The sequence below is a fragment of the Drosophila ananassae genome, chromosome 3R (assembly GCF_017639315.1).
Source record: "Drosophila ananassae strain 14024-0371.13 chromosome 3R, ASM1763931v2, whole genome shotgun sequence".
In the NCBI taxonomy this organism is placed as follows: domain Eukaryota; kingdom Metazoa; phylum Arthropoda; class Insecta; order Diptera; family Drosophilidae; genus Drosophila; species Drosophila ananassae.
In genome coordinates this window covers 16,025,267-16,097,355 of record NC_057930.1, presented here as the reverse complement: position 1 = coordinate 16,097,355, position 72,089 = coordinate 16,025,267, and the positions used below count along the sequence as shown (strand labels likewise).

The 72,089-nt window shown below is 42.2% G+C and overlaps 1 protein-coding gene and 2 long non-coding RNA genes across 3 annotated transcripts in view; 2 read left to right on the top strand and 1 right to left on the bottom strand.

Annotated features, from left to right (window-relative positions):
- The window catches only part of LOC123257432, a 587-nt gene extending 416 nt beyond the window's left edge, over positions 1 to 171 (bottom strand). Inside the window, exon 1 of the long non-coding RNA XR_006507504.1 lies at positions 93 to 171. This is a non-coding gene — a long non-coding RNA (uncharacterized LOC123257432). The remainder of the gene's footprint in view (positions 1 to 92) is intronic.
- The window catches only part of LOC123257431, a 707-nt gene extending 42 nt beyond the window's left edge, over positions 1 to 665 (top strand). Inside the window, exons 1-2 of the long non-coding RNA XR_006507503.1 lie at positions 1 to 42; positions 108 to 665. The exon at positions 1 to 42 is cut by the window's left edge and continues 42 nt beyond it. This is a non-coding gene — a long non-coding RNA (uncharacterized LOC123257431). The remainder of the gene's footprint in view (positions 43 to 107) is intronic.
- Positions 666 to 41,729: 41,064 nt separating this feature from the next.
- On the top strand, positions 41,730 to 47,577 carry LOC6498459. Its single transcript, XM_001962834.4, has one exon. The coding sequence runs from the start codon at positions 42,828 to 42,830 to the stop codon at positions 45,471 to 45,473; it is 2,646 nt and encodes an 881-aa protein (XP_001962870.1). The 5' UTR covers positions 41,730 to 42,827; the 3' UTR covers positions 45,474 to 47,577.
- Positions 47,578 to 72,089: the final 24,512 nt, after the last annotated feature.

The following is a 72,089-nucleotide window of genomic DNA, read 5'->3' as shown; positions in this document are numbered from 1 at the left end:
AAAAGCAAACAACACGTGTACATAGTTTAAGTGCCCTGAGCCGTCAGTTTATCCCCCGATCCATCAACCCCTCTCTCCCTGCTAATACATACCAATCCCAATTCCAGACCCTGAACTCATCTCGATTGCTTTTCGCGCTACGTCTGTCGCATATTTTAAATCCCCAGTTGAGTGGCAATCAAACCATAGTCGCATCCAGAACCAGAACCCGAACCATCGCCAGAGCCAGTGGCAGTAACAGTAACAGTCCTACTAGCAGGAGTCAACCACCCGCCAACAGTGCCACCCCAGTGACCTCGGTAAGTTTCTTCCTGTCGCCCACTCAGGCAGCACCCACGCCCTTTCAGCAGCTCAACTGCTTCGGATGCTGCTTCTGGCTTAATTAAACAAGCGCAGCGTCACCTCAGCAACGGGCCGCCAGATGGGGAAATGACGATGGGGATGGCTCAGAAGAGGCTAGCCACAGCCGGACGAGTTCGCCAACTTTTAAAAATGATAATAATTTGCTTTTACCCGGCGAGAGTTTTCCGTGGAAATGCACTGGAAGAAATATGAAAATTAGAGTTAAAGAAAATTTTCCTCTAACAGTTTAAAAGTAAATATGAACAGAAAATATTGAATGAGTCATCTATAAACCCACTTTTATTTAAATACCTAAAAGGCAACCCACCTCTTTTTTTATTCGTGTACTCCCCAGCTTCTTCATTTTTAATTCATCCCCCTGGAGCGGAATGTTAGTGACACTTGCTCTGCGGCTGTTTTGCGTTTATCCTCGCACCTCACTGGCCCCGGATACCCTGGCCCTTTGTGGCATTGTGGTTCTCTTTGGCCAACAATGTCTCCATCTTGTTAAGGTCATAATTATATTTGGCTATCGTTAGGCCGGGTCATTGAGGGCCGCGTTCAGTCTAAGCTGATGACACTGGCATTGCCCATGAACAGCAGACGCGGCTAATCCAGGTGGTCATCGTCCTTGCTTGTATTTAATTTTTGTTTCTCGGCATGCCGGCTTTTAATTGCAATTTCAAAAGACGTCCAGGGAGCTAAAGTATCCTTGAATCGCTTTTGTGTCGAGAATTCACAACGAATACCCGCTTGTTTCATGCCTCTTGCCACTTACCACTCAATTGGAAAATCATTGGAACTCTTGATTCTGGGACGCTGGGGCATTCGCATAATAGAATTTAAAATATTTTTTCTGAACCTAAGAATAGCTCGCAGACACCCCACACTGCCCCGAGTTGAATTTAGTTAAACAGAAATTCAATTTCAAATTTCCAGCGTAGTGGTTGCAGTGTATGCCCCATTGTTGTCGCCGTTGCAGGACTCGTTGCATGGCCAATTGCATGCTTAAGTGGCGAGGCAGCGTCAAAAGCCGGGAATGAAAAGTCTATGGAAATCGAGCGACTTCATGGCCCTTTGTCGCCAATCGGGACATGCTGGAAATGACTGCGCCATATTAGCACCTGGCACGGTCCACAGAATCTTTTCACCTGCTCGTCACCTGGGCAACACTTTTACTCGCAGCTTTGTGAGCCGCACGCCTGATTTGGCTTGAGAATCGGCTCTCTGCCCCAACACTTGCCCGTCTAAATGGGCATTGAAAATAAATGGGTTGGTTCCAGGAATTTATAGATACAGTTTAATTTGCAAGACAGTTCCCAGAAAGCTTCCATTTAACTATATTGGCTTTCTCTCGTTTTTTAAACTCTTTATATTTTAAGATGCAGGCAACCTTTCTATCCTCTTATTAGAATTCATCATAGGATTAGCTAAAATGCTTATATGCTTGCGTTCTCCTAAAAAGCACAAACACTATATCCAGGTAAGACCAAGTCATCAGAGTCTCTGGCAAAAACAAATGGCCACTGCTTATATTATTTCTAGCTCAGTCGTCTAGTTGTTGAGCTTTCATTACCGGCTAAGTGAAATGCCTAATGGATTCCTCAGACGCCTCGACTCTCATCAGCGTTCGTGTCGGGCTATGCGAATGTATAAATTAAAATCCAAATGCAGGCAGCGTGAAAATTTTCGTTTAAAATGAAAAAATTAAATACAGATGCACTCACATGTTAGCCAGACAATTTGCCATGGGTAGAACCAAAGAAGCGGAGTGGAGATTTCCCTGCTGTTTCTTTCTTACTTTTTTCTGTTTTTTTTTGCTGTTGGTCCTTCCCTCTGCAAACAAATTTAATTTATTCGTGCAACTTTTTCATGCCGAATTTACGAGCAAGTAGAGAAGCTGCAGTAGAAGCGGAGCTCAGTCGAAGCTCGGCTCGGTTTGCCGCGGATGATTGTGTCCTTGCACATCCTGCAAACCCAGAAGCTGAACATCCACTGCCTTTGTCCTTCCCCTCGCATTTTACCCCACATCCAGCCTGTGCCCTGGCCAACCCGTCTGAACCGTGTAAGCGTCATAGCCACGTCAATTTATTTATTTCTGGATTTCAGTTTTTAGTTTGCCGTACGTTTTTCCACAGAATATTTCCACTGTGGGTCGCGTTCTTCGCCGGCAAACCGTGGCTGTTGAAAAAAATCCTTTTTGTATCTGATTCCTATACGAAGCTATAATTCTCTTTAATTAGTTTTGATTTACACAATTAATGATTAAATCAAATGTGAATAAATTTTAGTTCTAGGCCTTGAACAAAATACTTATTCCATAAATATAATTTCCCAAATAAACAGCTAAAAGGATAGAAATATCCTGATAGATAATATTTTAAGATTATCCTGAATTATTGTTATTAGTTCAATTATCCATTCCAGAAGCTATCCATATACCCCCTGCAAAAGTGATAACTGGAAAAAAAAGGGAAAAGAAATCACTTGATATGTTGAAATTACGGTTTTCAGACCAGATCCCCCACCAGTCCAGTGGAGATCCGACTAGTCCCGGCCAGGGGTGAGTTGAGTTAAGCTGAACCGAACTGAGTCGCTGGTTGCGCTGTGCGCGTTAAAATTTCGTTATTATGTTGACAGCATTTTTGCTATTTTTACTTGAAAGCTTAACCAAGCACTCGCACACAAACATATACCAACGAATGTATACACATGAGGTCCCCTGGTGTTATTTCGGTGCTTCCCTGAGCTTGTTTTTTGGTTGGCTGGCCGTGGTCCCCACTCCCTCCATTCCACTCCTCCCATTTCGCATTTCTCCTGGCCATTTCCTGATCCGTCGTCGCTTGTCAGTGATATATGTAAAATATTTTCTGTGGCGGGAGTAACAACAGAGCTGGCAGCAGGCAGCAGCCACCAGCAGCAGTAGCGGTTGCTGCCACGAACTGAGCTATTTTGTGGCAATAAGCATGAAATTTAAATGAGTGCTGTCCCAGGCTACCCTCAGTTCCCGTTTTCCGCTTTCCCATTTTCCCATTTTCCCATACCCCACCCATCAGCCCTTAGCCGTTAGCCCACTGGCTTTTCCGCTTTCCCCCATGCTTGCACTTAATCCCCATTGGAACGGTCTTCATTTGAGTACCATTGGGTTATTATTTCATCTCTCCTCGTCGCTTTTACTTTTTTTTTTCCTCTGCACGCACCGCTTGCAATTAGTGAGTTGGTGTGGTATGGTAGTGCCCCGCCTCCCAGCCGCCAGCCGCCCATGTTGGACAGAGATAGATAGCTGCGGCATGTGATAGATTGTATTATGTGCTTACGTCCCCTGATATTCATACGAATGTCATGAAACTTTTTGTGTCCTTTTTTGTTTCCATTAAATTCAATAAATGCAGCAGTGGCTATGGAAAAAGTGTAAACTAAACAAAGTTCTTGCCAAAGTGAAAAATGGCAAATGTAATTAAAGCAAGAGTTTCGCAAATGTATCAGCCTATCCAATGTGTCCAACTACGTACAATTATTTTATAAAGAATGGTCAAGGGCAGTCCAATCTGAAACTTTCATTAGAGGCAAGTGAAAATTGTTGTATTGCTAGTGGATTTTCTTGTTCAAGATCAACATTTCGTTTTCATAGATTGGGTTTTGAAAAAGCTAAACAAGCAGTGCATTCATTTACAAATGTGTACGTGAGTTTATTTTTTTTTATATTTATTTATTTATAACATTTAGACAAGGTTAGTTTACTACCCGGGGTAGGGGAAACTTGCGAATCCTGACAGCTGCGTCCGTCCATCTAATAGTATGTGTGTGTTTGCTTGTGGGGACTACGAGGAGTGCAAGCTAAATCCGCACAGGGTTCACTAGCATTCCCCACCACCACCGCCACCACACACTATCCACAGAGCGCTGTGCGTTAAGAATGCGCTTACACAAATTTCTGGTATTATGTTGCATACTTTTTGGGGTAATTTATGATTTCCAAGCACATGTCCTGCGGGGGCGAGCGAATCAAAGGGACGTGGAACCCCAAGCCCTGGAATAGCATTTCCCGAAAGAAAGTTACCCACCGACAGCAAAAAGCAATACAAATGATGTGTAGTGACGTGCAAGTTTTTGTCCATGTCCGTTTGTAGTGTGAGCTTAAAATGAAACCACATTCGATTGTCTAGAGGGAGAAATGGGATAACAGGATAAGATAAATAGAAACAAAAAGTTCAGAAAATATAAACCAAAGTGATTCCAGTGGGTTTGGGTTATGGGTTATATGGCGAAAACTCACCAAACGGTTTTCCAGGGCTTTGCCTTTCGGCTTTCGACGGAAACTCAGTAAGCCCAGATGCATTGAACTCTTAAGCCGAAAGGCCGAGACCAGTCTGCACCAATGCGAAATCCTTTTCGGTTTCCATTTCAATCAGAGCTGGAATCGTTATATAGCGTGAGCGGGGAAACCTACCTCCTTTGCAAAGACCCGTCAGGGGCTTCTCGTCATTAGCTTTGAACTTGGCACTGCAGAAGCAGCAAAGCAAAGATCAGAACAATTAATGCGACTTCTTGTGGCTTCCTTTATGGGGGGACTTTACAAAAAACACTTAAAGAAATTAATTATAATATTTATAGTTTTTTTTTTGGAAGAAATATGTGTTTATTTTTGTCTTTAAGCTATTTCGTCCTTAATTATATAATACTTTAAAATTTACGTTCTCTTAGTGGTATTAAATTATTTTCAGTAAACACCATAACAAGTAGGGGTGTTGTTCGGGTAGGTAGTCCTGTAATAGGGATAGCTTTCTGTCCGGATGGAGGGGAGCTTGCTTTGAGAGAAGTTCATTAAAAAATCTTATCAAAAGCAAATGCCACTTTCTGCCACTCGGTTTCTACAGCCCTGCTGCTCGGTTGTCTTGGTCCTTGCATATTTATGATGACTGACAAATCAAAAATGCAAATAAATTTCAATTTCTAACTTGCAGACGGCATACACACACATACACACAAATTTTGGACAGATGGTGAGAAAGTTATGGAGGGAGTGGGGCCGGCAGGGACAGGACACACGCACAACATGACATTTACAATTACAGTTGGAAAATGGGGACATCAGGCAACAGTCAGAAAATACCACAAATCATGTCGAGACTGAGAACGAGATGCAGACATCGGCTTATCTCACTCCCCTCCTTTGCTCTCAGCCTCTTGCATATTTATGAATAGTGCAGTCAGGTCCTGCCAAGCCATGGGGAATGAGTTGATGCTGCATTGTTATTAAATAATCATTTTGTTGTAATAAATTTCAATTTGATTTTATGCCAAATAAGTGACAACTTAATTTGCAATGGGCCACTCTCTTCCACTTAGAGTGCCTCCCTAGGCAGCCTTAAATATTTAGGCTTCAGAATGAATAGTTTCGTTTTACAAAACTTTCAGTGTAAATGAAAAAAACAAAAAAAAATTGTACGTAAAACTATTTGTCAAGCAATAGGGGGAATTACAGAGGCAACCGAATAAAATTGTAATTAAGTTTGCATGGTAAATGAGTCAAGTGGCTAACAAAAAGTCCAAAAATTCCTGCCCTGTTAAATATTGATGCAACAATATTTTTACATTTTCTCAAAGCAGAAAAGTGATTTTTTTTTTTTGAAATTATCTCTTACCAGAGATGAAAGTTAAATTAAATTAAAAGTGGATATTCAAATCTGGGTTTAACAGTGTAGAAGGGAATCCTACTATAGTGAATAACAAAAAAACCAAAAACTAGAAAATGATGCGAATTGTTCGAGTTTGGCCAAAATCTATGGACTTGGAAATGGGTCTAGGATTTCAGATCCCCATGTCAGCACAACTAGCCTGCTGAACCTTGAAAATGTTGACGAAAATACGGGAACGAACTCCTGCCACCTGAATTCTGATTGAAATGTTCGGACGGCACATTGTGACATGTTCTGCAGTCATTCCAGGTAGTCAGTTAGAGTAAGGCATTTCACGGGGGGGCACGGCAGAGATAGAGTTAGGGTCCTGAACATTTTTCATGCCTCTGGGTTTTTTCCTTTGCATTCTCGCATCCTGTGTCCGTGACAGCAACACCTGTCAATTGACGGAAGCTGAGGAATTCTCCGGCAAAAAATGTTTGTTTGGCAAAGGAAAATCATTTTGCCTAACACCATCACACATTCCTGCTCATTTTTACGTAATAGTAGCTTTCTAACTCGTCTTCCAGGAATTGATTACAAGAATTGCTAATTAGATCAAAGGATATAATTTCAGCAAGCCACCTACATGTTTAGTAAGTATTATCTATAACGAGATCTTAATGCAGATAGCTCGCTTTGACTTTTGAATGGAAATATTTGTGCAATTTTATTTGTGCGGCAAGGCGTGAATCCATTGTGCAAATATGAGATTAATTTTTTATCGATTCAAGAAAATATTGCCTTGCAGGGAAAGAGTTTCAATTAGGATTCCCAGCCATTTGCGGAAAACCAACAAGAAATTCCGGACACCTGACACCCCAGCACAAGTATGTGACACCAGGAACCTGTTGAAATTGTGACAGCCCGAGAAAGTAAAGTTCAAATCGATTTCGAACACATTTTGCGTTTAGGCCAATACACATACTCACATGCCCGCCGCTTCAATTTTCAGCAGATATACATTCATTTAGGTTGTGTATCTTTCCGATACGCTTACATTAAAAATCCGCATTAGGCTGAGGGCGTCTTCTGTCGCATTCGATCGCATTAAACAGAGTAAACACAATTATTTTTATGTGCAAAATGTGGCAAATGGCAGCTGGCAATTTTTTAACTGCTGCGGCAACACGTGTCGCATTTTTTCACTTCCCTTTTATACGGTCAGCCATACTTTGCTTCACAGCCGCAAAGTATGCTACGCAAAAATGTCCCCTTATCACAGTCGAAGCCATTGAAACAAAAACGACATTTTTTTTTTGTCCTTCTGTTTGTTTTCTGTCGAATTTTTCATTACACCCTTGCAGAGGGGTTTATTCGAGTTGGAATACATTTTTGCGGCCCTTCATGGTACATATAATTTTTTTAACATAGCTTTCCAATACAATATACCTAATCTACCTGACGGAAACTTTCCAAATGATATTCTTATAAATATGATGCCGGATCCCTATGCTTTCATAACAATATCGGCTGGCTACGTAAAAGCTATACAATATAATTACATAATCGGGATAAATAACTTGCATTTTCCTGGAATAGCTGCCATACACTGAGGCATTCAATACCTTTCGAATACCGAAGTATACCTTTGGAAAAATTAACTATTGTTCTAATTTCGTGTGGAAAAAAGATTAAAAACCATATGAACTATAATCTTTCCACTGTATCAGCTTAATATAGTTTAGAAATACTCTCTAGGGTATAAAAGCATCGACTACGTCTGCCATTTTTGTTGATTTTCTTTATTTTTCGCCTCTTCTCCTGTTAACGAGATGCGCAACACAACTGAAACATATATAAATAAAAAATAAAATAAATCAGAGGGAGACCCAAAATGCTAAAGAGGCAGGGTCAGACGCGGGTCGGGTGCGGGTGGGCGTGCTGAGGGCTGTGGACTGTTAAAAATTATGCAAATGATTGAGCAAATTATGTCAGAGCGGCGTTTATAAGCGCGTACGCTGGTACATCTGTCTGTATATTTGCCGCTGACCTTTGAGCCACTTCTCGTTGACTCACTTCATGTCCATGGCAGCAAATGCCGTCAATTGAAAAGTTGGTAAACAAAAAGCGAATGACAGAAAAACAAAACGCACAGAAATCATCTGAAGAAAATATTTTGGAAAAATATTTCCCTTCGCTGGCAGTGGCATTAATTTATTTGTGAATGAAATTATGTATGAAAACGGAGGTTGGGGTCATTGTGTTTTTGGGTTTCGTCCACATGCAGGCAAGGGCTTTCCTAATTGGGGAATGCGAGGAGAAGAAGCATTTAATTAGCCATCCTTTGGAATTTTTAGCTTTGGTAAAATTATCCTAAACATTCAGACGTTGGAAAACTCACAGGGCTTCTGTGAAATACCTTTTTTATGGAATTTTCTTTGACTATTTTGCTTAATAAAACTGTCATGAGCACGATTAGCAAAAAGTACACGAGTATTCTACTTGTAAATTAAAACTTTTTAAAACACGAAACTAATTGAAAATATGTGTTATTTTCTCTAGTAAAAGCATCAGCATTCATCGCCATATGCAGAATTTTGTAGTAATCCTCGAATTACGAGCGAATAAAAATTAAAAACTACGAAACCCTAAAAAACTATAAAATGTAAAACACCAGGAATAAGGGGGATAGAACAGCGTGTTCTGCATATTTCAATTTGTACGAGTATAATGCGATGCGCAACTTTTGTTGCAAATTAATTTGCCACGAAAGTTGACTGCAAAAATATGACCAAGCCAAATGCAACGGAGCGGCAACAAACACGTGTAAACCAGTGCTGATTGTTCACAAAAAATAACTAATTGACTAATATTATTTAATTTGAATGACTACAAAAAGAGAAGACTTTTTGTTGCAAAATATTTTATGCGGGATCATATAAAAACAAAATAATATTAGTGACGAAGGATTAAACGAATAATTTTTATTATTTGAGGCTTTTGTGGCATAAATAAAATAATTGGATTTTGCACACTTTTTTAGTGCTGACTGCTGTGTATATAACCTTTTGAACTTTAGTAGTATATCCCGCATTGTTGTGTTGGCTTTGGTTTTATTCGCTGGAAAAGTTAGATGGCTAAAAATTACCATGGCTCCAACATTGGCACCACTTAGACATCATCTCTGTCTGCGGCTGTTTCGCTTCCCTGCGAAACTCCAAGCTCGCACCTCTCATTTGTAATAACCGCAACTTAGTTAACTAAACAAGCTGACAGCAGGCAGAAGGCGTGGCACCCCGCCTCGGCTTGTAGCACTTTTTCACATCCCACCCTCCTTCTTGGTCTCCAAAATGTGCGCCGAAGGAAATTGCAAACAAAATTGCAACTTCCTGTCAGCGACAAAAACTTTTGCTTGTGGCGCCAATGTTGCCACTTCCGTTTAGACACCAACACACATCTAAGCACACACAATACATACAGGCTCTTGCCGCAAATTTGTATCTGTGTGGGTCCTAAGTGCAGTCGGTTATTCATATGCAAACGCCATACTGCCGTTTTGCCATGTTTGGCAATCAAAATATTTCACTAAATTGCTCCGACTGCAGCAGCCCCAGACCCAGCCCCAGCTCCAGAACTAAAATATTAAATAACGTTCTTGCGCCAGCCGAAAATTTTTGACAAAACGTGACCAAGCCCAAGAAAGCTGGGGCTCCCAGCTCCAAATCCAAAAATGCAAATAAAGAAACGCAAAAATATAAAAGCTTTTTTCCTGATCCTGAAGGGGCGAGAGACCAGGCGAGAAAGTGTAAAATTAAATAACAAAAATAAGCAAACTGACCGCAGGGCCAACACTCCTCCTCATCTTTGGGAGTGTCCTGGGAAGGAGCCTCCTCTCTTTTCCCACGGTTTACGACTTTTTTATTTGCCCGCAACATTTTTTATGATTTTGCCGGAGCTGCTTTTGGGGGAGACGCCTCAAAGTGTGCCGCATTTTGTTGTCTGTTCGATTGGACCGAGCAGATAACACGCCAAAAATGACCTCTAGGCGCAGTTAGCCACTTCAAAGTTTCTTTCCCTTCCCTCAACAAACAACCTGTCTTGGCAAATATTAAAAATAATTCCATAAAAACTTAATAGTTTACTTTTTTTGGGTGTTTTTTGGGGCTTTAGAAACAGTACCTCAAATAAACAAATGTGCGATAAGTAGTTTAATATAGACTTTGAAAATAAATATATGTTTAAACAATGAATTAAATTAAATTTTAAAATATATTCGGTATTATAATCGAGTAAAATAATAAATTCATCTAACTTAAAGTCATTTGACTTAACCTTAAACCATTCTACCTCACCTTTACTATTTATAGGTGCAGCGTCGAATCAAATTCTATTTCAGGTATCTTCGCCGTCTCCCAAAGTGTCAGTCGACTTATTTTTAATAAACGTAAGCTCGCCGGTGACACAGAAATCTTGACACCTTTCGTTTCGACACGTGCGACTCCTACAATATTTATCAATGACGAAAGCGGTGGCAATAAAAAGGAAGCCAAAAGTCGAACCATTCGAAGAAGCCAAAATCCACGCATTAATTTTTTTTTTTATTAAATATTTAATAATGCGTGCCAGGAGGAAGTACCTTTAGGTTCTGCCGAGACTTCGAGGGCCCGGATGTCGTCCCATGTCCTCGTATGTTAGGGTCTATGTATGTGTGTGCGTATTAGTGGCCAAATTATGATGAAACGTACTTGACGTAGAGCTTGGAATCGTGGTGCAGGGTGCACCCTGTATTTGGGTTCAGCAGGACATGCGTCGATGTTCTCTTCCTTCGTATCCTGTGTATAGCAGCAGCGAAGTCCGCTGAAAATAGAGAGCATGGCCAACAAGCGAGAGCGGCCGAAAATCATCTCAGCTGAATAGAGAAACCGGTTAAATGTTTCCAGCAACATTTCATGTTGCCAAGCCGAGTCAGTGGAGAAATGAGAATTTCGACTTTCAGCTGCTGGGAGCTCCTTTGGGGCACCGCGCTCGCCAATTGCTTTGGCCTGGGAAGGGGAATCACTTTTTCGATTCGGAGTTAGGGATATACAAATCTTTGATTAATTGTTTGCCATCTAACATGACATACCATTTACAATGGCCACGTGCTCTTTAAATATTTATATGGATATTTCAAATGCGAATCCAAACTGATTCCAGCTCCATCCCTTCATGCCAAGTCGGGACGAAACTGTGCAGACAGGCATAAATCATTTGCTCCAACAATCTGGGGGCCCCAAAACAAAAAAAATCAACACCGAAAGGAACCAATTACAAGGAAACAACAAACAAGTGAGTCCCATGTAGTTAATCTTCCTTGGCTTTGAGGAAAATCAATTTATAAAAGCATTCAATTGAGAGTATACTATATCTTATACCATATTTTTATTGGAATTTTATAATTTATAAACAATAATAGCAATATATGCTTTGTCATCCGATTCATATTTTTCATATACACTTTTAACCCTTTAATTACAACCATCGCCAGCCCTAGCCGATTCCCTGAAACCTTTCATTTTCATTTCTCTTGGCTGCCGCTGTCCATTTTTGACAGCTCCTGCATCTGTTTTCATTTTAGCTTTCGATTTCGTTTCCCACCACCCACCAGTCACCACCATTTTCTTCTCGCCTCTCCGCTCCAGTCCTGTCTCTCTCATGGTCCTTTCGCATCACTCTGCTTCCCTTTTGTACGGACTGTTTGTATCAATCTCCTGGCATGCCATCTCTGTCCGTCTGATGGAAATACCCATTAAATTTGATTTGGTCACGTTTTCAAGCTTTGTTCCACTTATGGCTCATTTTGATACATCCCAAGCGATCCGTGCAATCTCAGCCCCCTTTCTCCGGCATCTCTCTCCGCCGTATCTCTCTCTATGCTGATGATAATAGACGCATAGCCATCATAAAATAATTGACGCCCCAAATGGATGTGGTTGCGGATGCTAAACAAGTCTTACCTCCTTCGATTTACCTCCAAAGACGCGACGCTAATACGATGGAGGACGTTCCACATAAATGCTTTTGAAAAGATGAAAATGGAGCTGCTTATATCTGACTCTGATTGTGATTATGCTTTCTAACGGATAACGCTAACCATTTGGATTGTAAAGCTTCACAGTTCTACAAAGCTATGTGTTTTGTTAAACATTTTTCTACTAAAATGCAAGCTTGAATATAAGAAGGGAGTTATATGGCAGCTAAGTATGAATATAATATAGTCAAACGTTATTAATGAAATGCTTTAACTCTAGAGACCAGTTCCTTCAAAAACAACAGACTTGCTATTATCGAGGAGGCTATCTAGGTTGGAAGATGTCTTTCCCAATGCGTTGGACACTTTATAACAAAGTTATAAAATCATTTGCAGGGTATAATAATACCAAGAATCAACTTCAAGCTTCAAGCTGCAAGCCTCTGGGCTACTCTGTCGTAAAGAAAAAAGTTGAAAACCAGTTAAGGGTCTGGAGCGAAACTGGATGCATTCCTGCATATCAATTACACTCGAGTGTAGTTGAACCGCTTTCGAGCAAGCGATGGAAAAACGATCCCCAAAGTCAAAGATCCATCCGATCGAAAGATTAAAGACGCTGAATTGACAGCAGCAGCTGCGCAAACAAAAGAATTTAAAAGCAGTTCCAGTTTATCGATTCAGATTGAGACAATGTCTTGGGGCGGAACCTGACTTAATAGCCAGCTTTGGGTCCTTGGGGGCAGGGCGAGATAGTGAAATAAATTCTGTCGGATATTGTCAAAGGATACCGCTGTCTCGCAGTTCTTTCTGCACCGTTTCGATGACATTTTCAATCCAGAAACAAGTCAAGTTTGCCAAGGAAAAGCCCATAAAGGAGTGGGTCGGTATTAACACATCAACGACAGCGGCATCTGAAAGTTTCCCCTGATGTTGCTCACTATTTTTCAATTTCCGTTTTGTGCATATGAAAACAGAATTGAATTTTAATTCCTTCGGCATGCCTAGCCGGCGTTGCAATTGACACATGACAAGGATGCTGACTGCTCCAAGAGGAGCAGGATGGATGGAGGGATGGTGTTTAAATTCCGAATTGAAATGTACGAACAAAAATAAACGATGTGGCTGAAGAATACCAATTGATCAAATTCAAAATAAGGCAAGCACAAAAATTTCCGTAACAACATCATCATAAAAAGCGGTTTTACATCTACTATCTCACAACTAACACGGCAAAAGGATAGATAGAGGAATAAGGACCCCGGTCCCAGGAGTAGTTGTCGGACTCGTCGGTTTGGGGAATTCGACACACACGTGTATGTGTCGATGTGACTCCAGGCGAATCGAGGCGAGCAATTTATGCGATGTGTGCCAATGGATGAAACACAGCCAGACCAACAGACAGACGGACAGGACACACAGGCCGGAAAAATATAGAGTGGAGTGGATAGAGACAAAAATCTGCAAATCAAATTACAAAAATCATAGCGCACAATTTTCGCACGGCAACTACACAGGGGAATTGTCACACATCCTTTCGTTTCATTTCCCCCACTCGGAGCAACTAAAACGAATCCAATCCAAGCCCCAGACCATAGAAGCAGGCCCCAGCAGACCCAACCGGCCGGCAAATAGTCAGCCGTCAAATGATGTAATGAAATCAAACAGAAACTGAGGCAGAAGCTGGAGCAGGAGCAGAAACAGTAGCCGCCAACAGGACAGCCAGCCAACAGGGCCCCAAAGCAGTTTCAGCTGCCCATGTAAATAGATTTCACAGACAGTTTTGCTTCCAAAAATTTACTAAAACTCAAATAAGAAAATATAGATGACACATTTATAATGTATAGATTATACATTTTAATATTTGAAAAAAATAATTATTGCTCATTGTTCAGAAGAAATGGGTTTCAAGCTACAAAATTTAAATTAAATTTTACAAAAAACAAGGGCAAAAAACATTTTACCCGAAACCTTAAAGTTTACAGGATAAGGATAATTTCAAAATTATCATTTGCAACATTTTCAAAAAAGGATTGACATTTTCTCCCCTTCGTCCAGCTTTAGCAGGCCTTACTGTACCAACATTTCCGGCCAATTTTGATGAACGACTAACTAGTGATGGAATACTTTTTATTCCAGTCCCTGATCCTGTACTCTTCCTCCACTGGTACGGCCATGGCCACTCGCCAGTCTCCAGAGGACTCAACTCAACTCGGCCAATCTGCAAAAATTTGAATTTGAAATTTTTATTTATTTACTCTCCGATAGAGAAGAGACAGGGATGAGAGGACCAGCAAAAGTGTAAAATGTGTATTGCCGAGTGTGAGTGGTGTGTGGCTTAGAAAGGGGTTCCATGAGGTTTGAGTGGCGTGGTGTGATAATCCAACGAAAAAAGAAAAAATTTATAAAAGTAATGCTTAAACAAATGAAGAGCGACATTTGAAATTGTTGGCAGTGTGCGCCAGTTGTCGGACAAATCGAATGTGCATTTTTATTTGCCACGAAAGCTTCAGTGGCCGTCCTAAATGGAATATATCTAAAATATATATGCCAAATGTATTGGGTCAAATAAAATTGAATTGTTAAATATTTGAAATAAATGTACTTTCTGTGTACATTGCTGCGTTGTTTAATTGTTGTTTGCTTAGGTTTTATTTTTATTCAACGAATTACAGCCAGCGAGTGCGAACTTAATTCCCAAAATCCTCGCAAAGAAAATTGTTACACAGATCGGAATGTATTCAAATGGGTTTTAATAATTCTAGATTGTTATCAAGTATTCTTTATTTCTAAAACTGTATAAAACTCTTTTATTTTATTGGTTTTGTTACATTTTATTGTTAAAAAGGACTTTTTTCTATCGTATTAATGGAATATTTTATCCTATAGGTTCAATCGCAGAGTAAATAACTGCCAACTTCGAAATCCTCTTTGTATTGGCGGCTTCATATTGGCCCCTCAAGACCCGCCTCTGCCGCAAACAAGCACTCATTTCATATTGATAAGTTAAATTAATATTATTTTGCATCCAATTGCACCTGCTTCGCATACTCTTATTCAGGATTCCACTTCCCGAATGTACAACCATCACTGCTGGCCTCCACAGACCGCCAACGATGTGACGTCATGCCGGGAAACTTGCGCTAATTAAAATTCCCATTTAATTGGCATTGGCTGTTGTTTGTCTTCGACTCGATTGCAGCAGGAGTCGCCGAGGATGTTTAATTTTTTTGCCACGCTCCGTGCTCTTTGCCATAGTCAACTGCGGCTGGATGTTTATTCAATTAAAATACGCATGGGGCAATGCCGTGATGCCTGACAATTGGCCGGACTGACGACAGTCAGACTGACTGGCCTGAAGTTTTTGGAGAGGAGTCGGGAAACCTGTCAGGCTCATTGATGCCATCCCGAAATCAATTTCATCGCATACAGTCAACGCCTACCGACCACTAACGAACATATCTAGGTACATACACTTCAGCAAACACAAATATGTCCAGGATGCACAAAAAAAAGCAATAAATTAAATGAAATAAAAATTATTTATTTATGAATTTCTGAATAAAAATCTTCTATACCGCATATACAGTCTATAAAAAAGACCATTCTTTATAGACCAATTTATTAATATTCAAAAATATTTAAAAAAGCTTTAGCTATTCTTTGTAGTGTAAATGGTACATGTGCGTTTAAATGCCATCGACACCAACACTTTGACACTTTATTAACTGACCGAGCTCGAAATATTCTTGACAGGCCACACACGCAGCCAATCGAGGGGGCGAAGAACCGGGCTTGAAGGAGATTTCAGGGTTTCAATATTGCCCATTAAATGGGCACATTAATTAGTTGGCATTGAGTTGCATTGGACAGCATCGGCGGCTTTTCCCCAGGGGCAATTATCAGGCTGAGCAGAGAAGACAGCCAGCAACGATGACAATTGCAGCAACAAGGAAACTTTTTCCCCAGACAAGGCCACCCAGCAGTACTGCAACTAAAGTTCCTAGGGAAACAGTGGTAGTTGGCTAAGGATGACGGAGGCTGCGGGGAAAAATTCAATTAAATCAGCTTTAGTGCACAATGGTTATGGTTCTGGAGATGGGGTGGACAATTGGGTACAATTCTAAATGGTTAAAGGCTTTAAGAAGTTTCGACTTCTTTGACTTTCTTCAAGGTAACATTTTACCCTAAAATCTATGCTTTTTGAATTGTTCAAAATTCTGAAATTAATTTTAGGACACATATTCATCAAACCCCTCGATGAGCATGGCGTGCAAATCGATTTAAGCCACCTGGTTTGAAAGCCTTGGCATCGACCCAGTGTCTGGGCCCAACACGCGCCGTCCGCCTCACTGACTTTGATGCGAAAAACAAATCGCATTTAATTTACTGGAAATCAAAAGAAGAAGACGACGGATGAAATCTGCATATAACATAAAAGTAAATGAGAAATAGAAAAGAAGGGCAATGGGAATGCCAGCCGGGGTTCACAAAAAGCATTTTCCATCACACCTGTTGTTTCCAAAAAAAAACCGTCAAGTGACTGCAATTCAAACCCTTAAAAAAAGCTTGGAAAAAAAAGGGAAGCTGGTGGGGTGTTGGTGGCTGCAAACAGGTGCTAATCGAAATATAATGTTTCTGTCGGCGGTCGGCCATAAAAAGTGATACGCCAATAAAATTTAATAATTTAAAAATGAAACAACAGAGCCGAGTCGGGAAGATTTAGGGACCGGAAGAAGGGTGGGTGGCAACACGTAATAAAAAATTCATGAGCGGAAAGAAGCTTAAACAAAAACAAAAAACAATGAAATGAACAAAAAAAAACAACAACAAAAACACGTGGAAATAATGAATGACGGACAAGGAAAGGACACTGTATCCTTAGGGACAATCTGAAGGGGGCGAGGCAGGACAGAGGACGCCAGAGGTGTAAAGTGAGCGATGACAGCGAAATGACATAAAAATGAAGCGTTTAGTCTACTTAAAGGCGCATAACAAACCAATTTCGCTTCGCGCCTTAAAGCCATCAAGTATGCAATGATATGGCCATTTTTGAGCTGGGGTTGTTGGCTGGCTGACTGGGTGGCTGGTTGGATCCTTTGCATAAAGGACACAGGTAACTGGGCATATTGATTTGCTTGGCTGGCCTTACAAAGCACTTAAGCCAAACAGCAAATAGTGTCGCAATGATAATTACAATGCCAACATTGGGAGTCAGCATGTGAGTCGAGCAAAATTGTAATATACCCACACACACACACACACACACTTACGCTCACACTCACCTGTCCATGTCTCATTGTATTTACGCATTTTGTGTTTACCTTTCCATGACCAGTCCGTCACTTTGACAATCATAATGAGGCAGCCATAGACCCAAGGAAGGAAGGATACTAAGGCAGCAACAACAACAACAGTAAATATGGGGTAAAATAGCTGACAGAAGCAAAGCTGAGTGCAGGACACTGACACCTTAACCTAGCTAGAGGTGGCCCCCAGGTAAGTCAAGTTTGTAGATGTTGCATTTTCTTTCCTTATTTTTTATTTAGTTACTTACCTTACTTTAATATTAAATATTAAATGCTTGCTAAGATATTCTATTTCTTTGCCATTCTAGTTTCAAGTTCTGGGCAACACCCTTAAATTATTGTTTCAAAAATAATAGAAATTAGAATTTATATTCTTTAAGACTGTCAACAAAAAGTTGTATTGCTAATTATAGTTTTTAGTTCTTCTGCGTGACTCACGTAACTCTCTCCTTCAGGATGAGTAACAAAAACATTGCCGCTTGTTGGCCGGGCAAAATGTCCTTTGCCGCGTGCGAGTGTGCTGGAGAGACTGCTGTACAGGTCCTGCCGAGCGTTATAACGATGATGGCTTACATGTTGCCTCAAATTGTTGCCTCATATTGCTGTTGTTGTTCCTTAACCATGTCTTATTGTTGTTGTTGTTTGTCGGTGCTGTTGTCATTGCTTGTTGCTGTTGTTGGTATGGCGGTTGTTGGTATTTGTTGTTCAGTTGACCAAAGCAAAGGCAAGTAAAGCTGGCAAGCAAATCTATGATCCTTGTTGACTTTTGCTTTTATTTAATTTTGTGGCAAGGTGACTATAAATACACATTTACTGCCGCTTGTGCGGGTGTGTGCGCCTCCATGTATGCGTGCGTTCTATGTGGAAGCAAATAAACTTTAATTGTTGCAACCACAGCGTGTCCTGGCACCTGTTCATACACACACATACACATCTCCCCCTCTGAAAATGTAATGCTTAAGTTAATGCGCTGTTATCCTTTAACTGCTTGGGCGACTCTCTGCCACAAACACAGACATACGTCCATAGAGAAAGACACTCGCACACACAGCTGCAGTCATACATATTCATGTTAATGTCAGCGCATAAATCTTGCAAAGTCTTCTAACACCTGTCAGCCATTTTACAAGGTGTTTCCACTTAATACATCGCACCAACACCAGCACACTCCCACACCTAGTGCGGAATTCAGGAAGGATATGGGAGTGCTTCTCTGTGTGTGTGTCCTGGTCTGTCTTTGCCTTTGTGCGCCATGTGTCAATGTGTCGCTCATGTGTCCAGTCCTGCGTGTGATATTGACAGTTGCACGGGCGCCTTTGAATCGCTTTCAATCGGTACGATTCAACGGAGAAGAAGAATGAATAAGGACCGGTCTAACATCATTTAGCCACCAAATGCTCAATGGATGCACGCGGAGAAACTTTATCAAAGGCATGGACTTAATATTCAAGTTCTATATAGGTAATTTTAAATATCAAGCTTCTAGGTGGCACACACTAAATTACCATTTATTTTTTAAGATACACTAATAAAGAGTAATCCTTCCTATCCCAATTTTGAAGGCACGTGGCTATCCGAAAACCAGGAAAATTGGAAACGAAATCGTCAGCATGCGGCTTGCAATTATGGTAGGCAAATGTAAAGGAATCGTTGGCCAAAGGGCCAAAGGAGTATGCAATGGCGAAGAAGGAGGTGGCAGCTGGCCGGAAATCAGGAGAAATGAAGCAAAAGGATTGGGCAGGTGGACGAACAATGCCGCTGACATTGATGGAACGTTGTCCGCAACGAATCACAAGTAAACATTGCTGTGGGATGCTTCCCAGCCACCCAATACCCAAGCAAGGACATCACCGATTAAGGGGCAGGCAGGGAACAGGAAATAAAAGGGTGAAATGGCCTGTTGTTAGTCACACGGCGTTGATTGTTCATACTCTAAACAGATTTAGGTATCATTGACTGATTATAAATTATTGTTAGTATTAGATTAAGAAATGTTATACCCAAAAATCATTATCCTAATCCTTCCTGCAGGCAAACATAGTATAAATCCAAAAAGCAAATGTAATTAATCATCTTACTTATCAATAGTAAGCATGATCTGTTCCACACAACAAATGGAAACATTTATTGACAACACATATCCCCTTTTGATGAACAAATAGTTTCTGGTCTTAGACCAGAGTAAGAGCACACAATCTTGTGTTGGAAACGAATCACAAAATTCTATTATAATCCAAAAGCAGTCCGGCTTATACCAACTACGTCCTTGCATTGAGAGGGAACAAGAACAAGGATCAGATTAAGCTCTCTGTTTTCGTTCATAAATAGTGCATACAAATGTCGACTTTCCGGTTGCAGAATAAGCTCCGATTTACCCATTGTTCTCGGGGTTCAGAGGTGGCGTTGGTTTATTTTAATTGCCTGGACTCCTTAATTGTTGAAATATTTAAATTAGTTTGGAGAGAGCTGTCCTCCGCTCGTTGAATTTGAGTGAGCAGGTGCCCATGGATGTCCCTTTCCCCAGTCCCTCTCGGATTCCTGTCTTTTGAGGCTGAGGGCTTAACTTGCCGACTTATTTTATCTGGTGTTTGTTATGTGAGTGTACGTGTGTGTATGTAGGTTGTCCATTAAATTACATCGAACCGCACCCAGGACATTCAAACACCCACGCACACACCAGGAGCATAAAGGTGCACGCTGGGGACACTTTGTAGCGAAGGCAAAAAGGACGTTGCTTCAAGTTTTTGTATTTAAGACGAAATAAATTGGATTAGAAACCGCAAAAATCCAATTGTCTATTGTGGTGCCACTGCTGAGAAAAGCTAAGGAGCTGCGGGGAAGGGAAAGGAAAAAAGAGGATGCTTAGGTCCTGGAACCCAAACAGAAGCTACAACTGAAAGCGGGACCAAAATCAAAGCCAAAATACAAATTCGTTTGGCTCACATTCGGGGAATGGTCTTAAAATATTTAGCAAGAAATTCTGCGAATGTTTTGTGTGTAACTTTCTCTTTATTTGAATCTGCATTTCTTCTTTAGTATGGGCTTGGTTCGATTTTTATTTCAGTACTTGGTACTATATGGTTATAAGGTTGTTACTCGACTATATTAGTTATGATCTTTCCACTATTACAAGTACGAGAGACTACAAAGGTTGTCATTTAATTTGTCACGTGTATCAATGGGTATTTAATAGTCGCTACATTGATTCCGCTAAATTGATTTGCTTTTTGTGCGTCGTATGTTTGTATGCAAATCAAAGACTAATTGGATTTTTAAGCTCAAACTGTCAATGCTTGGACCGAATTCAACTTTACATATTACAGGGAAAGGGCCTGGGGAACCGTAGCTGGGCTCCAAGTCTCTATGTCTGTCAATCTGGCCGTCTGTCCCTCTGTCCGTCTGCCCGCCTGGCTGTCTGACTGTTTGTGTTTGTGCACCTAACTAGAAAGATATAGGTAGGGGTGGCGGTACAGGGAAGGCGGATTCCGGAAGGCAGGTGGAGTAGTAAGCAAAAACCGTTGACAAAGGCAAACGTTACGTTCCAACGAGGCAAAACCGTTTGTATATACTACGGATTTATGTTTTTAGGTAAACGATTTAAGCTGCCAAAGCAAACAATTCCTCATGCAGCTACAAAGCGTTCATTGAACTGGCAGGTGGGTGGTGGTGGGTGCCTCGGGGCAGTGTTGGGGCGCCACTGCCGGCGGCAAATGATAGTGGGCAAATTCCAGACTAATTTGATTCTATTTAAATCTCATTGCGGACATCAGGCCGGCTGGCTCAAGCGCCAATTGATGCCTGATTTTGCCAGTGTCTGTAGCCCCAGCCACTTCTGTGCTCCCCCACGTCCACAGAGAGTCCTTGCGGTTCCCGGGCCCGGGCCCGCATCATACGCACTCATCACGTAACAGTTTTTCTGTCCGCCCAACTACTCCTCTCGTTCGAATGAGTGCCTTGAGTATCTTTTCTATTTGCGTGATCGCAGCTGCCAGTTCTGCTTCCCACCAACACACTATACACCCCATCCGACCATATACCCTCCCACCTGCCACCCCGCCCGCAATTGTCAGCAGAACAATGTCCTTGCCAAGCAGTGCACAGCACATGGACGCTCCGAGCAGGACACAGGCATGATATGGACATGGACACGAGCACATCGAGCAGATATAACAAACACTTGAGCTGCGCTAGAAAACAGAGGGGATTCTTTCGTACCATTTCTTCTAGCATCTGGGGCGTTTGAATGGTTCGGTTTTATTAATCATATTTTATAATTTAATGTATTGTATAATTTACTACATATTACCTTAAAGACTTTAATAATAATTCCTCATAAATCTATAGAATAAGTACAGAGATTCTTAAAGTAATAATAGTTGATAATTTGGTGGTTTCTTTTCCAGGTCCTTCTACATAATTTTCAAACTTTAAACAAATTTAAAAATTGGAAATCTGCGAGGCATTTCCTGCCTGAATTCCTTTGATCAACCTGCTCTGCAGGGTACTTCCAACTGCGACTTTGGCAACACCTTTCCTGCGGCTTCTGCCATCTGCTGTAGTGCCTATTGCCGTTCCAAAAAAATCGTCAAGTGTGTGACAGTGACACACTTGGTAGGCACCACACGCTGCAGTAGCAGCAACACACCAACGACTACAACAACAACCTGCGTGGCATGCCACCCTCGAACTGGCTATTTTCGGCTGGGGCCAAAGTCAAAGCCGCACAAGGACATGTGTGACACTTCTACATGAGATGGAGATGGGGGGGGCTACACTAAACCCTAGGAAGCCCATTTTATGGTCCTCGAATTGTGGCAGGGGGTGGATTACAGAACGGCAGCGGGAGGGCCGGGATTTCGGAGCAATAAGGACGTAAATAACACAATGGACACCTAGAGACCCCACAGCTTTAACGATTTAAGGGGCATTCATCATATGCTCCTGGACCCAGGTCCTTTCGCCCAGACATTTAGTCAATATAAATGGTATCGGCAGTCTATTAATTACACATGTTGCGTCAAAAACTTGAAATCACTTGCCATTTGTTTTTATGATATTTTTCAAGTCTCGTATTTGTTTCGGATTTCGGTTTCAACAAATAATGTTTTCCAATAACTTTGACAATACTATGAACCTGAGAGTACCCAGGATGTAAGGGCTATTTAAGATTGTTATATAACTATTTTTTTAAGTTATTTGTTCTCTAGGTAACGTTGCTTATTACCAATAATAATTAATAAATAATCTTTAGTATAATGAATTGTATAAGAAACGAACACCAATGACTGTAAAGCATCAGCTTCGAAAAGAAACCCTTTGCCTTGACCTGTAACTTGCCTAAAATATTTGAAGCCCCATCGGCTCGAAAGTGAAAACAAGTCGTCTAATAAGTTGAGCGACAGTTGGCGCTGAAATATGACTGGGCCCGGGCGAAAGTGCCACATGTTGGCCCAAAACTTTGCCGACAACTGTCGCCAGTCACAATAGTCCTATTTTTTTTGGGTTGATCACGTGCCGGACGTCAGTTGGTTTCAGGCCTTGCGATGAGATAGGATCTGACCAGCTAATTGTGTGAAATTTCATTCATCGACTCGGAGGTAGCTTGCCTGGAAACCTGAAATGCAAGCCGCAAAATTAAGTTTTAGTAACCGAACGAATTCTTAACGCTCGACTGAGCCCCACACCGCAGCAGCAAAACACATTTCTGCTTTCTGCCTTCTGTCGATTTTGGCAGGAAATTAAATTCGATGTATCGCCCAAGGTGGGTAAGAAAGGAAAGACGGGGCTATGGGATCCAGCTTGACTGGGTTCTTTTTTTTTTTTTTATTTTTTCGCCTCCTGCCAACGGAGCAGAGCCTTTTGCCAACTGAAAATTCATGTGGCTTCAGTTATTTATGCACTCTTTTTGAGGGGGCGGCCTACTTCACTGGTAAGTGTACTAACCATGTATTTATTTTCAATAAAGAGCTCAGATATACTAAGGATTAATAATTTTTTAATGTAAACTACTGGAATAAATTGAATATTTTTGTGTAAAGATGAGGCTAATATTCAAACAAGGGTATCAGCTCGTTCGACTCGGATTCTACTCAAGCATACTCTGACTGGCCCTTTTTGTTTTTTGTTGAATCCCTTGGTCTCATCTTCGGTCTCTGGTTTATTTTCTGCTAGCCAGTAAATAAACCGGAGATGACTTTGTGGTTTTTGATTGTGAGCTCAACTGGCTGGCTCTATCTGTGCGAAATAGAAGCAACTGAAATGGAGACTAACCCTTCTCAGTTTCGGTTTTTGGTCTCCGGCTCTGGGATGCCGGCCGGGAAGTTCGGCTTGGTTATTATAATTACTCCTCCCCGGGATACACTTAACTGACGCAGCAGCGTCATGAATAAATTCGCGGCAGGATGTGCATTTTGGCCTCTCACAGGAAGTGCTTGAATGACCCCAAACAACAACAAAAAATGCAGATTGTGCCGAAGCTGGAAGCAACCCGAGCGACCTTCGCTTGACTTTCATCTGCAACTGCAGCCCCGAATCTCGGATTCAAGTTGAGTGAAATAAATTGATTTACATCTGGACAATGCTCTGCCCCACACATATGCACGGAGACAAATCGTGGCTTAAGAAACTTATAAAAATAGGCTAATTAAGAAGCCATATACAGAAGCTTAAGATCTGAAGAATATTGGGTTCAGAGTATATCTATTTAAAACCCTAACGTTACTGTAACAATTTAAGTTCGACAGTTTATTAATTCCTGTGTACATATCTCCAGACCAAGAAGAGCTGAGTCCACGTCAGACAAGAAAGGCCACTTTAGCCAAAGAATTGCCAATGAACTGGAGATGAGCTCTGGCTTTGGCTCTCGGGACTGGGTGCTGGCTGTTGGATGTTGGGCTTTGAGTCCTTTTTCCTTCTTTTGCGCCTGGCGACAATAAGTCATTGTCAAGGTGCTGAAAACGACAACGACAGACGGGGCCAGATGCCAGGGCTTTTGCATGTGGGCAGGACCGAGTTGCAAGCAAGCAGGTTCGCCCACCTACCTGGCGTCGACTGAGTGGTTGAATGAAGGCCGGCCTGCCTGCCTGCATTTTGGCCCTCTGCACTGTCCCCCTCCGTGTCTCCCGAAACGGCAATCCAATGAAGTTAATTAAATAAAAATAAAGCGACAGCAAACGGAATTGCAATGGAGCAACAGCGAAGACTGCACTCAACCTCAAGTCGTGGCAGGCTTCAGAGGATGCAACAAAGGTGCGGCCGAGTACTGGCAGGAATCTGAAAGCAAAACAACACGAATTCAGTTTTTATTCCAAAGGAAGGATACCCTCTGAAGGTAGATGTTCAAATTATTTTGGCTTATATTGTCTAAAATTTAAAAGCAAGGACTGATGCTTCCAAATTAGGTTTTAATGGCAATAAAACATAGTTTTTATCCAAATAAGAGTTTGGTTTTTAGTATTTAAAGTTCACCAAACACCATATAGGGTACGACTGAAAAAGTATATTTTTCGGACAAGACTATTCTAGCAAATGGAATGCCTAACTTCGCCCACATTGTGCCGAGTCTCAGGCAATGTCAGCTGCTTCAAATCTTGCCAAGTAGATCACATGGACGAGGAATGCCGGCAGACGCCCACTTCAACAAGGCTAGCAAGACGAGTGGGATAGTAAGCCTGAAATCAGGGAGAGACCAGGAAAGACATAGATCAGAAACACCCACTTAATTATGAGCTTGATGTACTCAAGGTAGAAAGCTTAAGCTATGAAATCGTATTCAGAGTTTCAAAATGATATTAAAATTGCTTACTCTCCCGACTACTCCCTTTATATTAGTTCATATATATTTATAAAATTATTGTTATGAAAATGAAATCCAATTTAGTATGCTAAACGATGCTAACTGTTTGCCTTTTCTGGCAGTAAGCGACACTTCCAAGTGCCCATTAATGTCAACTCAATCAATAAGAATGGGATGTACCAAGAGATGCTCACAACAATGAGACGATTAAAAAAGTGGAATCCGCGGAATATACTTAAACGCGAAGAGCTGGGGAAAAAAGGTTGGAAGCTAAACTTTTTTTGACAACGGTGGCAATGACAGGAACAGGACCTCGGTGCCTGGGACCTAGACAGCTGAAAGGCAACCCTAATCAGCCCTCGACGCACTTGTGTTCGACGTTAGACGTCAATTAAGTGGCCATGTACCCATCGACAGGCCCCAAGCCAAAAGATCAGGGGAAGCGAAGCGAAATTTGCATCAATAAACGCCAAAACCATACGCAGATGCCAATGTAATAAGTGCCAAACGAGTATGCTTCATCAAGCAGACGAGTGCATATTGGGACGGGTACTGTTGAAAAAATGATATAAAAAATTATAGTGCTGTTTTTTATGGATAAGCAGTTTTACATTTTGAAATTTAGTTCTTAATATATTAAATAATGCTTAGGCTAATATTTATTTAGACATTTCATACATATTTTTAGAATTTCAAAACCTTATTTTGGGATTAAAAAATACAGTCTAAAAGATTAAGTTCCGAATCACAGTACAATGGCCCCCAAAGCATAAAGGATGGAAGGAGTGAATCCTGCACCAGCTCGGATTCTGGATATTCGAAGAACCTTTTTGCATTTACAAGTCAAGCCCAGATGCCAACAATTAAAGCCTCCGGCTTGACTGAAAGTCGGTAACAGAGCAGCTATAGCGACGGCGATTTGGATCGAAATTGAGAGTGGAGAAGGGTTTTCGGGAGCGACCCAAACCCTGTCCCTGCACGAGAGCCCATTGAAACGGCATTTTGACAAAGTGGCTGCTTAATTTTTCAATTGAACGAGTCGGGGGCTGGTTCGGGGGCTAAAGGAGCGATGCAGACCGCGTCAAGTGCCAACTGCTACCACAAAATGCTGTCATCCGACCGGCAATATGTGAGTGGGTGTGGCCAAGAGCGGAGTGGACCAAAAGTGTGTGCACTTGACTCATTTCAGAGACAAACAGAAAAAGTGTTCACACACAAACTGCACCCTTGATGCTGTCATAAACACTTGGGGCTTCGGTTGGGGACTTTTTTCATAATTGAAACATAAACTTAATAATAAAAGCACATTAATTGCATGTAGTCTTAGTTAGAAGTTCTTATTTCTTTATAACTTTTCAACAATTACAGACCCCTATTTATCCAATAGGAAAATAATTTTTTCCATAAAGAGATCGTAAACCTGATGGTACACCGCGGAAGTTACCCTCTTACGGAACAAAAACACCCACATTGGAGGATATTTCCAGCTTTTATCGCAATTTCCGCATCATTTCATGCCTATCAGACAACCAGACTATCCTATAACCAATTTCAAAAGTGCTCACTGGAAAAGTAAAATAATGAACAGAAAACAGAGAGCCCGAAGAAAGGCCAACAAATTGTAGTCGAATGGCAGTAACAAGTTTATAACTGTCCGGGTGTGCAACTGGGCTCCATCTCAAAGCTCATTATGGTAATCTACGCAGGGAAAAGGGCAAATCAGGAAAATCAGGAATGCTCGGGATGAGGGTGAGGCTGGATAACTGAGGTAGCTATACCGGGATAACCGGACAGGGAAATGAGAGTTGAAGCCACTCTCGCTTTCGCTGCCGACAATCGCCGCACGCTGATCAAATTAAGCGCATTTTAAAGTGACTTGTATATGGGCAAAAGTTTTTCGATTAGAGTTTAAGTGTCCATTTCGTTCACGAGGTGCCGACGAGTCCCCATAAGTTCAGCCCTTCCCCATTCCGCCAACCGCCTCCACGCTGCCATCAACAATGCCTCTCCGCCGTTGAACTTGTAAAAAGTTGATTTTTGCATTTGGCCGCACAATTAACTTGAATGACTTGGTGGGTGTCCCATAACAGCTGCCCAGCTTCCCACCAAATCAGCAACAGAACTGAAAAAAATGAAATACGAAAAAAATGTGGAGCCCGAACTCGTTTGCCTATTGATGCACTTGAAGATATCTTATATTACGAAGAGACAATCTTTACTAAAGAGTTACTCTTGGATCTAGTTAGCTGGTTTGTAACTATGGATATCAGAATCTCGTTTATGGTTCTTCAAAAAGTGATATTTAAAAAGTTAATAACAGATCCAAACTCTTTGAAATATTTTATTTCTCAGTAAGGTTCTAGAATATCTCAAATAGAATTATACACAGCACTTAATTTTTTTGCGAGTGTTTCAGCTGAGGCTGGGTTACGTTTAGTATTTTTTGGATGGTGAGCTGCTGTCGTTGCTCATAGTTTTGCTTATCTTTGCATAACTTTTGCATAATAAACCAGCCAGGAACAGAAACAGGAAAAGGGAGCAGCCATGGGTGAGGGTTTTTGGGAGATATTTTGGGGGGTAATCCGGGCTGGAGGATGTGGAAACATGGGCAGGGGTATCTGATGGTTCACATGAGGAGAAATGCGTTCTTTTGTCATTGTTATGCCTGTGTGTTGGTCGCTGGTGGTTGTTCTTCTCGTGTTGCTGCCATTGTTTATGTATGCGCCAACACATATGCACACCCGGCAAATGCAAAAAGGGTGTACCCTGGAGGTGGGGGCTGGAGGACGGGGCTATATTCTATATGGGATTCCAGCTTGGGATCCGGGAGATGTACATTCATATGCGTTGCCGAGTCAACAGCACGAAAATTCCGCAAGTGAATGCACGAAAATCCAAACAAAACAGCTAAGAAAAAAAGGGAAACCTAAAAAACGCAGTTGGAAAATAAAGAAAAGCCACAAAAAATATGCATTGCACAAAATAGCGACTATGAAACACCCACTTTAATATTCTTCACAATATTATAAATTGGACGAAGAATTTTCTTTCAGAATGTTTAAATATAATTATTTCAGTTTCATTATATTTAAGATTTTTTCATATCCATACATCACTAAAAAATGTTCTCTTTTTTTAGACAACAACGCCACGAATGCATAAAGATTACTTATAGAAAAGAGGGCTGGAAGTATTTGTCTTTTTGCTTTTGGCTGGGGTCTGGTTGAGGGATTTGCCTGCATGGGTTTTTGGCTTTAATTTGGCATCCTCTTTTGTCGCCAGGAGCAGTGTTAGCGGTCTTGGGGGAGGGAGCGCGATGAGCTTGGCTCGGAGTTGCAGTCTGTGGTCGCTGCTTATGTAAATTATTCAGCGGAGGCGAGGACTGGGAAAATTAGGAGAGTGGAGGGCAATTCCAGAGCCAGAGTCAAGAGCAGACTGATGATTTAATGCGAACCGCAGACTTTTGTCGAGCTAAGCATTTAATTGTTTCGAGGAGCTGCCTCCGGAGAGGGAGCAATAAAGTTCAAGAGGTTCAATGGGATGGTTCAGAGCTACCCAGCTCTGGCTTTGGCTTTCGGATTTGGCAAGTGTCGAGTACTCTTAATTAAAGACCTCAAAAGCCAAATATAAGAACTACAGTCTTATTTCCATTATATTATAAATCATCCTATATTTTATGACTTTTGAACCATATCCAGTTTAATTAAACACGTTCGTCCCTCATACGCACAACTTGATTCGCATTTGTGGGCCCAAATTCGGGCTTGTCATTGACGGCTTATCATAAATTTTCACAAAATCATTTCAAGCAATCTCGGCCACCCTTGGCATTTCCTTAAAGCGCCGCTAACTAGCCTATTTCTCAGTCTAACCCTTTGCGCCCTAGCCCATTCATCTGCCAGCCCAGGCCCGGGCCGACACAAAAGCAAATGTGAGTTTATTTTGTGCTGATCATGGGAACGGTCAAAGTAACATCAAACAAACTATTCATCATCACTTTTTGACGCGGCACAGCAAACATCAGAGAGCAGCATATGCTCTTGGAGCTCACTCCCACTCCTTTCTGCCCTTTTCGTCCTTCAGGACTTGATGTGCTTTTAAGTATGAGACTGTATCTGCGTGTGTGTATATGTGTGTGTAGAGTGTTTGTGGGGGGCTTTCCTCACGCATGGAAGCTGTGAGGACTAATGGAAAATTGGCATGAAAGACGAGCTACTATGGAAATTTAATCACATTCACATATCACACAATACATCATCATCATTGAGTGTTTGTGTGTGAGTGTGGGGCACTTAAGACTCTCACACGCATGTCCCTTGATGTGCGAATGGGTGGCAGGGCGGTGGGATTCTTGTGTTTCCGCAAGTTTGTTAACTGCATTAGTACGAGAGCCTTCTGTGTTTGATTATGGCCGGAGGGTAGACGCACTCCATACCCTACACAAGGACACTCGCACAGCCCCACCGCAACCAGGCACACACACACCCACACACTTATATGAGTTTCCATGAATGGTGAAAAGTTTTTAGGTTCTGATTGCTTGATTGTATCTGTCAACAATGGTTGACATACTGACGATGAGACCCTGGCACACTGGTACCCATAACCACCTTATGACCCAAACAGATTTTGTGTTTTATTGGGCGAGGAGATTTTAAAGTTCTCAATACCCTAACAACTACAAGGTTGCGATAGTTTTGGAACAAAAGTTTTCGTATTTGCAGAGTTTGATATTTATATTCCAAGCAATTAGTTTCCTACTTTCAGATGCATGTATTGAGCTACAAAGTGTTGTGATGCAAAATATATTATTAAAACCATTAAATCACCAACCATTTATTCAAAAATGTGTCACTTTCTATGGTTCGATTAGAATTTATTTGAAATCTGGCAAAGATTTAATTTCTCTATTACATGAGGCTATAAATTAGTCCCCATTCCCCCATGACTCTCATAGAGATTGGTTTTATCAACACTTTCAGATTATTTGTTTGCCTTTTCCTCATTTGCAACAAAAGGGTTTTTTTGGGCCTAGGGTTCGCCTCAGTTACGTTGGGGGTTTCGTTTGGGGTTCGGCTTGAGTTGCTTCCCTGCTGGCCTTATAATTATGTTGTATCGGTTTACGACGAGCGAAGCCAAATGTTTTATGTAAGCAGAGACCCCAATGACAACAACAAGTGCAACGACAGCGACAATTTCTCGGTGAAACAGAGCGAAGAAACGCTCGAAGAAAGGCAAAGAAGAAAGCGAGGCTACACTTCCACAAAAAGAGCCATAGGTAATACAATTTTCTCTGATTTTTGATACCAACCGGGCGAGTCACTAGAGTGTAATCACAGTTATTGCGACAAAAGCAATCAAAGCCACCAAAACGAAGAGACAACACAACAAAGATGAAGCAAAATTTCACGCTAAATTTGCCTTGTGTGCAATGCACTTGGCCACCCCGGCTCCGCCACCCACATATGCCCCGTGATCCCCCCCGGAGTCATGCTTGACAACTTCGCTTTAATTTCAAGCGACGCGCCTTGAATTAAACATGTTAGATAACCACGCTAACAGTACTAACAACTTTTGCAACAGCAACCAAATTGCTGTTGGCCTTCAAAGAGGCGAACAACAAAAAAACACGGAAGAACTGACAAAAAAGCAACAGAAACTGCGGCAACTGCAACTATTCGAGAAACTAAGCGACGCCAAAAACCGGGCAGGGGGCCTTAAAGGGGCGGCTGGCTGCTGGGGACTCCCAGGCGTGGGGGTGGGCGCGGCAAGCAGCGGTAAATGGAAGTTACAGAGCAGCTAGCGTGAAAACGTCGCCTTTATTCTAATGCCACTTCATGCTCTGAAGAAGACGGGAATCAACAATAGATACAAAGAGATACAAAGTTGGTCCAATTCGTGGCCAAGAATACTCTTTCAAAAGTGGTAAGATCGTGGCAGAACTAATTGGAAAACAATATACTATTATATTTATCAAAACCAGTTAAGGGTTTATAGTTGGGGATACTTTCATTCTTTAAATAGAATCTTTAAGAAATGTCTTTCCTCTACCATTTGAGCCAATCTTAAACATCTATAGATGAACAAATCAACTTAAATAACTATCAAATGACTAAAATTTAGATATTAAATAATGAAAAAGTTCTTTATATCCTGAAAATATTATTTCAAGGGTATATCTGAACTTAAAATGATAATAAAAGAATAAAGGAAAATAAAAACCTAAAACTAAAGCAGCAGGATAAGCTGTCCAGGCAAAAAAACCGCTAAAGCAGTCGTCGCTTTCCGGCAGGGTCCCCACGCTCTCTACTCCGTGCCGACTTTTAAATCCTCACTTTCTGCTTCTATTTCGGGTCAGACTTTAACCCCTAGGAGCTGCTGCCTGCTGTGCCCCAAAAAGAAAGGCTTAAAAATACTGAGGGGGATGGGGGTGGGTGTTCCAGTGGAAGAGAGTGAAAGTTGTAGCCGAGTCCACTGCGACTTCTGCAATTTTTAGTGCAACTAATTCTTTCTGAAGTATCTTATTGTTGGGCCACAAAAAACCGCAATTTAGTGCGGCGTATGCGGGCTATGCCACTCTGCATCCTGCCATTTGCTCCCCAGGATTGCCCACCCTCCACCCGTCCCAAATCCCAGCCAGCTTGGAGGGAAGTGTTCGCAGTTGGAAGCCTAAGCCTACTTCATGTTCTCTGTTTTTGTTGCCTTGTTTTTGCCGCAGGAAGTCAAAAGTATCGCGGCAGCTTAAACACAGAGAATGGGAGGAGGAGAGGAAGTGCGAGTGTAGAATAAAGGACAGAAGGATTGGGATACCCACAGATAGTCCCTCTTGTCCTGGAGGGACTCTTGTTATCCTTGCCCGACGGAGTTTATTTCCCTCTTGTTGATTGTCACAGTTAGCCAGAGGAAAATTCTCACCCGCTCTGTGTTATGTGGGTGTTGCCTGTTATGCACTCGAGTACAAATGGCCATAATATGTTTGCCATATTGTTGCAGAGTTGAAAGTCACTTGCAGTTTATGTGGCAACACTTGTCTGTAGTGGGTAGAGCTGAGGGCTGTTTAAAAATGCGTGAAACAGTCATGGATCTCAATCTTGTTATCAGGCGGGGAATAGTTCTCCTTTGTAATACAAGCTACTGAAAGTTATGAAAGTTATATTCTTCAAATAGAAAATGTAGATTACCAGATCTGATACGATATAATTGTCAAGCCCATTTATTTCGTCAACCCATGCGGAGCCGCCCTTCAATTCCATTGAGAAACATTTGAAAGAAACCCATTGCGTTACGCTTGACTCGGATTTTGGGTCTAGACTCTAGAAGCTAGACGCAACACGCTAGACCTTTCCAATTAGAGCCGAATGGCAATCTGACTATTTGTTATTTTTCGCCCCAAAAACGGAAAGTAAAGTAATATTCGCTGCGAACGGAAATGAGCAATTGGAGCGTGAAAAAGTGTAATTACCACTAATTCTCCAAGATCTGGCCGAGCGAGCAGCGTTTATGGAAATCGCCGAGAAGAGCGAAAACATTAGGGAAGAAGTATGTATGTCGTGGATGTGAAACTGAAGCCGAGCTAATGAGGGGCGATGTTTAATTAAAACTTCTCGCAATTGTTTCTAATGAGTGTCGTTAAAGCATTAAAGAGCGGTGTATAAATCACAGACGACGATGCCCGACCCCCCTCCCATCTTACTAAAATGTACATGTTTATGTATCACATATATATATATTCCCATATATATCCCTCTATTCTGGCCACTTCCGTTTGCCAAACACGTAGCCATAAAGACAGAGGGGGCTGACGCGGGATGGGGAAGAAGCGGCAAACGACACACGCGGCGAGAAAAACTTATGCGCTCAAGCAGTTAGCAGTCACAGATAAGACTGCTGGAAAATGCGGAGAGAAAACCTTATCAACTCAAGCCCCAAGATTTACCAGCCAGACACGTGGAACTGTGTGGCAAGCTCAACTACTATTTTTTTTTTCCTGGCCTCCATCCTACGGTTATATATCCTACGGTTCGCCCCTGCCGTCTATTGCCTCTTAATGCTAATGAAAAATATTTCCAACTGTGCAACCGGGATTAAGGGAGGTTACCCGTTTATTACTCGACAAGCCTTCAAAATCTCAAGCACACAATACACCCACCGCCCCGACGAACAATAAGTGGCACAAAACTGAAGCCACGACCTCTTATTATGTCGATGGGGCTGGGTGGGAGACATCGTTTAATATTTAGTTGAAGATTTAATGCAGCCACTAAATGTTCTGGGGCAAGGTAGAGCGTGGAGATGGTTGCGTGTCACGGGAATTAAGTTGGGAGATATTTTCTTTACTTATCATATTAATATATATAAATTAATAAAAATATTAAAAAGCTATTCAAATAAATACTGGAATAAATAATATATAACTATTTAATGACAATTTTATCCTGTATAAGTCTTTATATTGCTTAAAATATTAATTAAACGTAGTAAGAAATCGAAATATATTTAATTTCCTTCGCCTTAAACTTAATCACGAGCTCCTCACTTGCATTTACAAGCATTCTGATAAGCGCTAGAATGTGCTCCCTGAATTACATAATGAGTCTGGGGTTTAAGGTTTCATCTTTGCCATTCGGCCATCCTGCTGCGGGCACTTCGGACTCCTCGGCAGGAGAAATTATTTCCAGCTCCTAGACAGCCCCAGGACGTACGGACACGTAGTTATAGAATTTAACTTGCGGCTGTACATTTTAATTAAGAGGAAAATAAATGGGGGACAAAGCCCCCGGAAAGCTATAGTCCTTTCTCTTCCTGTGGCCAGAATATACCAATAAGTTCTATAAATAAAATTATGCCTGGCATTCCGAGAGGGCCTTGGGAGGGCCCCACCTGAAGCGAAAGATATATTTTTGGCAATTGAAATTTAAATGAAACTATGTGAGTGTGCCTCCCGCCAGGACCCTCAAGAGGCATCTCCCAAATGCTAAGTGGGACAGAAAGCAGTTCCAGACGCACTCGGCCCAACGAGCAGAAGTCGCACAACTCATTCATGCAGAAGTCCATTGACATTTAATAGCCGACTGAGCCGACTCCGGATTTTCAGTCCCAGACCTGCTCTCGAACTGAGTTTTGAACCAAGGCGTCGAAGTCACGGTCCCAATTTCAAAGCTGGACGAGGCAGAGCTTACCGAACTCTCAGGTGTCTTAACCCAAGGGGACCTGTATTCGGACATGGCTATTCTCCTGCTGCGTTTCCACCGCAAAGGTACCTCCGACTGGAGGGGCTTCTAGTTAAACCTGAAATTCGGTAGCATGGTATTAGGAAGGTATATACGATTGGTAGTCAACAAAGGATACTTAACTAAATATTCAATGAAATGAATAATGAAATTTCAACTATGTTGAGCATGGATTGCTTCACAAATCCCAGATTGGATTATACCTATTTTAATAAAAAATATTTTGGATAATGTAGGATACAAATAAAGGATATTATTCGATCGAATCTAATTTTTAGATCCCCTTGTGTGCTTCCCTGCTTGTGCTTTATTTTCTTTATTTTTGTTCGAGTTTATTTGCTGATGGTTTCGCACAGGATGTGGCCTGCTCAGGTGCACATGTCTCCGATTTTGCGGCACTCGCCATTGGCCGGTAGAAGGGACGCCACTTAAATGGGCAGCAGGTTCGAGTCGAAGGTAAATTACGCATAAATCATAGAAAATTAAAAGGCCCGAATGAATGAGGCAGCGAATGAATGAATGAGAGCATGAAACGAAACGAACGGATGGAATGTTACTTCCGTTCAAGTAATTAATGATGACACATTGAGGTATGAGATTTTGCCGCAGACATATAAATTCTGATTGCCTAAAGGGATAAGCTGGGCATCGATTAAGGGATTTGCTACAGAACTGACAGTCATCGAAATGTGCGAAAACTGTCAATAGAAATGGGATTCTAATTGGTTTTAAACTCATTTCAACAAGATAATGGTCAGCACAGATAAAGGATGGAAATTGATGTGTCCGGGCTGGGTCTGCCGGAGGATTCAGAGTTAAATTAATTCACCGATAAATGTGGAAATTATATTATTTTATAAGCAAATAAATGCCACGAGACTGTTAAAATGGAGAAATAGTTTTAATTAAGTTGGACTGCTTTATTAATTAATCATATTAAAGAAAGGCGTTGATATATACAGGGCCATGCTGCGCGACGACCTTAACCAGATGAACATTCAAATTTTTCTGCGAATCACTTAACCCTTCATAATTTTACAACTGAATTCCAATTAGGGGCTGACAGATTTGGGCACCCGACTCCAGTTGGGACGAACCCCATTAATTGACCCCTCAAATTCAATTTTATTTTTCGCTGAGATTACCCAAAAAAGCTGTTTACCAGAAAGTTCGATTTCAATGGAGAAAAAATTTTCAAAAAATCGAAAAAATATTTTGTTAGGCTTTGCTAAATTTTGATGCAGATTGGTGGAGAATCGATGTGCAATTCGTTTTAGCGATTCCGATCAAGAATCGGATTAAAATTGGAAAAGATATGGCTATCGCTGGGGGCCATATTGTCCTTCCATGCGTGTTTCAGAATTTTGAAGGGGACACCCCAGGAATCTTAACAAAAAATCGAAAAAATATTTATCTCTAGATTTTGATGCAGATTGGTGGAGAATCGGTGTACAAATCGATCAAGCTATTCCGATCAAGAATCGGATTAAAATTGGAAAAGATATGGCTATCGCTGGGGGCCATATTGTCCTTCCATGCGTGTTTCAGAATTTTGAAGGGGACACCCCAGGAATCTTAACAAAAAATCGAAAAAATATTTTGTCTCTAGATTTTGATGCAGATTGGTGCAGAATCGATGTACAAATCGTTCAAGGGATTCCGATCAAGAATCGGATTAAAATTGGCAAAGATATGGCAGTCGCTGGGGGCCATTTTGTACTTCCATGCGTTTTTCAGAATTTTGAAGGGGACACCCCAGGAAATTTAACAAAAAATCGAAAAAATATTTGGTCTCTAGATTTTGATGTAGATTGGTGGAGAATCGATGTAAAAATCGTTCAAGGTATTCAGATCAAGAATCAGATTAAAATTGGCAAAGATATGGCCATCGCTGTGGGCCATATTGTCCTTCCATGCGTGTTTCAGAATTTTATAGGAGATCCCCCACAAAATTTTATAATAAGTCCCTATATTTGAGCAGTTCCTAGAGTTTTATGAAGATAGAAATCGATTATAGATATTCGAATCGTGTTTTCAGTGTCTAGAGAATGTCTGGGATGAAGACCAAATTTTAAGACTTCAGTTAAAATCCATGACCTGAAGACCCTCCAGGCCCCCAAGAAACTTCGTGTTCGGGAGGAACCCACCCTCCCTTCCATCTATTTCGTGTCACATATTTTCTGGGCCTCGGGGTCCACAGCAGAAAGTTCAACGGTCGAAGCTGTCGCCGCCGTCGCATCCAATGAACTGATTAGACAAACAATTAATTCCTGCCAATTATGGTGGCTCCTTGCCATCACTGCGCTTCTGCCCATGGCCGAAAACTAAACTGGAAACCACTTAAACGCGATTTGATTGAAAAGCTTAAAGGAGCATCCCGCCCCTCCCAGAGTGTTTGCCAGCATCCCCAGCATTTGTGTCGCACTCCCGACACTTTTGACCCCACGGCTTGCCCAACCTCCTGGCTTTCCTCGCTTTCTCGGTTTCCCCCCTTGATTTGCGTGGCGCATGGTCCCCGAACAATTTGACATAAATCTAAACAAAACAAGTAAAGTAGCCGGGGTAGACGCAATCCCGCACTCGCAGTTGAAAATTGTAGTCTGGTGTAGCTGGTCTTATACCCTGCAGTTGAGTTCGAAACTCTTCTTGTAACATTACCAATTTTAGATTTGTTTATACATTTTTAGCTAAAACACCTCAACAAAATTTTGCATTTAAAAATTTTACAAATCTTAAAGGACATTCGAATACCCTGCACTATACTCATACGCCCTGTTTTGGTTCGGGACTGCTCCAAGAAGTGGCCGCACGACGACTCCATTAATCAAGGCCGCAAACAAGCGTGGCACCCGCTGGAGAGGATGCCCGGAACAAGGGGATGGAATTGCATTGGTGGGTGGTGGATGGTGGGTGGTGAGTGGTGCTTGCTGGTTAGAGTAGTGGTTGTTGTAACTAAGGGTAGAGGTCAACTGCTGAATACATACATATAAACATAAATAATTGGAATGATTCTTTAAAGGCAATTACCTAATTTGGAACGCTTTGAATAATTGCCCGGGACTGAAGTCTGTGCGCAACCAAATCTGTTAAAATGCAAACAGTGGCATGAGGAGAGAGGGACGGACAGACGGACGGAGAGAGATAGCAAAAGGACAGCGTCGCACTAAGCGGCTTAATGCCCCAAAATGAAGATAAAGTGATTTCAGCGCCGTTTCTGTTTTTGCAAGTGCAACACGCCCGAGAGACATTTAAATCCAAACAGTTCGAAAATAATTAGAGCGTTTAGTGACCCCCCCCCCACTCTATGGTCGGGAGGAAGCCAGTGGCCGCCCACAATATCTCCGGTTTCCCCATTGCCCCTCCGGGAACGCGTTGAAATGTTGAGAGCCATGTTGCACGACGACGTCAACGGACGGAGAAATGAAGGCAGAGACATAACTAGATGAACACTAAATACTCTGGTAGATGCAGTAATTGTGTGGCAGTAATTCAAAATTTTCTAGCATTTATCTGTTGTGCTCTGCTTTTTGCTATAATCATTAACAAGTTTCTGAAGCTTCCTAAATGAATTATGATTTAATTAAAGCTTCATTTACAAATCGGATAACTATTTCGTTTAATCAAGTAATCCAATCAACTGATTTTACCATTCAAATAATTTTAAACCTTAACCCCGACTTTAAACACCATAAAAATGCAATTAGTGATTTGGATACAATGAAAATTTATTAATGATACTCGCATTTAGACATTTGAACTTTTTTCCAGAGATTTTTGAATTAATCGTTGCTGAAATCATGACAAATTACGAATACCTTTAAAGCACTTTGTTTCGGCGATGATACCGGCGGGAATGGGGGGCTGGCAAGTGGACAACGGACGCCAGGATACTTGCTCGAATCGGAGAACCAGGACCGGCCACGTCCCAAGTGACCCAAAAGGACACGCAGCGAACCCTTGACTCTGGGAATGATAAACGGATAGCGGGCGGGGAGTTGCGACCAGAGTCTGGCACAGTTTGAAGTTAAATAAATTAAGGGCAATTAGGCGCAGCATTACAAGCACAAAGGTCACTCGAAACTTGACGCCCCTCCCCTTGACTTGACAGCCCACCCACCAGCCCTCAGGGCCAGGTGATTTTTGAAGTTATGAACGAAATGTTTATTTGCCGACTTTCCTACGGGAGGCAACTGGAGCTCGTGCAGCAGCAGCGGCCTCTGACTGCTGATGCGATTTATAATTGCGCACTTTACGCTGTACCTCTCCCGGCGGAACACAAGGCGGAAGTTGTACAGCGCGAAGATTAGCGGTGAGTCTGTTGGAGGCCCAGACGAGAGCAGAAAGCGTAACGCAAATAGAAAAACCGCAATCAGAAAGCAGCGTTTTGGGCCAATTAACTGCGGCTAATTGTTGCTTACCTGTAGGAGGTGCAAGAGGTGGTGGAAGAAAGTGCTACGCGTACGCGAAACCCAAAACATGAAAGTCAGCCAACGGCCAACAGTCGGGGGAGTCGAAATCGCTGAAGTATTTATTGCAAACCACACTTATCCGTTTCGAAAAGGTGCCAAGTCACAAGTGGCTGATCCCCTGGCTGCGATCAGCACTTTTTGCTACCCAACTTCCGCTGCTCCCAGAAAATATTTGCATAGTGGCCGAGTTCTACTTTTGCCAAGCTCTGCAAAAGATGATCAAAGACGGTCAAGCGTGTAATGAATGGAAAATATGCAAGCCAACTGCTTCATTATTTATTTACAATTTCATTACTAATTTTAATAGCTAGAATAGCAATTTAAGTACTCGTATGTCCTCCACTGCCATTAAAAATGTAAAAATAAACTCTAGACTATACCTTAATTCAACGACCAGACCTTTGACATCCATAAAAGCCAGAAACATGCAAAACATATTTTCCACTTAATAATTCAAGCGAATAAAGCTCCAACTTTCAACCCAATCTGCTTAGTTCTCGGTCCCTGAAGGCATCGAGTGAACTCGAGATACTCATGCTTGGCCGCCCAAAAATATGAAACTAAAAGAAAAATTCAAGCACGCAAGAGAAGATTTCACTTTTTGAAGCTTGGGCAACAACTGAGGCAAAGAAAAATACCAGAAAACAATACACAATCATAACTGACCTTAATCAATGTCTACGGAGTTGGGTTTTCTGTCTATCTGGGTGCCTGAGTGTGGGTGGCTGGGAAACTGGAAAGCATCTGCTCTGCGTTGGCCAAACACACGAAGTGTATCTTTGAATGTAACAAGCATATGCAATCGCGTTTTTTGCTCACTCCAAAGGAGGACAAAAAACAATGGCAACATGGGCCCTGTGCAGATGGGCCGCCCATCTCCATCTGCCAACTACGAGTGCAGCACTCTTTCTCTGGCTGTGAACGAGTTTGCTGCGAAAACTTCTCAGGCAATCTAAATCTGGACGGTGCTGGGAGATGCCACTTCTCCAAGTCGCCAGAGCCGGCGATGCTATTTCATTCATATGCAATGAAGACTGGCCAAGAGGAGGTTGGAAGGTAAGAGGTAAGGAGGAAACAGGTAACACAGAGAGCGTTTCCTGTCTGGCCGAGAAACAAGAAGCGAGAGGTATCATGTACCTGCCCCGGCCTGGCCCGCAGGTGAAGTAACTTATACGCTATTTCTGCCTCATCTTCAACAGCCCAACTTCTGGCCTCGGGGTAATTAGTTTAGAGCTCAGCTCATACCCATTCTCATTCTTGTTGCCGTTCCCGTTTTCAGTTCCCAGTTTTCAGTTCCCAAGTCTCGGGCATCATCATTAAATGAGAGCTACAGATACAATATCCATATCTGCAGAATAGCTCTGCCACTGGTGTATGTTATCCGGCAGGTCGTAAAATCATCATATTGTGAAATATCTGCACACGATGCAATGAATTCATTCACTTGCCCCGGCGAATTCATTCAGTTAGTTGCGCTCTGCCGCTGGCTGGCTGGCTGGCTGGCGAGTACCAGCGTAAGTATCTTGTATCTGGCGGATGTGACTCATTCGGTCAAGTCTGAAATTGCGCCGCAAAGCAAAGCAGAGTCAAGCAAACCGAAGCGAAGCCAAGCTATCTTTTTCATTTGCTACTTACTCGTCTGTGCCGGCTGCAAGCTAAGCAATTCTCTGACTTTTTTGATGTTTTTTCAGAAAAAAACTTTTTCTCCTCTCTGTGTTTCTTAGCCTTTTTTTGTTTTTGGGCTTGTTTCCGTCGCTGTTTTATGCTCGAGTAGCTTGATCGCTGATTGACTGGAGGTAGATACAGTACCTAGATGAATGGGAACTTTATATAAAGTCTGTCTTAAGAATATAAAACACATTTTTGTTTACCATTTAAATAGTAAGTACGTGTAAAGTATATATGGTATATAGGTATTTATCTTCACCTGGAAAATCTGAAAGCTATTTTATAATAGCATAAGAATATCTCAATTAATAAATTACCATAATAATAATATTTACAAAAACTACTTAAAATTCAGTGTTCATATGAACAGGTTTTTTATTTTTCTGTCCTACCCTTCTACAATTAATTAATTTTTGTATATTTACTTTTAATAAATGATAAAATAAAAAAAAAAATATTCATAATATTTTTGTACGAATAATATGTAAGATCTCTTTGAAGGGATAGGGATAATTATACCTCGTATTTGTAAAGAATTGAATTGAATTGTCTTTCCTTATGGAAAGTGTTTGGGTGGAAGAAAAGAGGTTTGAATTTCATATAGTAGGGAAGTATAGTAGGGAGTATTGTAGAGGTACATATAATATAAAAAACATTTTTTTTATTTTCATAATTATTTCTACGACATGTCGTATACAAAAAAGTCCGAAGAAAGTGGCTTAGTTTTTTCTAATATAATATTTAGAAGAAACGATATCTGTACTAATTCAGTTATACTTTGATATACTGAGTTCTTGATTTTCTTTAGGACTAACATTTTAAATATAAACACTCCATTAAAAAAAAACTTTAATAGAGTAATTTTTATTTCTTACTTTCTAAAATAGTCAGTTTAGTTTTCTTAAAAAGCATTCCAGATAAATATTTGAAGGACTCAACAAATAGGATGTATTTTGTCCAGCTCATCACATTTATAATCCTTTTTATGTTGTCAGGCACCCACTGAAACGACCTCGCAGTTTATTTATAACGCATCAGACTTTATTTACACAACGCCAGGATAATTTGAAATCTTTACAACGACGGCGTGTGCAATATAATCCTTGTCACCGGGCTTGTCCTGTCGCCTGGCCCACATGTTGCTTGCCAACATGTTGCTGGCCAGCGAATCGGTTAGAGCAACATGGACTCGGGGCCGTCCCATCAGTGCTTTCTCCACTTCGCTGAATATGAGCGCGTTACGATGAGTAGCCGAAGCGTCTTCGGGTTGAGCCGAGTTGGGGGCTTTGATTTGAGACCACGGAGCTTGGCGTGGAGCTCAGTTCCAATTTTTGAGCGCGAACGAGCGGTTGCGTCAGTCCGCTGCGTCGCCATCGCTGTGAGTGCGTGTGCCTGTGTGTGTGCGAGTGATCCAGTGATTGAAGCTCCCCGCTTGGGGCAAGGTGCAGTGGAAACAGTTGCACGCCAGCAGCAGCTGCAAGTGGAAATCAATGCCTAATTGCCAGAAGCGGCCCTCGCGGAAAGCCAGCTAGTAGCTGCTAGCGACCCTCGCGACTGGCTCGTGTGCCCAAAATTTCAATTTGGACCGAGCGTGGGGCAGGCTCGTAGCGAAAACGAAAACGAAACCGAAAGCGCCGAAAAAAACACGACGAGCAATGAACGCGATGCGAATTAAAGCCTTGCGTGGCAAAAAACGCTAACGAAATCCTGCAAAAAAAAAACCCCAAAAAAATAAATAATAATAGCAGCAAACTAAAGGAAAGTGAGCTGGAAGCGGTTGCGTAGCAGAAATAATAATAGAAAACGGCAGAAGGGAAATACGAATTTCGGTGGCCGAAAAAATAAAACCGATTATCATTCGCACGGGAGTGGGCCACAGTGAGAGTGAAAGTGGGGGGCTTGTGTGTGCGAAATAAATAAATATAAATAACATTGGGTCTGGCCGAGCTAGCCAGCCCCAGCCCCAGCCCCAGCCGACCCAGTCGAGCGCTAATTACGGAAAAACATGAAAATCTTGGCGAAAATCGCCGCAGAAAATACACAAACAACAAGTGAGGCCAAGGCGTCAATTAATCAATTTTCCGCCTGACCCATAAGGAAGTTTCCATATCATAATTAAAAAGTAAAGCCCCAAAAGGGCAAAGCATGAAGGGAATAAAAGTATAAGCCACCTTAACATATCCTTAAAAAAGGAGCAATAAAATAAAGCCACTTGGAAGACTTCATATCAGCAAAGACATCATATCTAATCTAAAATATTTGTGAAAATAAAACTTAAAAAAAGATAAACCAAAGAATGAAATCCATCATATCTCAGATAAAATAATTTCCGGGCTTCAGCCTAGAAGACTTCTCCACGAGACTTACAAAAGAAAAAGCGAGGAAAATGCATATCAGAGCTTTGGCGATCCTGGTCCTGAGCCTGCTTCCGGGGATCATCCAGGGCAGCCGCTACAACCAGCCGCACCTCTTTGCGAGCGGAGGCAGTTCCCCGTCCTCGTCCAGTCCGGGGAGCTATCGGAGCTCGTCGCCGACTTCCCAGAACGAGGTGTACTCCGTGGCAGACAGCCAGCCCATGACCGAGGACGGCTACCTCCCACCCAATCAGCACTTCAACCCCGCCCACACCTCCGACCTGGATCCGCCCGCCCAGCAGCTGAGCACCTGCCAGACGGTGTGCGCCTGCAAGTGGAAGGGCGGCAAGCAGACGGTGGAGTGCATCGATCGCCACCTGATACAGATCCCCGAGCACATCGACCCCAACACCCAGGTGCTGGACATGTCCGGCAACAAGCTGCAAACCCTCTCCAATGAGCAGTTCATCCGGGCCAACCTTCTCAACCTGCAGAAGCTGTATCTGAGGAACTGCAAGATCGGCGAGATCGAGGGGGAGACGTTCAAGGGCCTGACCAATCTCGTGGAGCTCGACTTGTCGCACAACCTGCTGGTGAAGGTGCCCAGCCTGGCCCTGGGCTCCATTTCCTCTCTGCGGGAACTCACCTTGGCCTCCAATCACATCCACAAAATAGATGCCCAGGCCTTCGCGAACACCCCCTCGCTGCACAAGTTGGATCTCTCCCACTGCGACATCCAGACGATCTCCCCCCAGGCCTTCAGCGGCCTCCAGGGCCTCACCCTGCTCCGACTGAACGGCAACAAGCTGAGCGAACTGCTGCCCAAGACCATCGAGACATTGAGTCGCCTCCACGGAATCGAGCTGCACGACAATCCCTGGCTGTGCGACTGCCGGCTGAGGGACACCAAGTTGTGGCTGATGCAGCGGAACATTCCGTATCCGGTTCCACCGAATTGCTCAGGAGGCCCCGAACGGATCATCGACCGAACCTTTGCGGATCTCCATGTGGACGAGTTTGCATGTCGCCCGGAAATGCTGCCCATATCCCATTATGTTGAGACAGCCATGGGGGAGAACGCATCCATCACCTGCCGGGCAAGGGCCATTCCAGCGGCCAACATCAACTGGTACTGGAACGGGCGACTCCTGGCCAACAACTCCGCCTTCACAGCCTACCAGCGGATACACATGTTCGAGCAGGTTGAGGGCGGATTCGAGAAGCGGTCCAAGCTGGTGCTGACCAACGCCCAGGAGACGGACTCCAGTGAGTTCTACTGCGTGGCCGAGAACCGGGCCGGCATGGCCGAGGCGAACTTTACGCTCCACGTGAGCATGCGGGCAGCTGGCATGGCCTCGCTGGGAAGCGGCCAGATTGTGGGCTTGAGCGCGGCTCTGGTGGCTCTCATTGTCTTTGCCCTGGGGGTGGCCATGTGCCTGCTTTTGAGGGTGAAGCGCCAGCCGTACGCCGACAGCAAGACACCCAACCACATGGAAGTGATTACATCGGTGAACCATCAGAACTCTATATCGAACAAAGCGCAGCCGGTGCCGGGGAACGGCAGCATAGGCGGAGTGGTGATTGCTAACGGAGCAGTGGCCAACATTATTGACGCCGGAGCGGTCCAAGCCGGAACTCTTGAGCGGAAGAGCAGCAGCCGGGGAGCTGGGTCTCACGGAGGGCTGGAACAGCGACTTGCAAACCCCGTTCAGAAACCGCCTCGGCTCACAGATCTTCCTTACTCCACCCAGGGGTACGACAACAACGGCAGTATCCTGTCGACCGCCTCCTGTTTTATTTCTCCCACCGGCTCCCCCGGAAATGGCGGAAATAATCCGGATTTAATCAACGACACAAAACGCTTTGGGAGTGACGAGTTCACGGACTTGAAGATACCTCCGATTGTTGGGGTAGGTGCGGGCGGGAGTGGCGAGTACAGCCGCGCCAACGGCTGTGATTCCCTGTACCCCTCCGGCCTGTGGGAGCACGGTGGCCCCTTGGGCGCCACCTCGGCGGACGATCTGTTTATGAAGCGTTATACGGACAAGACGCCGATAATCGACTCGTCGCAGCTCTATGACCTGCATGAACGTTCCACGGCGACGGACTACTTCAGCAAGACCTTCCCCAGGTCCCATCTTCAGCAGGGTGTGGTCGGCGGAGGAGGCGCCTCGACCGCATCAACTGCCACCACCAATCTATCGGGCGGCTCCTCGGCGGGCGGGGGCTATCCCAACGACTATGGTCTGCCTTTGGTTCCCGGAGCTGAGCACCAGCACAACCACCAGCTGCAGATGCATCCCCTGCAGCAGCTCCAGCAGCAGCTGACCTCTACGCTGAACCACCAGAAGCAGGAGGGCAGCTCCACCGGGAGCAGTCCCCACTTCAGCAGTCGCACGCTGCCCAGATTGCACGAGAGCGGCAGCGCCCGCGCCTCACCGACTCCGTCTGGGGTTGGTGCCCTGGCGCCGGCGCCAGCCCTAGCTCCCCCCAGCTCCTCCAGTTCCTGCTCCATTCTGCCCAACGGCCAGCCCGTCAACGCCAAGACGATACGCGTGTGGCAGAAGGGCGGTGTGCCCGTCCTGCCGCCAGTGACGGCCCTGAAGCGGGCGCTCATCAGCAGCAGCCGGAACTCGCCGGACGAGGGCTACCAGGAGGGATGCGGTACGGACGTGTAAGCACCGCGATCCGGGCGGGGAGGCAACCAAACCAAGAACTGACTAAACTTAACACAAAGCATAATTTATAGATCGAAATGGCATGTAGGAGGAAGAAATGGCGGCGAGTCGTAGCCTCTCTTCGTAGGTGTAATTCGTAGATAGCGTAGCGCTGAGGTCCTAGGTGCAAGCGAACCGTTTGTGATAGTGTCTAACAAAAAGATAATGCGAATGAAGATAATAATTCCCGAGCAAGGAGAAGGCTAAAACGAAATCACTGCACTCCACTAACGTATACTCTCCTAGGCAAGTAACTCGACTACTAAACCAGAACTAAACTAAACTAAATCGTAAACTAAGCCCTAAGTAAGCATTGTACAGTCAACTTTTTTTCAAATACCAATGGCAACTCTCAAATCCCCGCATTACGTAAAAAATAACCCAAAAATGTAAGGAAAACTCATTGAAAAATGTTAATAAATCTTTAAACTTAAAATATATATATATTGGTATATATGTTTACTTGTATGCATATATGTATTTGTGTATGTGCGTGTATGTGTGCGTGTAATACTTAGGTTCTTCGAATAGAAGAGAACTCAAAACCAATAAGCCCCAACCTCTCTCCTCATAAAACTTGTAACCATAAATCAGAATATAGAACCGAAAATGGAAGCTCAACATTTGTAACTAAACAATTCGCATATATTATACACATAGGTATGTTAAAACAGCAAGGTATATGAATCATCGTTATTGTAAATATTAGATAATCAATAGAGAAGAAACCCAGTTTTTCATCCGACTATTGTTCAAATTTTCCCTGTAACGTTAGAAGCTGTGAAGTAAAGCAAACCCAAAACAGGCTCCCAAGGATGGCAGTAAATCTAATGAAAGTGTAGACAAGTGTACTCATTTTAAATATCTCAAAAATGCATTTTTTATTGGTAAAAGAATTAAATCGAATTAAACATTTTTCTAATTCAAATATGTAGTTGATACTTGCTTCATTTTCATATTTTTGCAATTTCCACAACAAGCCACCTTCGTAAATAATTGAAATTCCAAAGAATAAATATTGACCCAATTCGCTAGAACGTTTTTGTAATCAACTTGCACCAATTATCCGTCGATTCCACAAAAATACCTACACAAAAGTATGATTTACTGCTGTCCAATCAGTGTTAGCAAAGAATATATATAAATTTTGTGAATTTCCAAAAAAAATAAAAATAAACAGAGAAAATAACAAAAATGTTGCAAATCGAACTCGAGAGGAGTTGAACTTAAATACACTAGGCTAAATAAAATCTGTTGGCAGTCGAGAAACAAAAAACAAACATCAAACGACGAAAATTCAAAGTAAAGAATACGAGAACGAGAAAAATATTCATCAAATTCATACGTAAATAAGCATATGTAAATTGTTTTCAAAAAACACTCTCAAACCCATACAGACATCCGCAAACACACACACATCACAAACACAAGGCACAGACACGTACGCAGACATATACGGCACATGTATGTGCATGCAGGTGAATGCCAGATGTCCTTGTAACGATTTAAAGCGTATCCACAAGATATTAATTGCCCGTATGTGCTAAGAATTACAATTTAAGAAATACAAAAAAAGGCAAACACAAAATAATATTTTTAAGGTAAACCAAAGACTTTTTTCTTTGCATCTAAATGAGCGGAGAAGTCTTCAAAGGACTCTCACATACACACACAGACACAGATACAGGACACACGTTCTTACACTCACACGTGCAGCCCAAAGTCTAAAAAGAAAAAAGAGCCGAAAGAGCGAAAAGAGCAAGAAGAAACCGTAGCATTTAAGTCGAACCTATGTATTATGTATTGTATAATATATACCTACGTATAGTATATAGTCTATAGATGTGTACACTTATCAACAGAGAGCGGCGTGGCTAAAAAGTAAGCTAAGGATAGGCTGAGAGGGCGACAGTTGAAGAGTGGATGCAGGAGAGAGAGCCAGGAGGCAGGAGGCCCGCAGACAAAAGGCGGGCATTGAATGCATGAAAGAAACTGAATGAACAACAAAGCAAAACGGAAATATATATAACATTATATATATCTATATATGAACGAAAAACATAAACCATTGTCATTATTTTTTACCCACAAGGCTAAACCCGGCACAGGTAAGGTAGGTACAGGTACCTCAACCCCACACAATCCCCAATGCCTCGGGGGATGTGGTCAGGGCTCGGAGTGGCTGACGTGACCCAATTAGCTGCCCATTCGAATTCCGTCCGAAGCTGGGGGGCTAAAGCCAAAGCTGATTCTCCTGCTGGTGCTGCAACGCTTTGGCATATTAGGGCCAATCGTCTAATCGCCAATTATGCATTTTGCCCCTCTCACAGTCACTGCCTACAGACCACAGCCAGAACCCCATCAATACCCACAACCTCACCTCATCTCACCTGAAACACACACACCAGCACGGGGACAAACAGAAAATGTGTCTCGAATCGATAGGTCTATTCATTTGAGGCCAAAAATATGCCCATGGATGAAGAACATGGAATACACTAAGGAGAAAGGTCATGGACTTGGTTTCTCCACATCAGATACATGAAGAGCTTGAAATATTTTTTAATTTAATTTTATTTAAATCCTTAAAAATTGTATTGAATATTAAATATTTTTCTTTATTTATTCCAACCTCTTCTGATTCATTGCCCTTCTCAGCTTAAGACCAAGTGGGTAGCCATGGAAAAACCTTCAATTTATAATCTTTGAGCTGGTCAGACATTTTCCATTGCAAATTGGAGATATGTTTTTCGGGAAAATCTGCCAACGACCTCGACTCCATCCGTATGCACCCTACGACCCTTGGTCCCTACGTGTGTCTGATTGAACCCGGGTGGTTGGGGTTTTCGGGGGAGGAAGTTGTTAGGCAGCGCACAATAAATACGGCAGCCCAGTACCAGATTATATCATGCCGTGCGGCTATGTCTGGGCTCACCCAGGGCGCCACCCACCGCCTACTGCCCACCGGCACCCATCCACTATAAACGCCTCGCTCATCCACGGCTTTGGCCACCAAGCCTTATTGACGACGCGCAAAGTTTGCCAACTAAACAAGTTTTGTGCCTCAAATGAAATTTAGGTTGCAACTGAAGCCCAACAAAAGCCAAACAAAACACCGGCCAACAACAGCAACAACAATAAGAACTGAATGGAAATGAGAAGCGGGGAGTGGCAAGTAGAGGCGGGTCGGAGGAAAAAAATTAGAACTTTTCTGCGCTGAAGGAAAGTGAATTTTATTTGTTCAACTTTATTACGTATACGTGCCGTTGTGCTGCCTGTGCAAATAACCAAAAATGCAAAACGTGGGCCGCTCCCAAATCTTCCATCACCCGCACACCCCTCGCTCATCTAATTCCACCCCTCCCGCTGCCACCTGGTGATCTCTAATGAAACCGCCGCCATTGCGGGCTCGACAGGTGCTCGTCTCGCATTTATGTAGCATACATTGCCGCGCTTTCTGGCATTTTCTGTTTAACGACTTTGGCTAACATATACCTGCACTCCAAAAAAATCCCCGTCATACAGAATCTTGCAAATAGTTCAATATATTTAAATATTTTTTAGCGTGAATGATAATTTGAAATTGTATAATGAGACTGCAGAGGCCTTCTCTCATCCATAGCACGCCTTTGGTAAATTAGCAGTGGAAGGACACCTCTTGAGTGTAGATTGGGTGGCATGCCAAATTTATAAGCGAAACAAGTGCCGAAAAAATAAGGTAAGCCACACACACGCCGACAAATACAGCACTTTCGCCCTCACTCATATACTCGCACATATGCCTAAGCTAACAGACACCGGGCCGTAAATATTGTCGAAAACGGCAGTTTATTTTTGGGGAGCCGAGGAAACATTATTCAATCGAGGTGCTTCTGGCCGGGCTAAGCCACATCGAGACCGGGCCTGGAGAAGCCGAGGCAACTTGGTCCGGACTCTGGCTGGCGGCACGCAGGGGGCACGGACAATCGGCAACCGCTGATGGATGTGAACAGAAGCAACAAAGAGACAGCTGCTTGAAGGTGCACCGGCATAATGTTGGACGTTATTTTTGTACCGTTTTGTATGAAGGGACCGGGCGACCGCAAGTTGAATAAGAAGCAAATGAGCAGGAAACTTTTTCCACTCGCTCGTCGGAGCTTCTTCATTCGGTTGAGAACTAAGAACTTTAAATCTTTAATGATAAGGGTTTTAAAGGTAAGTATGGTAAGAACAATTGGTTATTATATTTTTTAAAATTATCTTTACTTTAAATTCTTTATTAAGCAAGACTCACCATTGAAATCAAGTCAACTTTACATAGAGTATACGTGCGGCACACGAACGCCACACGGCCAACACTCACGCACACTATAAGCCCACATTCACACGCACACCCACAGGCCGGGAGTCGTAAACAGAGACTCAACAAAGAGTTGTCCTTTGACTGTCAAACACACACACACACACACATCCTCGCACACTCCAGCTCCATCCATGTGCATGTGTCTCTTTAGCGTCTCCAGGATTTAATGGCCTCATTAATTTTGTATGCTTGGCCTTAAATTATTTTACTTGCCTGCCCTGCTCAGCTATTCCATTAACTTGACTTTGCTATGCCCACAGCCGCATGCCACGCCCCCACTCGACGCCCAACGCCCCAACGATCCACCGAAGTGGGTAGCCAATGGGAGGGAAGGTTACTGGCGACGGGAAATCACTTTCTGACTGACTCGACTCGACTACATTAATTTACATAAGCTTAATTGTTTTATTTAATCAATAAAAATAATTAAATGCCATGTGCGTAAGTAATTAAAACAAATCGCTTTTATTGCGTGGCCGAAATTGAAATTGCATAAACATAAACCGAATGGGGGTACGGCAGGCGAACAAAAGACTCGTCCTGGTCCTGGTCCTGGTGGCGCAAAAATTTGCATGCAACATGCTGCATGTGGCAGTGCGTGTGCCCATGTGTGTGTGTGTGTGTGTGTGTCTATTTAATTACTGCACATCAAACATTAATCACCAGCCAAATGCAAATACGTATGGGTGGGCACGAAAACGAAAACGAATTTTTGGCCAAATGATAATTCAGTTTTGATCAGCGAACAGAATTTGACGCCTCTGTCGTGAGGGAGGAGCGAGGAGTCGGTTTTTGCGGGAAGTCAAATCCATAAACCAAATTACTTTGTGCTTTGGTTTTTCGACCAAATCTATGTCCACACACATATGCATCTAAAATGTATCCATTTTCTTTTTTTTTTGTTTTTGATTTTCGGCAATTTTTCAGCAAAATTTATGGCGCACAAAGCGTAAAAACCAAAATAACCCCAGCAAATCAGTACGAGAAATTATGCAAAAATATTTTTCACTCGCGGTCAGCGGGAGTGTGTGTCGGGTGTGTTTTTGTGTGTGTTTGTGTTTTAGGCGTAGGAAAACGATTTAATCCGAAACACAAACAGGCATACGAACTGGAAATACAGCTACAAATTAAGCTAATGCCCAGATAGATACATTTGTATTGATCAGCAATTTAATGTAAATTATATTGTGTATTATGTGGGCAGACTCAGGTTCTGTTGGACGGGTGTGCGTGAGCCACATTATGCAAATCAGAATTTTGTATTTGAATCTCTCAGTCTGTTGCTTTTTATCGATATTTGTTTTATGGCGCACCCACACCCACACCCAAAGGCCCAGCCCAGCCCAGCCAGCACGCAGAGATAACGAGGAAAGCCCTTTGAGCATATGCCCGGGTAAGTAGGCTACAAAAGCGTTGGCAGCGCAGAATTATGGTAAACTTTGTGGCCATCGAAAACGTAAAATAAAGATTTATCCCTGTATGGGGTATATCACGCAAGGTATTAAAAATTCATTTTGGGATTAGTGTGCATCTTTTTTTTTATCAATTTTCCCACGCCATGCAGCTTAATGGGCGAAAGTCACTACAAACGATATTTTTGGGTAATTCTGACCGCAATGACAAAAAAATATTCAATTTTAAAGCGATTTGACATTCAAAGTTTTCTAAATTTTATTCTCGTACAGTTTTTTTCTCGAACCACGCTACCCACCGCAATTATCTAAATGGTATGCCATCATTCGACTTGACATTTTTGATTTCCTTGAAAAATCATGACAAAGTCGTCTATTTTCCCGCTTACCTTACATTCGTATTTTTATCAGGGGACAGGAGTGGCATTCATAGGATATTCAGCCAGGAGCTGGAGCAAAAACACAGCCACAATGCCCCGGCTGTCGAGACAGGGCCGGGGGAATATCAAGATCTCGTTCCGAATAAGCCTGCTGCTTCAGCTTGTTTTCTATCGTTTTTTGGCCGTTCTTGCCGCTGTACTCATTAAAAATTCAATAGAAAACACATTGAGGATGTATTGTTATTGGGGATTCTTCCCTTGCCACTCTCTCTCTATTTTTTTCTAGCTTTCAACAACAACAATTACATTTCCATGCAAATCAAATTGGGGAAAGATACTACCGAGAAAAAAAAGCGAACAAGACAAAATTATAAAAACAATTTGCAATTTGACTTTAATCTTGGTTTGGCATTTAAGGCGATATCAGGAATCGTTTCGCTCAGATAGGTAATTTGGCACGTGTGTCACCTGAGATAATATTCCGCCTGAACTTGGCTCCAGTCAAATCGAATCGAATCGGTGCCAATCAAATCGATTGCCGTTCTCGCTTCTCTTATTGATTCATTGAGTGTCGTGGCAGCCGGCTAGTTAAGTTAAGTTCATTACCACCTTCGACGCCACCCATGTTATCAGCGTGATTAAATAATAATCAGGCAACCTGGCATCCAGGCAGCCCACACCACCACCCCATATCCCATTACCCACTCGATTTTATCCTCCTCGGCTGGTGGTTTTTGCGTGTCTGAATTCGCTGGCAGAGAGACATTTATGACTTATCGATTGTTATTCATTTTCCCAGCGCCAGCTCAAATATTTAGTCAATTTGTCAAAAAGCACGGCACTGCCAGTCGAAAGGTAGGCAGGATGGCACATAAGGGGTTAATAATTCATATTGTGCAATGCAAGGGTGGCGGCCGACAAAAACTTTCGCTTTTCGGTGCCCCGCCATCTGTCACACCTCATCAACTGATTGTGTGCGTGAGCCTCCGACGAAATCCGTCACTACCTCCGATTTCTGACAATATCGTCAATAATTACCCCAATATATCACGAAAAATGTTTGTCGCTTTGACAAATACGTGTTAATGAACACCGAGTGTGTATCCCAATGTTACTGCACCTCGGCCATTTCGGGGGGAAATTGGAAGCCGTCGAGCGAAAAGTGCAACTGGCAGCCAAAATGCCAGCCAGCCTGTTAATCATCGCAAATAAGTTATAATGTGGAAAATTGAATGGTAATCACGCGTCAGAGTGCGAATGGCGGAAAAGCCGATTACTGCATGGAGTTCTGATACCATATATTTCATTATGAGTAAATCTTTTGAAGAAACAAAACGTAACTTTAGGAATATTTCTCGAATAAATCGCCAATATTTTTCCACAGTTGACTTACGGTCTTAATTAACTTTTAAATGCATCAAGAAAGCTGCTCAGAAAGCACTAATCAGAAGTAAAAGAAAACCAACTCTAAACAGAAATCAATTCAAAAAAAATTGCGTATACGCCGGGTTGGCACGTCATGCGAACCGTCAGAAGCACCCGATTGAAGAGGCTTATAAAGTCGTAACTATTATTCCAATACGTCATAAACTTGAAACTCCCCATACCAGTACACTCCAATAAGTGCTTAGGGGCCACATTTCTCCAGCCTTGGAAACCAGAGCACTTACAAATCATTCGGGACTGGGCAGCCTTTAAGGCACTTGATTGCAGCAGTACCTGGCCTTTGCCCTCCCCCATTCATCATTATTAAGGCTCTTAATTTATGATGCCCCTAGTCAGTCGACGGTTACGATGTGTTCTCTTTTTTTCTTTTTTTTTTTATGCTTTATGTTCTGTGTTTTACATTGACTATAAACTTGTGCAATATGCCGCCAGCCTTCGAGACGGGGGACTCCACTCGACTCGATTCGAGTTCAAAGCTCTGCACAGGTAACAGTCCACCCCCTAACAAATAACCTGTCTACCTATACACTTTTTTTCGTGTGCGCACAAAAATCGATAAATCTTAAAAATTCAATAACAGCCCACACACGCGACTCCCTCACGCGCCGCCCCTCAGATGACTTGGCGGCAAGGCCGAACGTGGCAGGAGCGAACCCTTTAGCATGCCACTGGGTGCCTGTGTCAGTTTCCTTTCAGGGTCAATGACAAACGGGTCGTGTCAGCTCGGCTGCCATTACCGGAGAGGTAATTAAAGATTTACCAATCGAACCGAGTGTGTCGATGATCGGAGGCCTAAAAAGCGGCCTTGTTTAAGTTTAAAGCTTTTACTTCTAACTTTAATGTATTCAACAATAATACCTCAGACTCATTTACTTTGCAGCTTACTTAAAGATTAGATACTTATCAATTATAATCAAATGCACGGCGTTTCGGAGAATCAGAGCAAAGCCAGAAAAGCCACCCCTGCCAGCCAGATTTTTTCATTGGTGTTCATCTGAGATTGACGGAAACTTTTAATTGGCAACTTTAAGGCGTAATCTACACCGTGCTCTCAGACACAAACAATTTCCGCGGGGTGGGTTGACGGGTTGAGAGGCAGGCCGGAACTTGTTATAAGCCTTCTTCAATGCCTTGAAAGTAGAGCGTCTCAACAAGTTTCCAGGAATCGTTCGGAAAACTTTTGCTTTCATCGTTGGGACGCCAAACTTAAAGAGAAATTCCATTATTGGCTCCGCTTAAAGCCCAAGTCGAAGCAGGAGCACGCCCAATGTCAGATGAGTGGAAAAACTATTAATTATATACCGAAAATAAAGCTCCTGTCCAAGAGCAAGCGCCATGGAAACACAAAAAAAACCGTGTTCGAGTCTCGAAAAAAGAAGGAAAGGATTTTTAGTAGAGCCTGGAATCAAGGAGCAAAGCATTCGAATTATTTATTGCCAGCGCACGTAAAATATGTATGAATGAATTTATTTTTGCCATATTTCAGATATTTTTGGACACAGTATTCGCCATTCTGAAATTTGGCGCTCCCTACTGTGTTAAGCGGCTCAAATATTCGGTGGCCCATTCAAGGGCCTTGCCTTGTACCCGAAAAAAGGTTTAAGAACTGGCAGTGCATTTCCGACGATAAGGTACTTTGGCAACTCAATTAAGGAATAAAAGGGAGCAAGCAAATGGGGAGATGGTCCTTTTAAAACACTCGGAGACTTTAAGGATTACCTTGCCAAGAAAAACAGAAAGGAAAAGCATATTCCATGACATGAGTGTGTTGGTTGAAATGCAAAAACGCTTTTGATCATTATCTGCTTTTGAAAAGTCTACATGCCTTTGAAACATACATTGATTTTTTTATAGTATAGTTTTTATAACAGCTACTATATTTTTTGTAAAAACTATTGATTATAATCAATAATTATTGTTTTTGATAAAAGATTTCTGAGCCCTGCTTTACGAATCATTTTAATGAGGTCCTTGTCCATCTACACCCTTCTCAATATCATCCAAGGACTCTCTCCGATAGCTTCCTCCGATAGAAAAAGTTTGGCATATTTAACTATTTTTTTTATAAATCTAAAAAAAGTAAAAGGCTAAAGTAAAAAAATTAATTTACATATATACGCATAATCAAAAAGTTTTAACCAGTAAAGTATGAATTATTAATTAGACTATAGTTTAGCCTAAACTATTTTATTTTAATCCGTGTTAAATGGCGCTAAAATAATGACAAAATAAATAATTCATTTCTGAAAACGGGCAAAGGTATCTAAAAATCGATTACCTAATACACAATGATGGCCTTTTTATTATTAATTAATTCATAAAATATTTATGATATAAAATTTGAAAAAGTTTCGTTCCATCTTACATGCATTCATGGAGTATACGTATATGTGTGTTGGTGAAAAGAGTTCCTCCCTGAGGATTGCATGTCTGGGCCTTGACATGCCATCCGTTGAACCTTGACTGCAGTTGAGGTGCCAGCTGGGAACTCCCTGCCATCGGGAAAACTTAAACTTTATCTAGACATATAACTTTATCTTTTGTTTCGTTGGCTGGTGGAACGAGGAGGAGGAAGTAAAAGTCACAATTTTATTGGCAATACTTTTGCTGTTGCTCTGCTCGGTGCCTAGCAATTAAACCATTTACAGTTTATAACCATGGCATGCCATTAAATAGAATTAAGACATGCCCCCGCTTTTTGGTCGATGTTTTCGCCACACTTTCCCGCCCATGCGAAGCGGTGGGGTGATGTTCCCTTTCCCTGACTCGACTCGAGTCGACTCTGCGGCAGTCAGTCAAGCGCAATGCCAAAAACTGAAGTACCAATTCAAGAGAGCTCCGCCATAAATCGCTTATCACGCGACATTAAAACAACAGGAGCAGCAAAAACAACATGACAACACAACAATGTTGCCGAGTGACTTTGGTCGTTGTTTGGTTGCTTACTGCCCGCAGCAAATGCCAAAAATTACCGCAAACAAAAGCAATACAACAGAATCGGAAGCAGAAGCAGAACCAGAAGCACCAAGCAGCAGTAGCAACAGCATCAGGACCAAACCAAGCAAAGCACAAAAAAATAAAGAATGAAATTGTAACGGCCACAGAGAGTTTTAATGTACTGCCAGTTGCTGGGTAAAAAGTGGGTGGCCCGAAAAGGGGTGTGGTCGTGGAAAACCTTGAAAAATGGCAACAGCAGATTAAGCGCATAAAAATGGAACTCTAGCCGAGAGAGGGTAAAACCGAAACCGAAACACAAAAAAAAAAACGAGATACCGAGGCAAGGGATGTTGGGTAAATTGGATTTCGGGACCAAGTCCGGTAGCTACAGCCGCCGAAATAAAAATTAAGACGTCATCAAAATGCAATTAAAAAGTAGGTAAAAATGAAAATAGCCGCAGATTTATTTAAGCCCAAGTCTCAGCACCCTACCACCCTCCTGGACAGTCTCCTTCCCCCGCCAAAACCCATTAAACAGAATGAACCGGATCCGGGCGAAAGTCCGGGCAGATGTTTTGCTCTTGTCTAGGAACAATAACAGCAAATAGATTTATTGTTGATGGCATTATTAAATTTTCTTCCCTTTTTTTGCTCACTTGCTCGCTGTCATAATAAAAAGAACAAGCGGCAGCCAGGACGCTAAGGACGGTAAGGACGAAAAGCCCTGGGTGCCATGGCATATTGGACACTAAGGTGGCTAACGATGAGCGGCGCGCGGTGGTAACAACCATCGCGATGTCAAGCCCCACGACGACACAGCGCCCCAGGGCAAGCCACTCAACTTAGTTCAGGACTCGGGAATCTACAATAAAAACAACAAAAACCAAAAAAAAATAATAAAAAATGAAAACAAAAAGTAGGAAGAGTGGAAAAAATATGAACATGGAAAATGAGTGCCTGAAATTAAAGGGGCCTTCATTGGAGGTCGGGTGGAAAATTTTCCTGGCCTTGAATATTGTCACCGGAGGGCCAACAACACAGATTTTACTTTTCAGGGGAGTACCTGCTTTTCAGTATACTTCAAAATCGGTCGAAAACAGCCAATTACTAAGCCGTAATTAACATAAACAAGTTAAAATATATTATTCATTGGAAATACCATACATGCAATTATTTTGTTTTCTTGTTTTTTTAGAAACCACAGTGTTAGTGAGTATTATGTTTTGGGTTTGTGAAAAAAATCCCCAGGCCTACAGTCCGTTCTAAACTTAAGAATCTATAGTGTTATCATAAGGCTTTTATTTAGAGTGGATTGATTTCATATCTCCTAGGGGGTTTCCTCCATCATGATAGTCATAAAATAAACTGGCTCTTAGGCAGAAACCAAAAAAATAAGAAAAAATAAAACCGTATGTTGATTTTATCTTTAATCTTTAAAGTATTGTCAAGAAGAATAACACTTTAATAGAAAACAATTGAAACACAAATGACTGCAGGTGCAGCATTTCCTTTCATCTGCAGATCACACGCTTGACTATTTATTGTATGTGAGAAATTCCCCATAGGCCATCAACGTCATTCCCATCAAACAGCAATCACGGAGCAAAAAATGACTAAAGTCCTGGCTTGTCATTATCAAAAAGCATATAACAGACAAGATAGGAGCCGAGAGGGACGACAGCCAACAGGCGACAGGAGCACTAGGAGCAGAAGCACTGACAATCCCAAAGCCCGATAAGGACTCCCACACACACACACGACCAGCCACAATGAGACGCACCAAATCCTGAGAAAATCCCAACGAGAATCTGTTGCAATCGCGACGACCCGAAGAAAAAATAAAATAGACTCTTCCAGCGAGGATACTTGAATATATAAAGCATACATATGCATGTATCTACTTAGGTTCATAAAACGTTTACCAAACAGATGTCTCAGCTGGAATAAATCCTTATCAGTATCCTTATCATTACTATTGCATTAAAGCCAAAAAGTAATATTGAAAAGGGAATAAAATAAAAGAATAAATGTTGTACTCATTTGATCAGAAGCGCCTCCTGTCTTTCGTCCTTTCTATTACCCCAGAGACATAACTGTAATTACAAGAGTACACAACTGTTCTCCCCTCAGCCCACTCTCTGTTTGTAAGTGTGTGTGTGAGGCTTCGCTCCTGCCGTATTCTTGCGTCTGGCACAACGGAAACGCCGCGAGCGGTGAAGAGAATCAGAACAAGGGGGGGAAAGCCCGGGAGAAAATCATGGAAATAAAAATAAATTAAAAAACGAAGCATGAAATAAGGAAATTTATCAGCAACGCAGCGCCAAAGCCAAAGCCAAAGCCGAAAGCAGCAACCAGACGCAGCAGAAATGCACTCGGAGATGGGGTGCTGGCTGGGGTTCTTCGGAGGCGGTTAGGGCTTAGGGGGCGTGGCAGCCAGGCCAAGCTGTCAGGTGAGCACAATTTAATTTCTCAAGTTGTTCTCAGTCTCCTTCGCGTCCTCTCGTTCCCTCTAATCAAAAGGATTTTTATCGTCCTGGCTACGACGCGTATTCAAACCTCACTTCCACACTCTCCCTTCGAAATCCGAGTCCTTCGCCTTCCACGCCTCCATTTGCCAGCCCCTTCGCCCATCCTTTGACAGGCTCAGCTTTTTATGCAGTGCCTGATAAAGAGAAGAAACAAAATCCAAGTAAGACTGACGCGACTGAGAATGATTGACTACGAAATACCCCGAAAAATTTTAAGTTAAACCTTAAGAGCATAGAGCCCAGCCATTTTGAATGAGTGGTACGAGGGGCCGATGATGAACCTCGGCCCAATGCCAGCGACTGTTCCCGTCAATCTGTCAACGGCTGTCTGACTTGTTAACTTCTCTCGCTTTCAATTACCCCATTTAACGGCAATCAGCGAATGTTAAATAGCGTTTACCTGATTCCGGAAGCTGCCATAAGGTGTCTTCTGAAATATGCATTGACTTTTGAAAAAACTTCGGACATTAATTAATTGCATAGTTCTATTGTTTTTTAATAGAAAATAAACTGTGTACGAGGGTAGACATTTATAGAATACTTTTATGTTTTTATAAGGTGTGGCTTTATAAGTAATTTTTAACGTTTTTGGAGAAAACCATCCCATATATTATCCACTTACTACATCGGTGTGCCTTCCTCCTTCATTTAGATTAAATTTATGAGCTTCAGGCGGTATATACCTCTTCCTGGAAAACTCTGCAGGGTATCTGCCACGTTGACATCGACAAAAGCCTCTCTGACAAGGACACGGCAGCTGCCTACCTAGGCAGGGTCTGGACTTGGTCGCGCTTGCCCTGCAACTTGCATGTGGCACGCCAAAAAAGCAAAACGCAGAATAACAAAAATGCAAAAATTGGAAAATAGAAGCAGGGGGCAGAGGTGGTGGTGTTTCTTTGGCGGTGGCAAAACCACGACAAAACAGTACTGAATGGTCTGGCCTGAGCTGGCACCTCAACTGACTGAAGACTGAAGACGGCAGACTGAAGTGTGTGTCACAAACATGACAAGCAATGTCGACGTCAAGCTGCCAGCTGCCAGCTGCCAACTGCTGCCAGCAGCTGCCAGGATCCGCAGCCAGGTTCTATTACCACTACCAACCTCTACCTCATCCACATCCACATCCCCAACCTCGACCAGATCCATGTTCAGTAGCACCAGCGAGCCAACTGAGTAAATCATTGGGCCAAGCCATGCGTAAGAGGACGCTTCCTAATTTTCCGTTTTCATACCCTGCCAGGAGAGATATTCATTTTCCAAATAGCTTTGGTCAAAATGTGAGCCTTATATTCTTTCTGGCAGAAAAAGTTTCAAGCAATATATACTTTTCTGCCTTGTTTGAAACTATATATAAATCGTATAATATTTCCAAAATGAGGCAGAGGAATAGTTTTTATTATTATTTTTCAAAAAAACTAAAACAAAATAGTTTTCTCTAATTCCAATTCTAATTACATATTTCAATATTAATCATTATTATTTATAACTGGGTAGCTTATTAATAATTTCTTCTCCCACAGACCTCTTTTTCCACCGAAGTCAAGACAACTAATTAAATTAGGAATCCTTTCCAATCTGGAAGGAGATTTGCGGCAAAGAAAGGGCTGCAGGGATGGGATGGAGCTGCAGAAAACATAAATAATCTGAGCCAAGTCAATGGCCCCCGCTCCGTGTTTTGACTTCCGCTTTCGTGCCGGAAACCATTTTGGCGTAAACTCACCTCCTCCTTCTCCCTGGCGCCACCTAGCTCTCACTTTGCAGCTTCCTCCTTTTCTCATTTGCAGCGCTTTTCGTTTGAATTTTGCATTAGCCCAACCCCGCAGCCGACCCCGAGCGGCACGCTAAGTGCAGGCTCGTTTGAAATAAATATGCCGCAAAAGCAAACAAACAATCAGAAGGAGCTGGAGGAGCTGGAGGAGAAGGGCCGGCGCTGGATCAGGGGGAGTGGCAGGACCCACCATAGACGCAGCGGCAATCGCAGTTGGAGCTCGGGCGGAGGGGCTATAAGGCAAACAACGCGTTGGGCGAACCGCAGGCCAAACACAGTCAGTTCTACACTGAAAGCAGTCCCCATAAAGCTAAATTATTAAATAAAATATTATGTAATTTATAAGAAAATATTTCAAAGGATTTTATTTAATTTAAAAATCATAATACGAGCTCTTAGATGGACAAAGAATAGAAATAATAAATATTATTTCAGTGCATACATCTGGAATCAGGAGTCGCCTCCAGTAAGCCATTCAATGGCTGCCTCTGATGGCATCGCTTCCGCCCTCGTCCACTCCCTCGCCACGCCCTGCCCACTTTCTCTGCGCCTCCATCTCATTGTCGTCTGCTAACATTTGCAATTCAATTGGTAGAGCGCCACCTTGTGGCCCGCGCCGGAAATCGCTTACTATGACGGCGAGAGCAAGAAAGGTTTGCCAATACCACAGACCCCATTCAACATTCAGCCTTCCGTCTTCCGCCGTCAGCTCTTAACCCCTCTACCTCTTGGTAGTGTCGCGAGCTCCTCGCAATTGCACAATAAAATGGCAACATTGTGGCCAAACGACGAGAACTAATATCGCCCATAACTATGTACGTGTGTATATATTCCGGCCCAGGGAAGTGGGGCTATGGCGGGGGATTATGCACTTAGCGGACATCATCAGGCTGTCAATGGAGATGGCCTATATGCGATAGCCGAGATTATTATAGAGTACCAGGTATTATCATAAAAATATTAAGCCGTGATAACTGTCAAGGCAAAACGAGATACAAAACCTATAAAATGTCCGAAAAAAAGAAACTAAATTCTCGATATTAACAGATTTTTTACAATTTTATTGCTCTATTATAAACTATTTATAAAATATTATATTTTATGTCCTTTTAAAGCCAACAATAAATTTCTTATGTGTTTTTCCTCCATATAACCTATTCAACCCCATAAATTATCCTCCAATTAGTCCTCATCAAAAGTCCTGGTGAGTTAAGCTACAAATATCGTAAAATACTTAAGAATCCTGTATCCTGTAGATCTCGGTCACGCACTCATCGCTAATGGGCCATCATTAGGGCAATCCGCTAGGGCAAAAAATGCAAGTCAATTAAGTATCAAATGGTTCGGTTTCGTTCGCCATCTCTCTAGGGCCTGGACTCCAGACTCCAGAGGCCATCAGTGCAAACAATCGCAATGGAAGAGCATTTCGAGCATCTTCTGCATAAATCGAGAGCAAATTGAGCCAATTTCTGTATAAATACAACGCACTAACGAGATGAGAGGCGGCAGAAGGAACAGATACAAAATGGGGGAGGGCACTTCTCGGTTTGGCAACGATGAGAGGCGGCGGCGCATTACCAGCCATAGTGCCATAAAAATGTGTATTAAAATGAGTAAAAACATTTATTTGCATAAAGTCAAACGGCCGCCGTAGTTCTCGCCGCAGTTCAGATCAGGAACAGGAGTGAGACAGCAATTGAAAAGGAGTGCGAGTGAGAGATGAAAGTGGGTTGCGGAAAACTATTCCAAGTGGCAAAAGTTTTAGTTGCGTACACTTTTAGCCCGGCTCTGAGCCCTCGAGTGTGCACTTGAGTCACGCATAAGTTGCAAGCAAGCAGGTCGAAGGAAACGCCAACAAATGATAGTGGCAGGGAGGGGGGCTTAGCAGAAACGATGCAAGGCTCAGGCTCAGGCCCGAGCCGGGCTGAATAAATTGCAAGTTAAGCCAAAAGGACACGCACACACAGAAACAAAAATACATACTACTCGTATGCACCACAAAAACAAACATCATTGTGGAAGAGGATGTAGAAAGTGATATTTTTAATCAGGGCTTGCCATAATTGACATTAATACAGCTCCACTTCAAGGTATTGTGGTTTAACTTTTAACTGGATGGAATTTAGAGAGATTTGTGGAAAACACTTTGGAAAATGCATACCTAAGACCTACCATTAACTTATTCTCTTCGTATATAATGTATATAATAATTTTTAATATGATAAATGGTGTCTTGTTTTTTAGGTAAAATTTAATTAAGTCTAAATAAATCTTAAACCCATCTTTGATTAATAATTTTAAACAAGCTGAATGCTCACTCTATTTCTTATTCTTGGGTTGTAGCGTCAGGAGCTGAGTCAAAAGCCAGACCAGAGCTGGGCAAACTATTCATCTGGCAAGCCGAAAATGAAATGGCATTGCGGCAATGCCAGCAAAATGAAAATACACGCAATCAATTCTGTTTACCCCCGAAGCTCGTTCGATACGTGTGTATCCTTCGATGTGTGTGGGAGAACTCAGAAGTTGGGCAGAAGAAAAGTGTTTTTAATATGCACTCTGAAAAAATGAAGAAGTTGAGCTTAGGATATGATAACTATACAAATTAATGAATTTATGTAAAGACAAGACACAAATAAAAACAACTATTCAATATTAAACAAATCTATTACTCACATTTCATGCAAGTTCCGATTCTTAAAGTGTAGAGCTGGAACTTTGTCGACAGAGTCCATGAGGTGGTTGTCGAAGGCCAACGGCGATTAACTCAAGTCAAACAGTGAGTGATTGTTTTGCAGGGCCAAGTCTGTTTCTGATTACGCCATTGCATTTGTTATCACAGACACGCAGCCTGATGAACGAAGGGAAGATTGAGTGGAGGGTTGGATCCTTCGGATGGGGATAAAGAATCTTTGGCTGCGGTGGTAGCAGAAATGGCACGAGAAGCAGCATCTGGGGTGGGAGTGGGATCTACCCAGGCAGAAACGCGTCAACATCGTTGAAAGGATTTCCGCGGCATTCGTTCGGATAAAAATAAATTCAGAAATTGCTACCGTTTCGCTACCATCGACAAGGACAACTTTTCCTCAAGTGTCGATACTCAAAGATGTTACCATCGGTTTACCAGCAGAATTTCCCGGCTTCTGTTTCCCGCTAGCCCGCGAACTTAATACCCAACTGCCATTCGATTTGCGTCGCTTTAGCTTCACTCTCAATTTGAGATTCTGGTCCTTATTTTTAGCCACACGGCAGATCCGGGTAGCCAAATTGCTTTTGAAAAGCATTTACCAGAGCTAATCCAGTCTATAAAAAGGCTTTAAGCTGGTACTTACTGCCTCGGAAGTGAGAGCCGCATCCTGTACATACAGCCGTCCAAGAGTAGGCCATCCATCAAGTCATCATCCGAAAGCAAAACTAAAAACGAATAATTAACATCAATTAGTTGCCAGGCAAAGTGCGTGTCAATCAGGCACAAATCTAGTACCAGTCTAATAGCTCAATTTTCACTACCAAGAAGATGATAAAATAGGGCCAATACCCTTGCAATTTCTGATGTTTAATGAGCCAAAGACTCCCATGAACTGACACTACCCTTTGGCTCACAAAAGTCGAATAGAGTAAAACAAATGAAAATTTTGGCGAGTTCTCCATTAGCGCTTGGACTTTTGTAGTATAAGCCATGTTATGTGTGGGCCAAGATGCTCGAAGGAAGCCAAAGTTTGCCAATGATCTGAGAGCTGAAACGAGGATTCTATGATAAATCGACCGAGGCGAGGCCATGCCATAATGGGGGTCGCATTTCGCAGTTCGAGTGTACCTTTTACATTAATCATAGCATACTTATGAGCGTCAAGTGTAATTGAAAGACATTGGAAAACTTGCTTCCGCTCAGCTCAGCTCAGCTCATGCTAGCGCTAATGGCGTAACATTCTTGTTATGGATTTATGACAGGGCCAACCATATTTTTTCGCCCCGAATCGAATTTTCATTTGTTGCGCCATCGGTTAGCGGCTTTGAGTGTTCAATTACTTGGGCGTGAGAAGTGACAGATGAAGAAAACATAATTAAGGCTCCAAATGGGTTTTCGAGGCGACTCATTGGGGGCATGCTCTGGTCCGACTTAGGGGTGACATATTAATTAATAAACAGCTTAGTAAGTAAACAATTAGGGGATCTAACTTATTGACAAATTAATTTAAATATATTTCAAGGAATCTTGCTACTCTTAAGCTGAATGAAAACTTTATCAGCTCAATTAGCTTGAGACAACTTGGTTACCGGAATACTTAGCTTAAATACCAGACGTACCTAGTCAAAGCCTAATTATGACTCATTAGGCCTTTACGAAACCAAGCCACATAGTTAAACAAAAAAGCAATGAGAAGTTGGATTTAGTTTCGTGTTTTTCGGTCTTTGCGCGCCTTTGATCTGTATTAGTAGTGCCAATTAAAACAAACACCACATTGCCATTAAATTTGCTTCCGGGAAACTGTAATCGCGTGTGCCTGTGTCTGTTGGCTTGAATGTGGTAGTGCGGCTTCTGCGGCCATGAGCTTTGATTGATGAAAAACCAGTTGCATAATTGCTCGGATTACTAGGCGAAACAGACCGAATACATTCATTTCGGAGTATTTTAAAGCAACGAGCCAGCGGACTATGACGATCGAAATTGTCGGCTTATTCATAGCTTTTAAAGCTCAAATTGCTGCAAAAAATGGATAAAAATGGAAACTTTTTCAAATTGCAAATAACGCACTCAGTTAATAAAAGTTAATGCGTGGCATTGGTCCATAAACCTGCCCTCAACTTCAGAAATAATGAAATTTTTTTTGCTATCCCCCCATCAACCAACAGACAGGCCCGACTAAAAAGAACAAAAGATAAAACAACAATTTGAAAGCAACATTTTTAAATATGTCTTTAATTCCAAATTGAAAATTAAATTTAAGGCATAATTTTATTTCCCCAATCTTGATATTATTTTCGCGTTCATTCTAATGAGTCTCAACTGCTCCATATACATTTACATACAAATATATATATATATTTATGTGACATTTCCAACATAATTTGCCAAAGCTTGTGCTACTTTTTCCCAGCTTTCTCCTGATTTTTTTCAGCTGTTTCTTGCCCGTGCCATGGTGCTTTTGTTGAAGGTTTGCCGTCGTCTGTTTAGCATAAAGGACAAAAGCCAACAACAAAGGGAGCGGCAAACTGTGAACAAGTCTAATATCTTTTTAAATCATAAGTTGCCTTATATACTCCCTATTGCCAGCCAGGGCTAAAGCCAAAGCCCAAGCCAGACTGAAGAGCAAAACTTCTTCGTCGCTCGTCCGTTTTTGGCGTTTGAATAATTGTTTGACATTTTGAATAATTTAATTCGGCGACTGTTTTTAAGTGTTGCTCGAGTGGAAATGAAATTGAAAACGAGATTTAGTTAAAAACCATTCTGAGCCAACTGAAGGCGAGCTTCCATCCAAGCTTAAGCCATCTCATTTCGAGTGCTACCCCCAAAGAGAAGCCCCCAAAGTTCAAGATTACAGCTCTGGGAATTCCGGGGGCGAGATGATGATGACTCCGGCGGAAGTAGAGGGCGGACACGATGACGCGCTTTTCATTTCTCTGCAGTCGGAAAAGTGATGACAGACGGTGGATGTGGATGTGGCGGTGGAAGTTGTATTTGGTGGGAAGAGAGAACGGGTTGGCTCGGTGTGGGCGTGGCATGACTGGGCCAAACAAAATGCTCGCTAATCGAGCAATTAAACACGTCCCGTAATTGGCACTTTAGTCAAACGCCCTGTAGGAAGCAGGTGCAAATTCAGGGCAAGACTTAAAGGATGAAGGTATTTGTCAAAAGCTGAAGTTTTGAAAGGCGAAAAAGCAGAGTCATCTCGCTGCCATGGCAGATGTAATTACAACTCACACTCTGCTAAAAAACGTGCCAAAACAAGTGTAAGATAACTTTAAAATTCAGCCAATTGAACTAATGAAAGAATTAAAAGCAATGACATGGATTTCACAAATTGTATATAATATTTCAAATAGGCTAAAGAATTCTACATACCCTATAAACTAGAATAAAAATTTGTTCCCTTAAATACAAAAAGTCTTAAATACAATGCCACATCGACCCAAAGCTTGAATGGAATCTATTTTGGAATCGCCCGTGAGCAAGCACATTAGTCTGGGCCAAGCCAACGCCCCCCCAATTAGCCACCGAGCCAATGGCACCTGCAACTGGATTCCGACATGGGGAAACAAAGAAGGGAAAAACTAAAACAGTTTAAGTGGCACTTTTATGGCATTGGCCCAGCTGAATAGAGCGGTGATAATTGCCCAGGACGAGGCTTAGAGGGCGCCAAGCCAATCTACCAAGTTTAATATTAATATAAATAAAGGAGCTTGGAGCTTACAGCCAAATGCTAACCAATTAAGCAACTAAGACTGAGGCTAAGGGCTTATTAATTCCCTGTTGTTTTCAGCATTTTAATTTCTTAATTTGCAGTCCACCTAGTCCACCTTGAGCAGCAACAAAGGCAAAACAACGGCCAAGAAAACAACATATTTAGCCAGGCCAATTGTGTGTGAGCCTTAAATGGATGTCCTGCCCCCAGGAGCCACTAGCCCCCTCTCTGTCCTTGCCTCTAACGACAAAGTCTTGCTTCAATGTTTCTGGCTTCGCCATTTTCCGACTGTCGCACATTTGACTAATGCACAACAAAAGTGGAGTGTTACAGGATATGCATAATACATCGGGTACACTTGTAAGTGAGACAATACTAGAAAGAAAAAGCGCCTCCTTGCACACACACACACAGACACACAATCACCCAAACAGAAAGCACTGGAAATGGAGACAGAGCTGAAAAAAAGGAAGGCATAGAGGAAAAAACTGCAAAAAGGATGACAATACAAACGGGCGCCACTTGCCTTGCACGCAGCCGCTAGGCCAACAATTTTTTAGAAGGACGACGACTGGGACGACACTGACAGTATGTCGCACGTCTCCTTCCTGGGATAGAAAAGACACAGGGAGCTAAAAAGTACACTGAAAAATATGTTGTTTATCAACATTCTTAATTTTTGATAACTAGGGTATCTAGGGCCTTAGTTTTTTAAACAAATTCAATAACATATTACACCTTTTCTGGCTCTTTAAGGATTTAGAATTCTTAAATTTAGTCCCTATTATTATACCTCAGTGTCGTAAAGCCGCCCAAGTCTGAAACGGGAAAGAACAAAGGCGAATCCGTGGCAGCTTTAAGCCTGGACAGACCTAACCTGACCTGGCTTTATCTTTGGCTTTCAAATGATAGTCTTCATCTCCGCCACGGCACGCACATCATTTTTTATGCAAAAGACACGAGAGGCTGGAGCTTGAAAGAGATGGCTGGCCGAACAGAGAAAGGGGCGTATAGAGACGGGTAGATTGCGACGTGAAATGCTGACCCATATCTGCAAGATCCACACTTATTAAACAAGCTGCACATTGACCTTAGACAACCTGCAAAGCTAATTAAAGCCAGTGCTGTCGTTGCAATTGGGTGCTGCGTTGTGCAAGAACACGTTCGTAATCAAAAATTCAATTTATTTGTTAGAGTTCTCAGCTGTTTAATATTGAAGTATTTATGTTATGAGATATAATTTCCCAAGGAGGATCTCAAAAATCAATTATACTCCCAGTTAAGTGAGCTAACGGGGATAATAGTCTATTCTCTTCCCATCTCTTTGGTCAATACTATTTTAAATAATTATGGAAAAGCGGTACAAAATTACGCAAATTAGCTGCGAGTCAATCAGATACAGATACCCATCCAATTTGTGATCTGAATTAAACATTATGTAGAAGCCAATTTGCATCGGCTTGAATATAAATTGGCAAATAAAGAGTTAAAACGGCTGCCCTCTCGCAGCCACTCAATTCATATTTCTTCATTATTTCGAATTTGATTGTTTCACGGCTTTCGCAGCAAATGCATTCTATCCAACGAATAATAACCGATGACATTATGGTCAGAAGTACATTTCTGCACTGCTGTTAAAATGCAATAAATGTCACATCCACATGCCATTGGAGGTTTCTATAATTGTCTCTGACAGAAGAGTTGAAGCGTAGATTAGTGCTGGGCCAGGAATAAGCTGAATTGAATTTGCAAACCAACATATTTGACGTTAACCATATTAAGGAATTAAACACATTCATAATAAATTTCTTTAATATTCTTAAATAACAAGCAGTTTAAAAAGAAATGCTAAAATATATACAACCGCCAGACCATACTTTTTAAATAGTAATTTTTCAATGCAATTTGTCTCACGGAATACTTCAATTTTGGTTATCAATAATTTGCATAATAAGGGGCTCATTGGTATCTGCGCTACCGATCACATTAAAGGGTGTGCGAAGGGCACGTAATTCGATCATTGGTACAAAAATACAATCAAGCGCAGTCACACAGTTCTTTTTACAACCAACTTTGCTCCTTTTCCGGAATCACAATACCCATTTAGTTGAGAGTTGCGGCTTTTTTGAGGCCTAGGCCCCCCAAAGCAACCCGAATGTCTGTCTCCGGCAAAGAAGGAGCAATGCAAAAGGTACGCCAAAGTTATGTGACTGCCGTTCCACCCCACCGTCACACAGTCACAATCCTTTTCCTAAACTCCTTTTCCATATCCAGTCCGTGGAGCACCAGGCACCGCTCACTTGTCAGGCAGGTAGACCAGGCAAAATGCAAATATTTGTAAAATATATGCGTGTAAAAATTGTTGTGCTCCATTATCCTTTTAACTGGATATGCTGGGGACTGCACAAAAATACACAAACACATATCCAATAAAGAAAGCAAGGACCCTGTGAGGATATATAGTGGGGTATAGTGAACTGAGAGATACCTCTTAAATGAAGTTGTTTTTTGAAATATAATAATAACTTATTTATAGACAGACTAGTTTATAAACTACTGACTAGTCACATATCTCTCAATAAGTAATGGGTACTAACAGTCTGAACCATGAAGACAAATACCAAGAGCCAACCAGGAGCAATAGCTAAACAGGCAGATAACAACTGAAGGGGTTTCTGCCACTACCACCTCAAGCCACCACCCCCACTCATGGCATTCGTTTTTTTTTTTCCTTTTTTGTTGTCGATGCGTGTGCAATTTTCTTGTCACAAAGGGGATGGGGAGGTAGCAGGGCCAGGACTCAGGTTTGTTGCCTTCATCTAGTTAAAGTGGCTTGTCAAAGCAAAACATCACAACAACGAATAATAATAAAACCGAGCTGCAGGGAAGACCGACGTGGTACATGACGAGGCAGTCAAATTATGGGCCATCAACCGACTGAAGACACTTTAAACGTTTTACTGCCAACCGACACTCCACATTCAACTCTGATTTCGGTTTTCTTAAATATATTTTTATGCGTTCAGCGATGTCTCCCTAAGGTGGGCCACTAGATTACCACTGGGCGCGTAATCAATTGAAGTTATTACAAAACGTCGGCATTTGATGGAGAACGACAGTCATTCCGATTTGATTTAATACACCCCCACCCAAAAGGACCTCCTGTGATGGGCGGAGAAAGGGCAGTTATCCGCCTGGTCGCATAATGTGTCACATTCCATTTGTAACGCTCCGACGACTGTAATCTGAAATGTGCACCTTGGTTCTGAACCAGTGGGACGATTCGGGGAAAATGTTATTAATTAAATGAATTGATTCAATTAACATTTCATTATTAAGCCGATTGAGTTTGGTAAATTTTTTACATATAGAAGGTAATGTTATGAATACAATTCATGCAGGAAAAGATCATCCATATTTATATAGTTTGTATATTTTTGCATTTTGAATATATAATACATAAATAATTATAATTTAAAGAATTTCAAATACTCAGCTTATTCCTTGATTATATACCCAAATTTATTAATGTTGCTGTGTAACTGTGCATATGACTGCCGCATCCCTTCTGCATCCTTGCAGGCTTTGACAGGATGAAAACAAACCAAGCCAAAATGAACAGGACGCATCGAATCGATGCCAGAACAACAGTTCCAAGTTGGCACGAGTCGAGACCATTGCAGCTGGAATCAGATGTATATCCAAATACCAATATAGACAGACTAAAGAAGCAAAGCAGAACAGTACTACTACATAAAGTGCTCCCATTGCTGGAAATGAATACAAACATGCAGATATTTTCTTTATTGGATCTGTATCCATGCAGCATTTTCATATATTCGTTTGTTTGAGGTATCCCCGTGTCCTTCGCCCTTCCCTTCCCAGGACGTCTATGTGTCCACTTGACAGTAGTCAATCAGATGCTGCGATTGCCAGTCGTCATCGTAGTCGACATCGATGTCGCGAATGATTTATGAGCCGCTTGCTTCGGCTGGCTTTTGCTCCTGTCCGTGCTCCTTTTCCCGTATTCCGCCAGCTGCCAACTGCCTCCCGGCTGCCTTTGTAGTTGATAAAATTGAACTGTCACACATTTGGCCCCATTGCCGTAGAGAAATCCATGTAATTTCTTTCACTGTCACTTCTTGAGATCTATGTCGAGCCATGAGGGTTACTGCTATATGGCTGGAAATATTCTCTTAAATAAGCTTAGGGTGCTTAGGTAAAAAATATTTCCATACACTTTCCGGAAGCTTTAAGTTTCTGAATCACTTTTTCCGCTTCTGTTAGTAGCACGACCTTCCGGATGTTTTCCTTTTTGTAACCTCTTCGTAAAGGAAACCACCTCCTCATTCCCAATGTCAAAAGCGCGTGCACTCGTCATATTAGCCATTCATGAAGTGCGTTTATAGAGCTCCATTGTGCGTCTTCCACACAGTCTCCCTCTCTTTGCTACACACATACACATATCCGGCTGGAAAAAAGAACCTTTGCATTCAAAGGAAAGGTCCTTTGGAAGATTTACTGATTGATAGCCATTAATTTATTTGTCCAGTTGCCTGGCCCAATGGCAGCCAAACAAAATGGGGCTTTCGGCTTCCCGAATTAATAAAGATTTAGATATTGTGAGTCTGAATTCATTGTGTGGTCTCCCCAGCCCCTACCCCGTCAATGAATATGATTTCCATTGAATGCGCCCCACAATGGCAGCATGTGAAACAGCAGAGATCCGTAATGGCATATCATAAGGAATAGCCGTAATTTATGTTGGCCGCACTTGCCAGAGACTATTGATACTTCCGTCTTGCCAATACCACAGTTCAATTATGAGGGGGCTACCTATAGAACTGATAATACGAACAAGTTGGGCAAATAAAACATGAAATCACGAAAATGAAAATTTAATTCAAGTGCCCAACTTTAAGTAAATTGAATTAAATCTAACTGACGAAGTAGATTGTGCAAATTGTAACACTTATCACTGCAGTTGATAATAGTTAATTAATGTAATTAGTCTGAGAAGAGTGCAATCGAACTTCCTAATCTGCCAAGGAACTCTGTAATACTCCTCAGACCGTAAAATAATACCCTTTGACTGGATTAAAGCCACTTTTGCTTAAAACCCACCGATGGCATCAGCATGAAGGCCAACACTGGCTAATTACTGCTTGGCATGTGGGTTATGACATTCAAATGTATATATGTAAGCCGAGGGGGCGTGCTCGCCTCGCCCACTCGCCCACATTCAACCAGTTCTGTGGTTCGATGTTTGAAATGAAAAGTTAAAATTATGAAATTCAGGTGAATATTACATACTTCCTCCTGGAAGCTCTTTGTTATTGGCTGGCTACCTGGCTAATGGGGCT

What these genes read in the sequence shown, in the direction of transcription:
- LOC6498459 (XM_001962834.4), top strand. Translation starts at nt 42,828, where the DNA reads ATGCATATCAGAGCTTTGGCGATCCTGGTCCTGAGCCTGCTTCCGGGG.